Below are 61,938 nucleotides of genomic sequence, written 5' to 3' on the forward strand. Positions count from 1 at the left end.
ACAGGTCTTTAATCTACTAAGTAATTTGGGCCACAAATTTGTCTTTCCAGTGATTGATGGATGGATTATGTACCATCAAGTCATTCTCAACGTATAGTAACCACATCAATAGATTTTCTCCAAGATTTGGATTAGTGCTTTAGAAATAAGGAACGTAGAATCCATTTCCATTGTCTATCTGTCAGTTTGTATCTAATAGGTAGACAATTTGGAAAAGTACGGACATCAGACAATATTAAATTTTGTCTCATTGTCAAATTCAACTGTTGCTAAATCCTTGTTTGCTCATTCACCATGACCAATGCATCTAACTTGCAAAAAGGATTGCAATTCAATAACAACATTAACAAAACCCTTGCTGGTTTAAAATTAGAGTGAAAGATCTTTCATAAGATTTCAAGTTTCCCCAAACTTAGAAATTGGAAACTGAGGGCAAGTCCTTCACAGATGTGCTCTATGATCAGTAATAAGATTTTGTCATGCAACCTGGGACGTGTGCTTCTCTACTGTCAATACAGAAGCACTGTGATATGGCCATTTTGTCCTCCCCATTAGGGTTTGGGATGCTGGGTGTTGGGGCATGATATCTTTACTGATCATTGGACACATCTTCCAAAGCACCCACCCTAGCTTTTAATTTCTTGGCTTTGTGAAGCTTGAGTCAAGTTTGAACTATGACCTTAAAATGGCTGAAGGTTTGAGCATTCCATTTCCTGCAAAAATGGAAGTTAATCGGCATTTTACCAATCTATCGTCTCCTGATTGTATCTGAGTCGCTTTTTTAGCAGATGGATTCATGTGCTAATTCTAATTTCAGTTCACGGTGCACAATTCACTTTTGGGAGTGTTTTTTTTTAATCAACAATATCAGGTAATAGTACAATATTGTGTTTGTTGAGGATTACTAATAACCAGAATCTAGGGAGTTAGATTTTGAAATGCGGACTGGATTACATAACAGGTGTAAATCATAATGTGCTTTGCTGTAGTTTAATTTACCTTTCCTGCGCAAACCCAGAAAACTGTGATTAATTCCCTAAATTATAGACACAGTTCAACATTGTGTGAACATAGTCAAATGGAAGGCTAATTAACTTGAATTAAAGCAAGTATGAAGTTAAATTTCTTTCAAATTGACTCCACTTGATTTTATGTCATATCCATGCAGTTTTCTTGGCAACCAACATAGAAATGGTTTGTTCCTGCTGCTTTCTGGATTTTTTTAAAACTTCCCAATCTAGCCTGTAGTCTTAGGATTTCCTTGTGGTCTCCCTTCCAAGTACTAACTAGGTTTGACTGTTATTGGCTTCCAAGCCTAGAGAAGATTGGATGGTTGCTGCTGCTTTTGAGACCAACCACAGGCCTTCTACACTCCTCAGAGGACACTAGCAGTTACTTGTAACAATGGTCCATTAGGCCTTCAGTTGGCAGAAGAGTATGTCAGTAGAAAAAAATTGCTGCCTCAACTGCCAAGCCTTATTGCCTCAGTAATGAGGTGTCAGCCTCTCAAGGGAGAACAGACTAGGAAACCAAAATTATGCCTGTCCCAAAGGCGGGTTTTTTTCAACAGGCAACTGGACTTTCTGGTTTTTCTTTGAAAACCTTTTCACTTCTCATCCAAGAAGCTTCTTCAGCTCTGAGCTGAAGAGGTGAAGAAGCTTCTTGGATGAGAAGTGAAAAGTCTTCAAACAAAAAACAGAAAGTCCATTTGCCTCTTGAAAAAGCACCTTTGGGACAACCATGACCTGGATGACTGAGAACCTCCATAGATAAAATTATGCCTGGTATGTATGGTAAAGTAGATGGAGCCCTCTCCCAACCTATGATCCAGAGCAGGGTTGGGATCCTACCCAGTGGTGGGATTCAGCCAGTTCGCACAATTTCAGGAGAACCGGTTGTTAACTTTCTGAGCAGTTTGGCAAACTGGTTGTTGGAAGAAATCATTAGGGCAGAGAACTGGTTGTTAAATTACTTGAATCCCACCACTGATCCTACCGGTTTAACAACTGGTTTGCTGAGCTTGTGCGCCAGATGCACGCTGCATGGGCGTGCACAGTTTGCAGAAAATTGAACTTCCGTGTTGCTGACAGCAAGGAAAACAGCTGAGGAGCGGCAATCCACTCTGCCACCCCAATCAGCTGGGCTCCAGAAACAGAAATATAGATAAGTATAACGCAGGGGTGGGCGAGCTCACTTCAAAGCAAGAGAGAACCGGCTGAAAGTCAGAGCAAACGATTCACCCGAACCGATAGAATCCCACCACTGATCCAGAGTGAAGATTTGGGTCACCAACACCTGTCAGCCAGCCCCCCAAAACTGCCGACTGATAGGCCCTGGAAGTTGCTATGGTTAAGGAGAAGAGTTCCCATCTCACCATGTGGCCCCTCTTAGCACCTGTCAACTTTATTTATTTTTTAAAATCACTTTTAAATATGGGCAAAGCGATTGTTCAAAAGAGTGTTAAACCATGTTCTGCTTTATTTTAAACGTGGGACTTCATGTACTTTCAGAACAGTGTTTTTCAGTAGCCTGAAAAACAGAAGCTAAGAGAGTTAGGAGGTGAAGTCAGAAGGAGCTTCTTAATACACTCAGTGATTCTATCCACCACCAAGAACTGCTGTTAGTGAAAACTATTTTGAAAGAGCATTGAACTTATGTTTAAAAGTAACTCGAAAATAGCTGATAGGTCCTGGGGGTGGCAAGTAGAGAAGCAGGATCTGTCCTGTTTTCTATAATAAATCACCCCCAGGCAAAAGCCAGGTCTCTTGCCAGAACTGGGAAGGATGAAGCAGAATCTCTCTTGTTTTATCTTTGCTTCCACACGAATTGGCTGGAAGTATTGCTGAAAATACTAGATTGTCCCTCTGCAAAATCAGAATAGAGAAAAATATCAAAATGCAGAAAACATAGTGCAGGAACTGGAGAGAAAGGGACATTATTTCAATGGGTTAAAATGCATGCTGGGCAGACCCTAGTCACTGCCCCATTGCCACAATATTAAAAAAAAAAGATGTCGAGAGTCTAGAAAGATTGCAGAGAAGAGCAACAAAAATGAAAGCTAAAACATCAGGGGTGAAATGTAAAATTTGTTACTACCGGTTCTGTGAGCGTGGCTTGGGGGGGGGGGTAATGTGACTGGGTGGGCGTAGCCAACTTTTTTTTTTTTAACTTTTCAAAGCATTTTTTCTAACTCAGCTGGGATTGTCAGAGACTTTTCAAAACATTTTTTTACCACCTCTTCGTCCAAGAGGTTGCAGAAAAAAATGCTTTGAAAAGCCTCTGACGATCCCAGCTGAGCTGCGCGATCATCAGAGGCTTTTTTTTTTTTACTTTTAAAAGCATTTTTTCGTCAGAAGAGGTTGTAGAAAAAATGCTTTTAAAAGTTAAAAAAAAAAGCCTCTGATGATCGTGGGCATGGTGGGTGGGTGGGGGGGTGTGCATGGATTTTTGCTACCGGTTCTCCAAACCACCCACCACCATCGCTACCAAACCGGGAGCATTTCACCCTTGTAAAACATATGAAGAATGGTTGCAGGGATTGGTTAGATATATAACGAAGAGAAGGACTAGGGGTGAATTATAGCAGTGTTCCAATATCTAAGGAACACTGCTATCATGAAGAAGAGGAGAGGGGGGTGTCAACCTTTTTTTTTTTTTTAATTTGATTTATATGCCGCCCTTCTCCGGAGACTCAGGGCGGCTTACAATGCGTTAAGCAATAGCCCTCATACTTTTGTATATTTTATACAAAGTCAGTTTATTGCCCCCACAAACTGGGTCCTCATTTCACCTACCTTAGAAAGGATGGAAGGCTGAGTCAACCTTGAGCCTTGGAGAGATTTGAACCAGCAGTAAATTGCAGGCAGCTGTGTTAATAACAGGGTGCGTAACCACTGTACTATCAAGGCTCCTATTCTCCAAAGCATCTGAAGGCAGAACAAGAAACAATGGATGGAAACTAATCAAGGAGAGATCCAACCTAGAACTAAGGAGAAATTTCCTGACAGAACAATTAATCAATGGAACGACTTGCTTCCAGAAGTTGTGGATGCTCCAACACTGGAAGTTTTGAAGAAGAGATTGGACAACTATTTGTCTGAAATGGTATAGGGTTTCCTGCTTGAGCAGGGGTTGAACTAGAAGGCCTCCGGGATCCCTTCCAACTCTTCTATTTTGTTCTGTTATTTTGAAACTGAAAGAGATAAGACTGATTTTAAACTAGGGGTCTCCAACCTTGGCAACTGTAAGGCTTGTGGACTTCAGCTCCCAGAGTTCCTCAGCCATCTGAGGAACTCTGGGACTTGTAGTCCACAAGTCTTAAAGTTGCCAAGGTTGGAGACCCCTGGTTTAAACTACCTAAATTATGGGCAGGTAATGAGGCAAAGCCAACATTGGGAACACATTGGGGCATATTCATATTGTCATTAGGAATACATGAGGATGAAGCCAGGGTATGAAAGTGCTTACCTCAAATATCAATAAAAACATCACACTAACTCCTCTTTTGGACTTTCAAAGCAAATTCTATGGAGACTATGTTCCTCTTCTGTCTGAAGTGGGATGGATTTTTTGGTTTTCTGCGTTCAAGTCAGTGTTGGCCTCTGGCAGGTTCCTGCATTTTTCTTGAAGAGATTTTGGAAGTGGTTTGCCATTGTCTCCTTCCTAGGGCTCAGACAAAGGGACTGGTTCAAAGTCACCTAAATTCATTCCTAAATTAGGATTAGAAATCACAGGTCTCTCAATTTCTAGCCTGATGCCTTAACCACCACTCCAAACAGGCTCTGTTTGAAGTAAATCATAAGTCCCATTTATTAAAATAGACATTTTACCCTCCAGCAGTAGTATTTATGGATTGTCCTCCAAAATCTCTGTGCTGTAGCATAGCTGTAGCTGGTATGTAGCTGCATACTTACCAATTGTTAAGACATTTCTCAAGATAATCTAGGTTTTTCACAGTGTAATCTTGCAATAAAATACTACTCTGCAATGACCATTGCTGAGAATTCTAAAAGCTGATGCCCAAACATCTGGAAGATGTTCTGATTGAAGAAGGCTGACCTTGGAGTTGGGAGACCCAGATTGATGTCCAGCTTCAGCCATGGACATTCACTTGATGACTTTGAGCCGGTCACTAATTTGCCAGCTCGAGTACTATTCAGGGGTTTTTTTGTGTGTGTGAAGAAGAATTACAAAATGGAGTTCTATTTATGCCACCTTTGTTCCTAGAGAAAAACAGGTTTTTAAATCTAATGACAACATGAAGTGATGGAGAAAGGTAACAATAACTATTAGATTTTGTTATGAACCTCCACAAAATACTTAAGCTAGAATAAAATATACCATGGGAACAAAATTTACAAAATGAAGAATTAGTCCTCCTAGGGTCACGAAAATTGTGATGGGTAGCTTCTGGACACTATCATCCAATCCAAGCTTTGAAAAAAAATATTCCTGTTTTAAATTACCTTTTTCTCCCCTTCGGTGTCTGGCTGCATTTTCAGGTCGTATTTCAAAATCATTTCTCATCACTCTAGGGGATGACAGCTGCTATCTTTGGGCTCCTCTGAGAACCTGCAAATCATTTTTGTCTAGACTAAAGAGATGTTCTCCTAAAGACTTTTAATAAGCTTTCAGGGTCCTTAATCATAGTTTCACTGGGAAAAAAAATGCTGTAGGTATTATTCCCACTGCAGATCAAAGGGCTTAATTCAAGAAGTTACCCCAGGTTGAAGAATCCTGAAATATACTCTACCGAATAGGGTGTGGGCTCCTATTTGCTCATTTGTTGTTGTTTTTTAGTGAGTTTTGTATGCCACTCCAGTTCAGGAGGTTCTGGACAGTTTATACAACCAAAATAGTTTAGAATAGAATAGAATAGAATTTTTTATTGGCCAAGTGTGATTGGACACACAAGGAATTTGTCTTGGTGCATATGCTCTCAGTGTACATAAAAGAAAAGATACGTTCATCAAGAATCATAAGGTACAACACTTAATGATAATCATATGTCAGCATTTCAAGATGCATTTACTCTAGTGCTGACATAAGAAGGAGAAGCGAAGGCGTCTGGAAAGGGACGTTTGACTTTTCACCTACTTATTTTCCCTGGAGATAATATCCCCAAGGAGATGGGAGTGGGAGGGGGAAAATTCCTTTGAGCTGGAGTAGATTAGGGGTAGAATGACTTGGAAGATGGCCAATGAGTGCAGGGGAGTGGGGAATGGAAAGGGAGGGTTTGGGGGCTGGAAGTCAGTGTTGGTTTCGATGGAGTCGGGTCCAGAATGTCGTGCTTAATAAATAGGAGTTTTTCTTCAAAGACTTTGTTTGAAATGCAATTTATTTGAGACGACCTCGAAACTTGACAAGGGTACAAATAAGCAATCAGGAAACAATATCAATATAAATCGTAAGGATACAAGCAACAAAATTACAGTCATACAGTCATAAGTGGAAGGAGATGAGTGGTGGGAATGATGAGAAGATTAAAAGTAGTGCAAACTTAGTAAATAGTTTGACAGTGTTGAGGGAATTATTTGTTTAGCAGAGTGATGGCATTCGGGGAAAAAACTGTTCTTGTGTCTAGTTGTTCTGTTTCAATCTAGGATTGAAAACAATAGGAAACCATACACACACAAAAACACACACACACACACACACACAACCTAATCATGAACAATCCAGTGTGCTTAGATTTCAGGATGGCACAATCAACTGTACCTCCACAAATGCCTTCCAGAACAAGTAGGTAGGTAGGGGTAGGGTAGGACAAGAAGGATAGGACAAGAAGCAATGGGTGGAAACTAATCAAGGAGAGAAGCAACCTAGAACTAAGGAGAAGTTTCCTGACAGTTAGAACAATTAATCAGTGGAACAACTTGCCCCCAGAAGTTGTGAATGCTCCAACAATGGAAGTTTTTAAGAAGATGTTTGTCTGAAGTGGTGTAGGGTTTCCTGCCTAGGCAGGGAGTTGGACTAGAAGACCTCCAAGGTCCCTTCCAACTCTGTTATTCTATTCTATTCTATTCTATTCTATTCTATTCTATTCTATTCTATTCTATTCTATTCTATTCTATTCTATTCTAAGACACATGGTTTAAGCTTTGAAAGCTTAATTAAAAGTGGGCAGACTGAAGATCAGGTAGCCTGAATGCCACTAATTTTTGAAGCTCTTTTACTCCAGTCTCCAGATTTACAAAATATTACATGGGGAATCCTGTCCCCTGTATCCATTTAATTCTAACACACTCCATCTGGATATAGTTGGAGCTGTCTTGGGGGCGCAAAGATTGCTCAGGTGCAAAGGTTTTGGCAACTAAAGACAGTCAGGAGAAAAGTGGGGAGAGGAGAAATCACATGGTCACCCTTTTTTCCAATTACTAGTACAAAAGTAAACCTCAACTTCATATTAGTAGCTCAATAGAAGAGGAAGAGAATACCCATCAATGAACATCAAGAAAGCTGTCAGGGTTTCTTTCAGGCCCAAAGAGCCATGACACATGGAGCTACATGTAGTTTCTTTATTGTTATTCCCCTACAGACAGTGTCTTGCCCAACTAAAGCAATTATCGGCATAACTACAGATGTACTCTGTGAATTGCTAGGGAAAGTCCATCTTTGTCCTCTTCTTGCCCACCAGACATTCCAAGCTCCTTGTCTCTTTCCCCTCCGGGAAAGAGCCCCTCCCTTCTGTGACTCCAGACTGCTTTCCACCAGTTTCAGAGTTCGGCTTCCACTGAAGAGTGGGGTCTCCCTTTCTCCCATTTCCAGGCAATTCAGCTTATTAGAGAAGGAAGAGCTGGTGGTACTAATGTGTATTATTATTATTACTTTGAATTTATTACAGTTGTCTAGTCCAGAATTCCAGACGGCTCTTCTGCCATTTTGCCTTTGTTAAATGCACGCATGTAAGACACGCACATACTAGTGTATATGGTATTCTTTTTACAAAATTCCCCCACTCATTGAGTCAACATGTAACGTAAGTTCATCTTGGAGTGATTTGGGACCAAAATTTCATTAGAGCTGCATCATGTAGAGTTAAGGGGACAATCTTTGGGGTGGCTTTTTATGAGTTCCTAGACATACGTTATTCTAAGTACAGGTTTTTAATTGTTTTTCAATAATTTTTCATATCCAGGCTTTAATTTTGATTTTATGGATTATTCTAAAAATGCTGAGAAAGCTCAAATTGCCATTGGTGTGTGTGTGTACACACACACACACACACAAATAAAATATATAATCAGTCAACTGCAAAAGGCAGCTTTATTTGGAATAGCTTACATCCTGCGAAAATACCTCTAACACCATCAAACATGGACATCTGTCTATCCCAAGTCTTTGGAAGGACTCAATGGGTGGACAAAATGACAAATCCAGCCTAAACAGCTGGCTGACTATGCAACCAGCTGTTAATAATAATTAGTACTTTGCACATGCCACTGTATGTTGCAAAACAGCTCTATCAAAGAATTTTCAGTCTTTTTAGATAATACAGTAGTCAGGAACAAGGTGGGATGAATTCACCCGGTTCGGGCCATTTATTTATTTATTTATTTATTTATTTATTTATTTATTTATTATCAGATTTATATACCGCCCTTCTCCCGGAGGACTCAGGGTGGTGCACAGCCAAAGTAAAAACATAAATACAAACATTAAAATACAGTTAAAAAGATATATATGCGTTTGACCCCATAATTAAAAAACTATAACAAACCTATTAAAAACATTTAAAAATGTGTTAAGCCAGCCCGGCTTGCTGAAAAAGGTAGCACCGACGATCAGTTGGCCCCGCCCACCGGGGGTAGTATTCACTTACCTTCCCTACTGGTTCGCAAATGGGAGTGCATGCGCCTCCTCCACGCATGCGCAGGACCTTCTGTGCCTGTGCAGAATGTCCAAAACAGTACATGATGATGTCTGGACAGGTGGACGGAGCCTCCCACAGCTGAACTGGATAGAACCAGCTGAATAGCACCACTTCTGCCCACCCACTTCAGCTCTATCCTGTCCTTTGTTTCCTGTTTTGTAGCTCATCTCAATCGCGCGGCACAGCTGATTTCCCCCACCCTCACTGTTCTACTTACCATTACTGACTTGGAAGGTAAGCAGCTGAGCTTCTAAATGCTCCATTTTCAGCGCAAGTGCCTTAGGTGCATGCACACACAAAGCGTGCACTCACCAAACCGGTTGTTTAACTGGAAGCATTCCACCACTGGTTATATTGGTCACATAAACTCATCTCTAGTATATTTGAGCCATATTGGAAACATCTTGGGAATTCTGCAGCTTAACTGTAGTACAGATGAAAGAGTCAATCTCTGCCTAGTCCATGTCAGTTTTCTACCTGTTATATTGTAATTCCAATTTCTCCATCATTGTGTGAATTTTAATTCAAATGAGCAGGCTTTTTATACTTCACTCATATATATATTCCCTAATAAGTACATTTTCTATGCAACTTTTCCTAATATAGCCATTTTGGTATGCAAAGTTGGGAATCTATGCATTTTTAATGCATTTTTAAAGCCAGAAACTGCACTGCGGAGTTTACAGAAATGTACAAGTGAAAGGATAAGAGTGTTCCAATCTGCATATTAGTCCAGAAAATGCACATTTAGCTGATTCCATTAAAAATATAGACCTTTTCTTTCTGTGTCCTAGTTTGCATTTTGGTGTCTAAAAAAATGTAACGTTTATTTGGATTATTATTAACTTTGTTTTAAGGGAGAAGCTATACATTAGATTGTTGAATTATACAGTCCATGAGATTTTATTACAGTAATGGTGTTTTTTAGTTTTTAAAGTGCTTCGGGAGCGTTCTTCCAAAAACTCAAGGCATCCTACAAAGTTCCTCCCAATTTTGTCCTCATAATATCTTGCAAAGTAAGCTATTGTGTCTGAAACTCCACCGCTTCTTATGTCAAGATGGTGTCCGCATATGAATGCATATGAAAAAAGGTGAGACTTAGATCTCACCTTTTAATGGTTAAGATCATCCATCTTTGTCAGCACCTCCTTCTTTAGATCCTATAAACTATATTTTGACTTACCTAACATTAGTTCAAGATGTTTCACGTAAGAGAACAAATTTCACCTGAAGCCTACCTCATCTAGGATCTATGTGCAATCCTTTTTAGTATGTCAATCTGTATGACACTCTTACTAGCGGTGAGTTCCACATATGCTTACCACCGGTTTGCCATGCACACACATGCTCACTTCGCACACGCACCTTCTGCACATTCACCCTGCCTTCCGTGCATGCACTGTAGCTAGTGTGCACGGCTTCTGCGCATATGCACGGTCTCGAAAATGTGACTAATTATGTCTGGGCAGGTGGGAAGGCCCACCCGCAGTCGCCGCTACCAGTTTGCCTAAACTGGTACGAACCGGCTGAATATCACCACTGACTCTTACAATGAACTCTGTCACATTACAACTCATTGGCAATGCAGATTGTCCCCACCAGAAATACTATCCATACTGTTTTTCCTCCCAGGAGATCTTCCATAGAATAAATTCAAAGCTGTTCTTCAAACCTGCCTGGAAAACAGAGGACGTGTTTGTGAGAACTCATTAGTTCAGCCAGGAGGCAAAGATTGGCAGCCACATGCAAGGACATAACTTTTGACTGAGTGACGTAAAGTACAAAAAGGTGGAGCTTCTCCAAGGAACAGCTTATGATCCTCTGAGACACATCACAGCTGTTTTGCTGCTACCACTTCGCTCAGACCCCTGAAGGAGACACTAATTTTAAATGCCAAATTTTCACCAAGTATGATAGAGCTCAGTTTGATATCAGTAAGGTAAAGGTAAAGGTTACCCTCACACATATGTACTAGTCATTCCCTACTCTAGGAGGTGGTGCTCATCTCCGTTTCAAAGCCAAAGAGCCAGCGCTGTCCAAAGACATCTACGTGGTCATGTGGCCGGCATGACTAAACGCCAAAGGTGCATGGAACGCTGTTACCTTCCCACCACAGGTGGTCCCTATTTTTCTACTTGCATTTTTTACGTGCTTTCGAACTGCTAGGTTGGCAGAAGCTGGGACAAGTAACAGGAGCTCACCCCATTACGTGGCACTAGGGATTTGAACCGCTGAATTACTGATCTTTCGATTGACAAGCTCAACATCTTAGTCACTGAGCCACCATTGGTAACTATCCCTTGATCTGAACAGAAAAGGTGGACTCAGATCTCCTGAACAGCCCCACTTTCATTTCCCTTCTGTGCCTGATGTTTTCATATATTTGCAGCCCTTTTCAATCCAATCTAGATAAGCTAATCCCAGCCCATCATGTCACCATAATGGGTCAGAGTGTGTGGATCTGGAGGCCTTGACAAGCTGCTTCTGTGAAATGAGGCTGCTGGTGTCATAATGATATCTCGGTGTGGTTGAGGTTCCATGTATTACCACGATAGGAGCATGGTGACAAGTGCAGCGCTTCCCAACCTGCTCCAAGAATCTGGCTCAGAATTTAATCAACTCCAGGTGCTCTGTGTGTGAGAGAGTTTGTGTTTGTGTGTTTTATGCTTGCCTTTATAAAAAAAAAAAATCTCTGTGAACCAGTCTGAAAGTTGGCTGGTGGAAGGAACTGACTGACGAGCTCCAACATAACTTTCCTATTCATGCTGAAGTCTTTACTATCTCGCTCCCACAGCAATCCACCCTACCATACTCTCATTCTTTGCCTGGGAAACTGGAAATAAAATGTCAGCCAGTGCAGCTCATGAATCTGTTATCAGTTCAGTGAGAGGTTTAAGTGCTTTGAAAATAGAACACCAGTCTGGAATTCAAGGATGTACTTCCCAACCCTCCTCTGCCCATCGATCCGTCTGTCTGTCTAGCTTTGTGAAGCTTGAAAGGAAAGCTGAAACAAATATTGCTCTTTTGGTTTTTTGCATCTGCAAAACCCTCTTAGGCCTCTTCAGGGTCATATCTAAGCCTCCTTGGGAGCTTGTTATTGATTCTGTCTTTGGTCTTATTTAACTAGATTTTGTCTAGAAATGAGTTGCAACTTCATCTGCTTCGGGCTATTAGTATCCTCATATTAGTATACATGCGCTGTTTTTCCTTCGAACAGCCTGACAGAATACAATACCAATTTCAAGTTCAGGAAGATAATGGGACTGAACATATTTAACCTTACCAGCAGAGCTACCTGGCCTTCCTCTAGAATATTTCCCCATCTAAGAAAGTCAAGGTGCCTCCCCACAATTATAAAGCAGAAAAACACGGTGTGAATTATCATCAGGTTCATCAAGTTGGTTGGTTGGTTTGCTTGTGCTGTCATTGAAAAGTTGCTTCACTTATGATCACTTTATTCATATTTATTTATTTATTTATTTATTTATTTTATTTATTTATTTATTAGATTTTTATACCGCCCCCTCTCCCGAAGGACTCGGGGCGGTGAACAGCCAAAGTTAAAAACATACAATATAAACAATTAAAATACGTTTAAAACAGAATTAAATCTAGAATGGCTCCCCAATTTAAAATGCCTTTATTTATTTTATTGAATTTGTATACCGCCCTACTCCCGAAGGACTCAGGGCGGTGAACAGCCATAGAATAAAACATATAAATACAAAATTTAAAATAGATTAAAACAAATTAAATAATTTGGCTGAACAAATTTAAAACCCCAATCATTTAAAACCAGATTTAAAATTTCCATTTAAAAAGGGGAAAGACTTAGGTCAGGCCGGCTTGATGAAATAGGAAGGTCTTGAGCGTGCGACGGAAGGTACGCAGATCCGGGATCCTCCGTATCTCCAGGGGGAGCTCATTCCAGATAGCAGGTGCCCCCAAAGAGAAGGCTCTTCCCCTGGCGGCCGCCAGTCGACATTGTTTGGCCGACGGCACCCGGAGGAGCCCCTCTCTATGGGAGCGTACTGGTCGGTGGGAGGCTATTAGTGGTAGCAGGCGGTCCCGTAAATAACCAGGTCCTAAGCCATGGAGCGCTCTAAAGGTGATAACCAAAACCTTGAAGCGCACTCAGAAGACCACTGGGAGCCAGTGCAGCTCGCGCAGGAGAGATGTTACATGGGAGCGCCATGTCGCTCCCTTCACCACCCGCGCGGCTGCACTCTACGCCAGTTGGAGCCTCCGAGTGCTCCTCAAGGGGAGCCCCATGTAGAGAGCGTTACAATAGTCCAGACGGGAGGTGACGAGGGCATGAGTGACCATGCGTAAGGAGTCCCAATCTAGAAAGGGACGCAACTGCCGAATCAGGCGAACCTGATGAAAAATCCTCGGCCGTCACGGTCACGGCCGTCAAGTGCTCTTCTAAAGACAGCTGTGAGTCCAGGAGGACACCCAAGTTGTGAGCCCTTTCCGTGGGGGCCAATGATTCATCCCCAATAGTCAGCGATGGCACCAGCTGACTATATCGGGACGTCAGAAACCACAGCCACTCAGTCTTGGATGGGTTGAGCCTGAGCCTGTTTCTCCCCATCCAGATCCATATGGCCTCCAGGCACCGGGACATTACTTCAAGGGCATCGTTGGGGCGGTCTGGGGTGGAGATGTACAGCTGGGTGTCATCAGCGTACTGATGGTACTCCACCCCAAAACCACGGATGATCTCGCCCAGTGGCTTTACATAAATGTTGAACAAAAGGGGCGAGAGGACCGATCCTTGTGGCACCCCATTTCTCATTTATTGTTATCTCTCCCCAGAGATCCTCTAGGTATGACAGCAGAGATGAATAAGCAGTCATAATCGTGAAGTATTAGTAACAGCTTTACAGGAAGACCACACATGGAAAACTGCATTCGGTTTTGGTCACCACAATATAAAAAAAAGATGTTGAGTCACTGAAAAGAGTATGGAGAAGAGCAACAAGGATGATTATGGGGCTGGTGGCTAAAACATGTGAAGAACAGTTGCTGGAATTGGGCATGGCTAGTCTAGAGAAAAGATAGACTAAGGGTGACATGATAGCAATGTTCCGATACCTCAGGGACAGTGGTGGGTTCTCCCAGTTTGGCCTGGTTTGGCCGAGCCCCCACCCCCCCACGTTATTCTTACCTTTTATTTGGCCCCGCCCCCAATCTATTGCTGCCTCCCAAGTCCCAGCTGATCGGCTAGAAGGAAAAAAACTGTTTAAACTTTTGCCGCGGGGCTTCAAAGGGCCGCCCTACAGCTGATCAGTGTTAAAAGGCAGTGTGGTGGTAGACCGGTGCCTCCAAAAACAAATGAGTAGACCAGTGCCTCCAAAAACAAATGAGTAGACAGGTGCCTCCAAAAACAAATGAGTAGACCGGTACACCTCTGCAAGCAGTTAAAAGCCTGGTAGACCAGTACCTCTGCTAAATCCTAAAGAACTATCACATGACCATCAAGCCACGCCCACAAAATAAACCACACCCACAGAACCGGTAGTAAAAAATTTTAGAACCCACCCCTGCTCAGGAACTGCCACAAAGAAGAGGGAGTCAAGCGATTCTCCAAAGCACCTGAGGGCAGGACAAGAAGCGATGGGTGAAAACTAATCAAGGAGAGAAGCAACCTAGAACTGAGGAGAAATTTCCTGACAGTGAGAACAATTCATCTGTAGAATGGCTTGCTTTCAGAAGTCGTGGATGCACAATCATTGAGGCTTTTAAGGAGTGACTGGAGAGCCACTTTTCTGAAATGGTATAGAGCAGTGATGGCTAACCATTTCCGGACTGAATGCCCAAAGCACGTGCATGTGCGCCTGAACCCCCAAAATGCAATGCATGCACGGCCCCTGTGCATGAGCCTTGCCCCTGTGCAGGCAGGTGTGGCCCCCTCCACATGCATCCTTCCCCAGCTGTAGGGCGGCCCTTTGAAGCCCCACGGCAAGAGTTTAAACAGTTTTTTCCCCTCTAGCCGATCATTTGGGACTCAGGAGGCAGCAATAGATTGGGGGTGGGGCCAAATAAAAGGTAAGAATAATGCAGGGGGGGCAGGGGGCAGGGGGGCAGAACCAGTTCGGTGATGTCATATCGTCACCGCTACCGGCTCGGCGGAACCAGGCGGAACCGGGAGGAACCCACCACTGGTATAATCTCCTGCTTGAGCAGGGGGTTAGACTAGAATACCTCCAAGGTTTCTCCCTACTCTGTTATTCTATGTTCATTGGTGGGCAATGAACATGGTTGAAATGTTGAATGTGTGGTCCTTCTCACAAAATGAGAATTCTACCATGGAGTCTTGCACGGACCCCTGACTGCCAGAAAAAAAGCTATTTGGGATGTTTCTCATCTTCCTCCTTTAGTTTTTAGACAAAACAATTTATATTTTTTTCCCCAGATGATATTAGAATCTTCAGTGGGAAACTGAGAGTTTGGGTTGAGTTCCTGACAAACATCCTTCTTTAACCATATGCATAAGCAAACACTGAGGAAACCAGCTGAAATTTCCTTGGTTTGTCTAGAGAATAACATCACACAATTTAATTTAAAAAAATACACATGAAGTTGAGCTCAGCCCTGTTGTATTTGATTAATATGAGCTGACTTTTCCATTATAGTAATATACCACATGCTTGAACTATTAAATTATTGGGGCTTTGTGTGTCTTCAAAACAGACAGGTGAACCCTTTGGCCATGTTTATGTTTTCCATTTATTTATTTGGTGCTACCAAAACCAGATAAATCATTATTATCATGATCATCAATCATCATCATTATCACTGTTGTTGTCATCATCCATTCCTTATCTGGGACACTTCCACACTGCAACCTTGAACTGCTTGATTGCTGAGCATAAACCATTTTGAAATGAAGTCATCTTATGAAATCCCTCTCTGGATTTCAGGTCCAACCTGTGACCCATGGGCCCTGGATAACTTTGAATACAACCCCACAAAATCATATATGTTTAACATTGTTTATACATATTTATACATCAACTATATTTTATGTGCAGTCCAAGACAATTCCTCTTCGCCCAATGAAGTCCAAGCAAACCAAAAGGTTGGACATGACTGGCCTAGATCATATATATGTTGTGATCAAGGCCCAAGTAGTGATTACTGAACACAATTCAGTCCTCAACAAATTTACTTTATTAAAACAGCTGAGAATTAATTCATTCTCAGTTTAGTCCAAAACAAAATTCTTAATAACCAGTCCGTCGGCCTTATCACCAACCTTTGATGTCTTTGGCAACCTGCCAAAGGCTTTTCTTGGCAAAATCCCCACAAAGTACAAGAGACACTGTGTTCTGCCCCAGCTACGGACCCCAAAGAACGCAGCATACACAAGGTCCGTTCAAACCTTAGTTTATTAAATAAACCAGTTTTTTACAACAACTGCTGTTAATTAACTGCATTAACAGCCGCCAAGAATTCAAAGAATAATACTGAAAGCTTACTATGGTTGGCAGAATGCCCAGAAGCAATTTGCAGGAAGCTGATAAAATAAGCAAGACAAGACATGAAGGTATGTGAACTAAGTTGTTCCCTGCAAATTGCTTCAGTCGGCATTCCTCCTTAAATAGGCTAAGAGAGTGGCCAATTAGCCCCAAGCTTTACTCTTGAGGAGATCTCCTCCTGATGAGCCACTTCTGCCTTTTGGCAGCTCTGCGCACCTGTGCATCAAGTAGAGGCTCCTCCTCTTCGTCCTCTTCACTTAAGGGAGCTTCTGGAGGTTCTGAAGGCCCTGGCTGAATCCCCGCCTCTGGCACACCTTCTCCAGCCTCCTCATTGTTTAACTCGAGTGCCAGCTGCACAGGCTGCTGGCGCAGCACCACACCAGCCTCCTCGCTGTCGGAATCAGCTACTAGCTGCCCAGGCCGCTGACTGTCCACACTGACAAGAAGCACAGGAATCAATGTTGCTTTTCTACAAAGAACCCAATGGCTTGTTGCTGCTCTTTTAAGCCGTATGGGAGTGGCCAATCATCTTCTGGCCTTACTCCTGAGTTGTCCTTTTTTTCTTCGGCTGCTCTTGCCTTCTGGCAGCTCTTCGCATGCGTGCACTAGGAACAGGCTCCTCTTGTTCCTCTGCCTCTCTGCTGTCCGCCTCTGGAGGCTCTGTAGTCTGTGCATCGCTCCCAGATGGCCCTGGCCCCATCTCTGCATCCAACGCAGAGCCCTTGTCTGGGCCTTCCCCTGACTCCAGGACTGGCCCATTGTCCTCCCCAGCCTCCTCACTGTCTGACTCCACTGCCAGCTCCGCAGACTGCTGACGGACCACAACAATTTATGGCAGCTCTCAAATTCCCTTGTTACAAAACCTTTCCTACATCTTCTAGGAAAGCAAGCACCAACTGATTTCTCTTCCATGGTCAGGTCTTTGAAGATGCAGTTTCTATTGATATGAGCTTTCTCCTTAGGTTGCCCCTTGCAGTGGTGGTAGTCTGACGGTTCTATTCAGTTCAGGCAAACCAGTAGCGGCAGCCCACCCACCCGGGCGTCATCACGTCATGTTTTTGACACTCTGCGCATGCATGGAAGGCCCTGCGCATGCACAGAGGTGGCACGTGTGAGCGAAGTGTTTGCAAACTGGTAGCGAAGGTAAGTGAATACCACCCCTGGCTCCTTGTATTTGACAACTTCCTGACTAAGGTACAAATCAGTGGTGGGTTCCTCCCGGTTCCGCCCGATTCCGCCGAGCCGGTAGCGGTGATGATATGATGTCACCGAACTGGTTCTTCCCCCCCATAGAGCATGGATAATATATAGTCAAAATAACATTCTTTTCTCAGAGAATCAAGGCCACGGTGCCGTACAGCTGCCATGAGAGGACTGGGAGGTATCTTCAGTTTTGGATGATGCCTGATTGGATCATGTGATGGACATGTGGGTGCTGGGCAGGGACTTGAACTTTCTTTTGGGTGGGGAAAACCTGGAAGCTTTCAGATTCAGGTTTTCCCAGATGTACCAATATGACATCTTCAATAAAATGGAACTTTGAGGAAATTCAAGCCTCGGAGTCTTCTTTCGTTGAGGGTGTTTCTTGGAACCCTGACAACTTCTTCTGCTGGATCAGATCGGGTGGAGAGATGTAATCGGGAAGAAGCAGTCTCTGAAATAACCCAGCCCCTATGCTATGAATAGTTTGCTATGAATGGCAGATCAGAGGTCTCTAATCCATCCATCGCCTGTAAATCAGCTTCTTCAGTTCAGCATCCTTTAGTTATGGAGAAAATGATCAGAAATTAAAAGGATCACCCAACTATCTTTCTGCATGAATCTTACCCTTGGTTTATTGTCTTTATGTCATCGTGCATATAAATTGATGCAATTTCCACAGCTAGCTGCTCGGTTTGTTACTGCAAAATATTGCTAAACTAAAGAGCATTGGTGGTGTTTAAAAGTGTGGAAAATTGTTTAGGCTGTAAAATTATCACAGCAAAGAGTTTTGGAAAATTATTCAAGCAAAGATACTGTGATTTGTACCTACTTATTTTTGGCTATAGAAGCCATGTTTTTTTTTTCTAAAAGACTACAGTAGTGGCCAAAATTGTGGAAACCTTTTGGGAAAAGGGTAATTCTAAAACTAGCTAATAACATGACTTTGCTATTAGAATAACAGTTACAGTATGAAGAAGAAAAGTGAAACATGTAGAAAAAATGAGATATACAAAAATTATCACCATGTCAGTTAATACTTAGTTAGGGTAACCTATAGCATGAATTATGGCCTTACAATGTCTTCCCATGGAGTGAACCAAGTCTTTTAGTTCTGCAGCTGTTATAATGTAAAACCAAGTTTGAATGATTGCTTCTATTAACTGGGTTTTATTGCTGGGTCACTTCTGATTAACAAGTTTCTTTAGTCAGCTCCATAGATTTTCAGTTGGGTTAAGGTCTGGGCTATTCCCAGGCCATTCCAGCAGTGGAATATGATTATTTTAAAACTCCCCCCCCCCCCAAAAAAACCCTGCTGTTATTAGCCACCAAACCTCAAAAATACACTTTTCCCAAAAGGTTTCCACAATTTTGGCCACTATTGTATGTTTCTCTGTACAATGAGGCCTTGGGTAGAAATACTGAAGATGATGTATTTCTGCTTAAAATGACTTATACATTTATTTGTGTGTGTCTGTATACACATACATACTCACAAAGTAAGTACATATCCTAGCATGTAACAAAGTGAATAGCTTTGAATTATTATTTTGTACAATTAGGGAGCGGTAGGTTGTTTGTTTGTCATGCAAGATAATTCAATGGAGAAAGCTATTATGTTTGTAAGAGTTAGCAGTAAAAGGAAACCAGGCTGCCAAAGAACATGGTGGCCGAACGACTTCAAAGCTGACATCAGCCACAGCATAGAACAACTCCCGGATCTGCACATCTTCCGCCGCGCTCTAAAGACCTTTTTATTTCATCAGGCGGGCCTGGCCTAACTTTCTCCCTCTTTTTAAACAATTTTAATATTTTAACGTTTTTAATATCTTTAATACTTAAAGTCTAAATTGGTTTTAAATTGATTGGGGTTTTAATCTGTCTGGGCCAAACTATTTAATTCGATTTTATTTCTGCTTTTTAAATTTTGTCTATATGTATTTTATTGTTGGCTGTTCACCGCCCTGAGTCCTTCGGGAGTAGGGCGGTATACAAATCAAATAAAAGTAAAGTAAAAGTAAAGTAACTCAAAGAAGCATGCACAAGATCGGAAGATCTTGTTGAACTAAGTTAAGATATATAAAAGCATATCTTTGCCCACTTCATTCTCTAGATGGGAGACTTGGATGTGCGAGAAGAAACATATTACTTCAATACAATAGGAATGGGTACTTAAGAAATGCATACAATAAAACTAGATGACATGGGTGTTGTGGCCCACCAGCTGCCAGTGGAGCTGGTGGCAGACTCTCATGAGGAGGAGGTTGGGGAGGAACTTGGGCCAGTCCTGGAGTCTGGGGAAGGCTCTGATGGATGCTCTGCATTGGACACAGAAATAGAGCCAGGGCTGTCCAGCATTTCCCAGCCACCAGAGAGGCAGCTGCCTTTGGAGGCTGAGATGAGTGAGGAAGAAGAACAGCTGGGGCCTGTTCCAGATGCACCTATGCACAGAGCAGTTAGGAGAGAGGAACAGAGGAGGACAAGGAGTCGACTCGGGAAGCAAAGCACACATGGACGCTGAATGGCCCCTCCCTGGCTGCGGAATAAATAGAAGGAAAGGGGAGTGGTTGTCGTAAGAGACAACCGTTCATATATCTGAAGATTTTTGCTCATTGCGTTTAGTGCCACAAAGACTGCTTGCCAGAACTTAATTTACAGCCTTTTTTATGGGAGCTCACGGCCTTGCAATTATCGCAAGAAACTGATAAGGTCTGTTACTGCAGTTAACTCCTTGAAGGACTATTGCCTTGACTTTTCGGTGGGTGAATGCAATTAATTCACAAGAGGAAAATAAAGAGGGGGTTTTCCTGACAAGGAGTCTGTTTCTTGTTTCTGCTAAGGCTGAGTCAGAACAATGGGACCAAGAGCGAATGGATCTTGAATGAATAAGTATTGAAAACAACAGTGAATGATCAGTACAAAAGAAGTATACCAAAGTGGTTTGGCTGATGTAGACAGCATGGATGAAGATTAAAATATAATAAATAACTAAATAAATATGTACCCAGCAAGAATGAATGGGTGGAAAAGAAGATTGAGAAAATTGTACTTGGATGGAGTTGATGAGATACTCAAAGAGAAAGATGAGTAATTTAAAGAACAAAATGGGAAGGAAGGAAGGAAGGAAGGAAGGAAGGAAGGAAGGAAGGAAGGAAGGAAGGAAGGAAGGAAGGAAGATCTTGTCCATTTTGCCTCTGCCCTTTCCTTATTTCACCCATATCCACCATTACATTATGAACAAGCCCATTTTTCTGGCAGCAGTGCAGACTTGGCAGTAGGAAGGCTTAAAATCTGCCTGCATTGAGATATTTCACAGACTAACAAGACAATAAACAACAACAGATTGTTTTTACATACTTTTGTCCTGATGGTTTACAAGGCAAGTATTTTAAGTACAGATGTGTAGAAATGGAGATAGTGGAAAGGTAAGGAGGAGAACAAGCATAATTAGCCAGAAGGAAGAATAAAATAAAGGATAGGATGGGGGGAAATGTAAAGGGGTCCCCGACTTGCAACCATTCATTTAGAGACAGTTCAAAGTTACAGCAGAGCTGAACAATGTAACTTACAACCAGTCCTTGCACTTACAATTGTTGCAGCTTCATATGCTCATGTGATTGCAATTTGGACTCTTGGCAACTGGCATATATTTACAATGGTTGCAGTCAGTGGTGAAATCCAAATTTCTTTACTACCGGTTCTGTGGGCATGGCTTGGTGGGTGTGGTATGCTGTGGTTTGGTGGGCGTGGCTTAGTGGGCATGGCAGGGGAAGAATACTGCAAAATCCCCATTCCCCACCCAACTCTGAGGCCAGCCAGAGCTGGTATTTGCCGGTTCTCCGAGCTACTCAAAATTTCCGCTACCGGTTCTCCAGAACCTGTCAGAACTTGCTGGATTTCACCCCTGGTTGCAGTGTCCCATATCATATGATTGCCATTTGCAATATTCTTAAGCTGGCTTCCAACAAGCAAAGTCAACAGGGGAAGCTGGGTTCACTTAACAACCATGTGATTTGCTTAACAACTGAAACAGTGCAAGATCATACCATCAGGTATGATCGTGTGATGATTCACTTAATGGCCACATCATTTAACAATGGAAGTTCTGGTCCCAATCATAGTCCTAAATTGAGGGACTACCTATCGCTTCCATTTAGATTTCAGTCTTCTTCTACAGCTGGTCCTCAACTATGGCCACAACTGAGTCCAAAATTTCCATTGGTAAGCAAAGCAGTCGTTAAGTGAGCTTTGCCCCATTCTGACCTTTCTTGCCACAGTTGTTAAGTAAATCATGTGGTTGTTAAGCAAATCTGGATTTCCTCATTGACTTTGTCCGAAACTGGCTGGGAAGGTTACAAATGGGGATCAGGTGACTCTAGGACAGTCCAACTGTCATAAATTGCCAGTTTCCAAGTGAATTTTGATCACATGATCATGGGGATGCTGCAACATTCATAAGTGTGAAAACCTTTTTTTCAATGCTTTTGTAATTTCGAACAGTCATTAAATGAATGATTGTAAATCAAGGACTACCTGAACTCAATATTTCTGGTGCAAACATGCAGTGACATTCAAATCCTATCCAGCTGATTTCTTGGGTACTTTACCATCGTACCAACTCTTAGCCGGTGTAGCCAGTGCCAAAATGGTGTAAGGGATGGGAGAGTTCTTGCCTTTAAACTGCAGACATCATTTATGCTTAGAATACAGATTTTAATCCCAGTTTACCTGCAGGACAGGATAGTAAAAGATTCTTCCTTAATAGCATTTGATTAAAGTTTTGCCACGGGAGATAGGTCTCCCTTTTGTTCTTATACTGTTCTCCTTTTTGTTCTTTCTGCTTCTGAAGGCAACAAGAACAGCTGCACACCCCATGCTGCAGAAATGGATGTCCATGTGCTACAGTTTGCAATTTTCAAACAGACACCTTACAGCAGGGATGTCAAACTGGATTTCTTTGAAGGCCGGATCAGCATTGTACTTCTCCTCTGCGGGCCACGTAGGGGAGATAGGATGGACGCCTCCTGCAGCACTCTGCCAGCCAAAATGGGACATAGCACGGCCTCCCTGAGCCCCGTTTTTGCTAGCAGAGGCAACACGGGCCATCCTTTTCTATTTCCAGGCTGTGGGCCAGATTTCAGGCCGTGGGCCAGATTTAAGCACCCCATGGGCAAGATGTGGCCCATGGGCCTTGAGTTTGACACCCGTGCCTTATAGGAAGTGGTGGGCTGCTGGCTGCAGTGGTAATTTTTTAATAGATAGAGAAAAACTGGGAGAAAGAAAAAGTGAGTACACATATATAAAGGCTGGGTCTGGCAAAATAGGTACTAGTGAATATCAGGAAAGAACATCTGTCAAAAAATATCAAATTTAAAAATGGCCACCATCTTAACTTTTTAAAATTCTGTTCCCCAGGCTATAGAGGACAGTTAAGTAAATATATGTCAGCTGCCTCACAAAATCACAAAGCCATCAATGACCAGGGTGGATAAAAATCAATTATTTTTTAAAAAAAATAAAAAAAAATAGATTTTTTTGATTTAAATCAGATTTTTTTGATTTAAATCGGATTTTTTTTATTTTTATCTAATTTATTTTAATAAAAAACTTTTGGGATAAAAATCTATCGTAAGATAGTTTTCTATTTAAGATACATAAATAATTTAGTTTATTCAGCATGAAATGGAGCTTAGTTATGTAGCATGAGGCTGTATATTCTGCAACACTGGGACTATCGGTGAGTCAACAGTGGGTCAAAGGAGTAGCAGAGATGACAGTTGCTCTTTAACAATTATGATTTAAATCAAGTTGATTTAAATCAAGCCTTTTTACTAGTGATTTAAATCATGATTTAAATTGTGATTTAAATCAACTCGATTTAAATCAAATCCACCCTGTCAATGATCCACCAAATATCTGTTAATTCAGCACGGTGAGAGAGAAAAAGGCTAGAGTAACATCTATTTTGCAACACTGCCCAACCAACAGCGACCTTTGGTGTACCAATATCCTTCTATATGTAAACAGGTAGCAAGCCCCATACTCACTTGCACTGATCCTGGTACTTAGCTGGGTAATGAAATGACTGCAAGCAAATAACCAAGTGCAGAGAACATCAAGAACTCCGTGATTCAACCCTGAACTACAGATATTCTCTTCCAATTGCCTATCCCTACCTTCAGAGACAGAACCTGGGAATAATGTCAGTCTTTTCTTTGCCTTCTTCCACATTCCCCAAACAAACTGCAGAATTCATTTCAAATTTCAACATTATTCTGAGTTTTAATGCAGTGTAATGAATTCATTTCTGACTATAATCCAACTTTCCAGAGAAGGTGCAAGAAATTATCTTCCTTTCTGCTAGTTCAGGGGTCAGCAACCACGGCTCTGGAGCCACATGTGGCTCTTTCATCCCTCTTCTGCGGCTCCCTGTCACTGATCAGCACCACAATTTTGAGAGGAGCTTCTGTTTGGTGCGGGGGGGGGGGGAAGCATAGCGTGCCAGGAGACTCTATGGCAAGGGGCGGGTTTTCCGGTCGGCTCCACAATTGACAGGGCTTTTGATTAGGACAGGTGGAGGAAAAAGGACACCACACTAGGAGGAGACACTATGGTGGGGGAATCGGACTTCCGGTCGACTCCAGAATTGAATGGAGGGCTTCCGGTTAGGACCTTTGTGGCTCTTTGAGGCTTTAAGGTTGCCGACCCCTGTGCTAGTTTCTAAATGATCTAATCCTGCCTGAAAATCAACCATCCTTTAGAACTGTTCTATCTTATTTTCATCAGCTTTAAGAAATGGGTCAAGGACAACTCTCCATGGCCAACTCAATGCTGTATTACTCATTTCATTCAGTTGCTATTATTATTGGTGACCATGGTTTTTTTTGAAATTATTGTAACGCTTGTATTTCTGGATTGACTGTCTTTATTTTATTATTACTGGTCACGGTTCTGTCGAAATTAATTTCATTTTTGCATTTGTTGAATTGTCCTGTGGCAATTTGGCCATGGAGAGTTGGCTGCAGTAAGTTGACCAGTGAGTTTCCCATTCCATTAGGAAATTCCACTCCATTCTTGCTGTGCTATTTGTAGAGGGATCTCAAAGATGTAAAACTTCTCTTACACCAAGAGGCAATTGGAACAGCAGAATTTCTTCCTTCTCAGGGAACAATATGAATCTTGTATTGAAATGATAAAAATTAGAGGATACCATAGAAAATGTGCCATTACGAAATGTTCCGTCTTGACATGAGCTACTCCAAATGTTCTTGAAGTGGCTTGAGATCAAAAGAGATGCATTCCAACTTTTCCAAAAATAGTCAAAAAAACAAGGTCATCCCACTTTCAGAACATCCAGAATAGATTTGTTCTGAGGTCCCAATGACCTGCTTTGGGATTGGAACACAGCATAACAGAATAGGCTGAATACTCATGATAAATATTTGTCCTTACTTAACACATTGCCTTTTATTCTCTTCAGATGCATATTAAAGTATCGACTTAATAGAACTTTTTGTCTTCATTTTTACAGGAGAAATAAATCAGTTTGATTTAATGAGAAAAGGGACATAATTTGCCCACAACCATACAGGAGCACTAAGATGTAGGTTAACGAAAATGAAAGGTGATGGTGGGGTGGCTCTATGAAAGCTAATAAAACATGATTTCACAGTCATAAAGTGCTTGTTAACAGGGAATACCCACACTGCATTTGTCTTTAAAGATTGATCAGATGAGTGACACAGTGTCAAAAGTTAGTTGATTTGTAATGTCTGCCAATGCTTCAGAATTCAAGAGAGGCAGATGTACTGTCCTAGAAATGCTAGTTTCAGCCCAATAATGTATTTATAATTAAAGATTAATATTATATTCAGTCATATTTGTAGACATGGTTACCACATAAAACCATATTCTAGGACCTTCCTTTCTTCCTTCCTGTTCTGCCCCAGCTCCGGATTCCCAAGGATTGTGACACACACCAACAGTCCTTATCAAAGTTATAACGTACCAAGAACAAACAAAGTCCAGCAAAGGTTGGCAACCAGCCCAGAAAACAAGATACGATAAGACACTCACTCTCCAAAATGCTCTGTAATAATTACATGTTGTTTCCAGCAAGAAATTACTAACTGCGTGCAACTTAAATAGGCTAAGGGAGTGGCCAATTATCCTCAAACCTTATTCTCAAGAAGACCTCCTCCTCCTAGTAGCCACTCCTGCCTTTTGGCAGCCCTACGTGCTCGAGCATTGAGGAGAGGCTCATCCACTTCGCTCTCTCCACTTGAAGGAGCCTCTGGAGGTTCTGAAGGCCCCGGCTGAGTCTCCGCCTCTGGCACCACATCCTCTTCAACCTCCTCACTGTCTGATGCGAGCGCCGGCTGCATAGGCTGCTGGCGCGACCCCACACCAGCCTCCTCATCATCGGGATCAGCCACGATCCGCGCAGGCCGCTGGCGGGCCACAACACTTCCTTCCTTCCTTCCTTCCTTCCTTCCTTCCTTCCTTCCTTCCTTCCTTGCATGCGTACATACATACATACATACATACATACATACGTGGTGGGTTTCAAAATTTTTTACTACTGTTTCTGTGGGTGTGGCTTGGTGGGCATGGCATGGCTTGGTGGGCATGGCTTGGTGGGCATGGCAGAGGAAGGATACTGTAAAATCTCCATTCCCACCTCACTCCAGGGGAAGGATACTGCAAAATCCCCATTCCCTCCCCAATCCAGGGGAAGGTTAGTGCAAAATCCCCATTTCCTCCCGATCAGCTGGGACTCAGGAGGCAGAGAATAGATGGGGGTGGGGCCAGTTAGAGGTGGTATTTACCAGTTCTCTGAACTACTCAAAAATTTTGCTATTGTTCTCCAGATATATCATATATATATATATATATATCTTACACACACACACACACACACACACACACATACACACACACACACACATACACATACACATATGCGCCCTTCTGCCCTGAGTCTCCGAAGAGGGGCGGCATATAAATTTAATAATAAATAAATATATATATACAGTATATATATTTGGGGGCATTACTATTTTGGAATGACTGTTGGGAAAAAACAATTCAAGACTGTATTTGAAACTCCTAAACAATAAGAAAAAAATCTGGATTCAAATAGATATTTGATACAGAGGATTTTAAAGATCAACAATCCATGCCCTCTTAGTTTATTGTTCCAAACATATTTCCTTACCTAAACAGAGAAACAGAATGACCACCGGCAGACAAAAAAGCAGTGAGAACAGGAGTGACATCTGACTTCCTGTCAACTTTCCCACTGAGTATCCTGGAGGGAATCTGCTAGGGAGCATCAGGAATCTTCTTCTGTTCCCTTCCCTTCCTAGTAGGCAGGTTGGTGGCTGCTGCTGGCTAAGGGAGGGAGTAAAGGATTGCAAGATTGGCTGGGAAACTGTCACAGAATGTTGAAAATGAAGATCACATGTCCACAACAGCAGCTCAGCAGCCAGTAGCACTGAAGCAGTCACACCTTTCCCAAATTTCATTCCTTCGGGAATCTTGGGTCCCAGATTTTGGACACATTCTGTAAATTAGCCCATACCTTGGTTCAACAATTGTTGCCCTGTGATGCACCAATTCACCCTGTCGTGTCAATGAGAGTTTTAATAGTTTATAAGCTAGAATTTTGCCTTTTAGGACCAATGGATTAACAGAAAACAAAAACCCCATGGAAGTAAGATTACTATACGCAGAGAGATGGAAAGATTTGACATTACCCACTATGGAGGAATGGTTAGTGAAGTTGACACATTTTGCTAAATTGGATAAATTGACTTTGATTAGAGAAAAGACATTATCTATATTTATTGATGATTGGAAGCCTCTCAGCACTAGAGTAAAAATGAAAAAAATGAATGTGTGATTTATGGTTTGGAAGATTAGATAGGATAGATTGTACAAAGAAGAGTAATATGATGTAACTTTAGACAGAAAGGTTTAAATGTAATACAGGTAGTCCTCAACTTAGGATCACAATTGAGTCCAAAATTTCCATTGCTAAGTGAAACAGTCATTAAGTGAGTGTTGCCCCATTTTACGACTTTTCTTGTCCCTGTTGTTAAGTGAATCACTGCCATTGTTAAGTTAGTAACACGGTTGTTAAGTGAATCTGGCTTCCTCATTGACTTTGCTTGTCTGAAAGTCACAAAGGAGATCACATGACCCTGGGGCACTGCAACCGACATAAATATGAGTCAGTTGCCACGCATCTGAATTTTGATCACATGACCATGGGGCCCCGGTAATGGTTCTAGATGTGAAAAATGACATAAGTCACTTTTTTCAGTGCCGTTGTAAAACCAAAAGATCAACAATTGAATTGTGTTGCATCCAGAGGCCACACATGTGACAAGGACAGAGCAGCCGATTGGCCTAATTGTCAGCTACCAGCCAGCGGGAAATGGGTGCGTCCTGATTGGCCCAGCCGCTGACAGCTCTGCATATTTAAGAGCTGCCCTGCTCTCCAAGGTCCTCAGCACTGAGCGGGTCTGATGTTAGCTGTTGTTGTTAATAAAAGTTATTATTAATTCGCCTTGCCTCCGCTCTCATACATTGTTCTCAGAACAGAATAAATTGTTGTAAGTCAAGTGAAGAATATTAGACGCCACTTCTTTCTTTTCCGTTTTTCTTCAACTTCTTTTATTTTCTTTCACTTTTTCCTCCCCCCCCCCCCACTTTTCTGTCTTTTCCCTACTTTATACTAGCACATTCATAAGCCTGTGGGAAGAATTAGCTCAGGCAGATATCAATAGTCAAATTGACAGACAAGAACGTTTTTACTCAAACAATCTTATCTTCTTTACTTTTAACAATATGTTTTTTCTTCTTTACTTCTTACAAGTATAACACTTAAATCATTTTTTAACATTTCAATTTCACATTCAATTTCAATTTTCCATCATAATTTCAATTTAAAGGGAAAAATGGAATAAGATGAAATATACTGTTTATAATTAAAAAGAGGAATTTTGTGGAATATACTTGATAAATGAAAGATCGAGGTTCCCTGGACTCCATAGTGGAAAATATTAAATTGAAGATGAATACAGCAATAGAGAGAGATGAGGAGAAGAGAGGTGAAAAGGAAGAGGAAGGAGAGAGAGAGAGGGAAGGAAGAGTAGGGAGGAAGGAAGGGAAAGGAAATTAGAGTAGGAGAGAGGGGAAGAGAGGAGGAGAAGAGAGGAGGAGAAGGAGAAGGGGAGGGGAAGTAGATAAGAGAAGAAGAGGAGGGAGATGGTAGGTTGGAGGAGAAAAATTGCTGTACAATAAAAAAGATGAAATGGAAGAAAGGCAACCCCGAACAAACACAAATATATTAAGATAAAGAATGAATTGTTAAAGAATAAAAGGGAATAAATATGAATAAACAGTAAAATTAGAATTTAAGGAGCGAAAGAAGATGCTGTTTATATAAGTAAGCAAAGAAATATTGAGATATGATTTAAAAAAGGGGAAAAAATAAAATTGTGGCAAAAATTGTAATTGAGTAAAATGTATTTGAATTTGATAAATTGTATAAGATAAGATATGGCCAATACTCTATTCAAAAAAGATGTGGGTGAATGTGGGGGGGGGAAAAAACCAATAAAACTTGATTTAAAAAAAAAAGAACATTTTTACTCGCATGCCAGGAAGAACAACAGTTCCTATCATTCAACTGAGTTGGAAAAAAATTTGCTTAGGAAAAGCAAGCAAACCTGTACATATCTAGAGTTTACTATGTTGAAAAGTCACACTGCAGTCATCTGGAAATCAGGGGGCATAGTTTAAATGCAATTTTGGAAATATATTGGAAGGAAAGATCAATAATGTAGGTTATACGGGGTTCAAGGAAATTTATCTGTTATTATTAATCTTCTGGATGAAAATTATAGATGATTCGAAGGAACACCTGACACTTCAAGAATAGTTTCAAAACCTTTCCAAAGTATTTATTTGTTTAGTTTAAATATTTATATGGCTACCCATCTTAAACTATCCAGGAGCCTGGATAGCTCAACAGACAGAAGCACTGTAATTTAACACCAGCTGTCTGCAATTAAAGTAAGATCAAATCTCGCCAGGCTCAAGGTTGACTCAGCCTTCCATCCTTTCTAAGGTAGGTAAATTGAGGACCCAGTTTGTGGGGGCAATAAGCTGATTTTGTATAAATATACAAAAGTATGAAGGCTATTGCTTAACGCACTGTAAGCCGCCCTAAGTCTCCGGAGAAGGGCGGCATATATATCAAATTAAATCAAATTAAAAAAAAAAAACTAAACTCTGGTGGGCTCATAACCCAAGAATAAAAGTAATATATATAAAACAATAAAACAAAAGCAGTAAAAGCGAAAACAGGAAGACCTGGCACCAGAGACAACCCACAACATACTCTAGAATAGAATAGAATAACATAGTTGGAAGGGACCTTGGAGCTCTTCTAGTCCAACCCCCTGCTTAGGCAGGAAACCCTACATCACTTCAGACAAATGGTTATCCAAACTCTTCTTAAAAACTTCCAGTGTTGGAGCATTCACAACTTCTGGAGGCAAGTTGTTCCACTGATTAATTGTTTTAACTGTCAGGAAATTTCTTCTTAGTTCTAAGTTGTTTCTCTCCTTGATTATTTTCCACCCATTGCTTCTTGTCCTGCCCTCAGGTGCTTTGGAGAATAGCTTGACTACCTCTTCTTTGTGGCAGCCCCTGAAATATTGGAACACTGCTATCATGTCTCCCCTAGTCCTTCTTTTCATCAAACGAGAGATACCCAGTTCCTGCAACCATTCCTCATATGTTTTCACCTCCAGTCCCCTAATCATCTTGGTTGCTCTTCTCTGCACTCTTTCTAGAGTCTCCACATCTTTTTTTACTCCATGGCGACCAAAACTGGATGCAGTATTCCAAGTGTGGCCATACCAAGGCATTATAAAGTGGTATTAACACTTCATGTCAGCTTGATTCTATCCCTCTGTTTATACAGCCTAGAACTGTGTTGGGTTTTTTGGAGCTGCTGCACACTGCTGGCTCATATTTAAGCGATTGTCCACTAGGACTCCAAGATCTTCTCATGCCTCTCTCACTTATCCCAGCACTTTGGGGAAAAGTCAGGTTTTGAGTTCTTTTTGGAAGGTTAAAGGGATGGGGGACAACTAGAAATCAAGGAGGAGGGGTATTGCATAGGGCGAGGGATGCAATGTAAAAGGCACATTTCCTAGGTGCTATCAGATAAGGTATGTACACTCCAGGTCCAGAGGTGGTATTCAGCCAATTCGGACTTGTTCGGGCGAACCGGTAGCGGATATCATGGGTGGGCCTGCCCACCTGCCCCAGCTCTATACTGTCCTACTTAGGCATGTTTTTGAGCATGCGCAGAAGGCACGTGCGCATTTGCGAACCAGCAGGGAAAGTAAGCGAATACCATCCCTGTCCAGGTCCCTTCCCTTAAATGTTGCCATCTTATGAGTGTCCTTCCCTTATCCAATCTGGTGGGAGGGAGAGATGCCCTCAGGAAGAGGCAGTTACATAAGTAATCCGTATCTTAATACAGGTGGCTCTCAATTTATGACCACAATGGAGCCCAAAATTTATCTTGCTAAGTGAGAAATTTGTTACGCGAGTTTTGCCCCATCTTACGACTTTTCTCTCCACATTTTGTAAGCGAATCACTGCAATTCCTAAATTAGAAACACGGTTGGGTCGAGCGCATCTGGTGTCCCCCATTGACTTTGCTTGTCCGAAGGTCGCAAAAGGGGATCACATGAGGCATTGCAACCGTCATAAGAGTGAGTCGGTTGTCAAACATCCGAATATAAGTCACAGGACCATGGGGATGCTGCAACAGTCATAAGTGTGAAAAAATGATCATGTCACTTTTTTCAGTGCCGTTGTAACTTTGAATGGTCACTCAATGAACTGTTATAACTTGAGGACTATTTGTACTTTAAATGTCTATGGAACTTCTTAGTCATCCAGGTCATGGTTATCCCAGGGTTTTGTTTTTTTTTCAAGAGGCAACTGGATTTTCTGGTTTTTCTTTGAAGACGTTTCGCTTCTCATTCAAGAAGCTTCTTCAGCTCTGCCTGGATGGTTCCATCCTTCCATTCCCCACCATTCAGTCAGAGCTGAAGAAGCTTCTTGGATGAGAAGCAAAACGTCTTCAAAGAAAAAACAGAAAGTCCAGTTGTCTCTTGGGGAAAAAAAAACCCTTTGGGACTACCTGTATTTTAGGACACAGAAAATTCTAAACTAGTTTCCCTTTCTTATTGACTCTGATGGAATTACTATGTACATGCCCTGCTTCCATTAACATCTGCTGCTCTGACTGATGATCATGTACATTTTATATCAAGGCCAAATTGACACCGGGTTTCATTAAAATAGAAATCTCCTTAGTGCTTTTGTTAGTCACAAAGTGTTTTCAAATCCAGAATTCCTTCCAGATGGGTAGCTGTCATAGCTTGTCCAGAGGGACCATCCCTGCCTTTGATATCTTCTCTCCCACGGCTGCTAACAAATGGGTTGTGGCCCAGATCTGTGATTATACAATATGGGCATGCTGAGGATGCCTGAAATATTGCTTATTTATAAGTAGGGGCCGTGACACAGCTTTCAGCATAAAGTCAAATGCTAGCTGCTTTTCTCCCACCTGCCAATGTTTGATAATTCAAGAGACACTGATAGCTTGACCTAGAAATGCTTATTTGGGATCTCAGAAATATCTCTATGTCTGCGTTCATCAACTGTGCTGAACAGGGTAAAGAAATAATCTCCTTTTAGAAGTCTTGATTTGTTCACAACCATTTGTAAAACGGTATTTAAAAAGTTCTCAGTTAAGCTCTGTGATAACAGAGGGATTTATCTAAAGCAAAATAAAGACAGCCAAACATTGTCCAGTAATAACTTTTAAACCACGAATTTATTAAGAAAGAAAGGAGGAATGGAAAGGATTCTAATTATTATATCTTCTGTTCTACAATCAATCCTTTGAGTTATATGTAAAGCCTATGAATTGTCTTTACTCTGACCCAAAAAATTAGGAATGGCTCTCACACACTTCTTGGAACATTCTGACTTCCCAGTTCTCTTGCTGAAAAATTACTGTGCTTGTATTCTCCATGCTTCGATCCCTCTTCACTTTCTTTGCTGTCTGTGAAGATTGTATTCCATTTATGCTCATCCTTGGAAGGTTGGTCTAGTGTATGTGTCATAACTTGCTGTCTTTCACCAATTTTGTCCCTGAAGTTTAAATGGATGGGTGCAGAATAGAGCCAATGGGACTTCAACTGTTTTGATTATTACTACTAGGCCTTCTGTGTTGATTATGTGTTTACTGACATTCCTAATCAATAGAGGGCAGTAGAGCATAGTTCCTTTGCTGCTTCTGCATTCCTGGGATTATGGGATAAACTCCCCATCATATTGCTAAGATTCCCCAAGTGGAAACTGATTATATATATATAAGGTTACTCCCTTGCTTTTGTGGCGATCAGCAGTGGTGTTGAACCTCAGGTTGACCTAACTAGAATGAAGAACCAACCAGCAACTAAATTCTCTGCCATCAGATCATGCTCCAGCTGGCCTGGGTCCAGTTGTCCAGTTTATGGTTGGAGCCAATTTCAGTTGGGGCAAGACTACTGTTTGTGATGCAGGCCAGACATTCACCTATTTCCACATAGCTACGGAAACTGATCTTAATCGATGGAAATGGATCAAGGAGAGATTCAACCTACAAATAAGGAGAAATTTTCTGACAGTGAGAACAATCAATCAATGGAACAGAAGTTGCCTTCAGAAGTTGTGGGAGCTTCATCACTGGAGGCTTTCAAGAAGAGATTGGACTGCCATTTGTCAGAAATGGTGTAGGTTTGGACTAGATGACCTACAAGGTCCCTTCCAATGATGTTAAACTGTAATCTGTTAAAGTTGAACTAAAGTTCCCCCAACACTGATTATGTTCAGTTAACATGAGTCTCAAGATGAGAGACAAGGAGCTCAGGTTGTAATGTTGCCAGGTCAGCTGGGTGAATGAAATAACAGCAGGATTTCTAGGTTGCCCTTGAAACCTATCTTGAGTAAAGATTGAGTAGAGATTTTTGCTTCCAGTTAATTCTAGAGTAGAATACCCAATATGTTCTCACGGAAAATAATTACCATACCATTTCTCTTATCTTGATATTATGGATGTTGAAACATTGGAAAATCTGAAAGGTAAATCTTGGAAAAGAGAATAGGCCTCTATGCAGCTCTTGGTGCATAGATTGCCATTCCTGCTTTAGACTTTGGTGTGATATAATCAGTGAAGGAAGCATAACAATCATAAAGAGAGTGATTCAGTACCCAAGTATGTGGGAATGCATAGCAAATTTCATAAGTAGAGTAGCTAATCCCAATCCCACTCAGCCATGTCAGGAAGGTAATTAGACAATCCCAAAATATTTCTCCCTATTGTTAACAGTAAAAATTAGGGATGTGCAAATCACCAAAGAGCTTTGATTAATCAAATCAATTGGAATTCTCATTTTAATGACTTCATTCAGTTCCTCGACTGGTTTTAATCCATTGATTTGCTTCAGAAAAAGGCCAGATTGATTTGAGGGACCCAATTTGATTAGATATATCAAATTGATCTGCCAATACAATCTGAAGGGGTATTCATTGAAATGGACTCTGAATCAAAACTATGAACTGAATGTCTGACCAGTCCTCATAAAAGAACAAAAGCAACTAATTCAAGAACAATTGATTTGCAACACCAGTACTTTTCCTAATTTCACAACAATAGAATCTCAGAAACCATTTTAGAAGAAATTTGGAAGTAGTCTAAGAATCTGGCTGGGGGAAAAAAAAAAGCATCTACTACAGCAAGCAAAATAAATAAATAACTATGACATAAAGGATAAGTCCTTATACAAAAGTAAAAGCCAACAAAATAATGATATAGGGAAGAATTACTTGCGACAAAATTAATATAAACAAAGGAATATATGCAGAATTGGATTCAAGTATGTATGATGGTTTTTTAATGGCATTACTTTAACTGTTTATACTGGTTTGTGGAGACCTAAGTTTAGCGGTTGCTTGCAGTCATATCTCATTACCTAATTATGTAACATCATCAGTGGAAGTGAGTTTAGGGTTTACTCCCCATTTATATACATTAGCTTGCCCTGCCAATGTTGGTGACGGTGTGGTTTTTCCATTATTAGGGTATTCCTTGATTAGGGTATTGTTTTCTGTTTGTTTGTTTGTCTGCTCTTCATCCCTGCTTATCTCAGCATGGGCTTCTGAAGAGCATGTGTTCTGGTCTTTTTGTTTCCTTCTTAACTTTTTAATTGTCTCTTTTGAATGGTTTGTAAATATGATTTCTATGTGTATATTAATGGCCAATTTGTCTGAACGCATAAGAGATATCATAATTCTTGTCTGTAAAATAGTTATTATATTAAACTTACAGCGTTTACTTTCTAAGGATGTTATTAGCAGAAAAGACCTTGGAAATGAGGTGGAAACATTGGTTTGAAATGCAGAATCAGTGTTGCTACTGGTATTAAAACATCACAGATAAGTATCCATAATGAAAGTGCTGATATTTACAAAAAGATAACTTAATTTCCCCCCAATTCTGGTCCATCACTTATTTGAATCACTCTACTAGGTGAAGTGTGAGGTGAGATTTGGGATCACAGTTATTTTTAGCATCTTTAGCTAAACACAAAGCAACTCTTAAATTTATAGGAGGGCAAGTAGTTGGACTGTACAGAGTGAAAACCCCTGTGTGGTGAAGTGCCATCAACTGAATGTCTGAATCCAACATCTTTTTGTGTAATAAGCTCACACTCTTTTTTAGAATAGACTCTTGAAAAGACACTTAAGGAAATTGCTTTTTTTTTTTTTTTTTTTGCTGTTTTCACAACAGCTTTGAAAAAGCAGTCTCTAGTTTAGTGCTATAACTGCTTTTAATCACAATTTGGCTTGTTTCATTTTTACAGCCTTGATGTTGCAAATTATTTATTGTCTATACATTTAGATATATTGTCATTCCCAGCTCCCTGAAGTTTGATAAATCAACAAATGACAAAAGCCTGTATCTCATTCAGGTAATTTGTGTCTACAGAAATTGCCCATAAACAGCAACTATGAAATAACAGTCAGTCTTTTCCAACAGCATCCTTTGAAATGGTTTTGTGCATTTTAAAGCCTGTATTAAATTCGTCTTCTTCACTGAGGTCAATGTGCATAGAATACCCTGAGGAGATCTAGCTGAAACAGTCAGGTAACCACTGTTAAAAACACGAATATTGGATGCCTAGAATCATGTTTAGAATTTAATCACATGTCAAAGCTTTCCAGGTTCATTTGGAGAAAACTAAGTCCTCAAATGTTGACGTCTAAAGCACACAATACATTATCACGTATTGTTAAATTGTGATGTCAGGTTACTTCATGTTACATTATTATTTTTATAATAATAATGTGGTAAGGCCACACTTGGAATACTGCATTCAGTTTTGGTCGCCACGATGTAAAAAAGATGTGGAGACTCTAGAAAGAGTGCAGAGAAGAACAACAAAGATGATTAGGGGACTGGAGGCTAAAACATATGAAGAACATTTGCAGGAACTGGGTATGTCTAGTTTAATGAAAAGAAGGACTAGGGGAGACATGATAGCAGTATTCCAATCTCAGGGGCTGCCACAAAGAAGAGGGAGTCAAGCTATTCTCCAAAACACCTGAAAGCAGGACAAGAAGCAATGGGTGGAAATTAATCAAGGAGAGAAGCAACCTAGAAATAAGCAGAAATTTCCTGACAGAACAATTAATCAGTGGAACAACTTGCCTCCAGAAGTTGGAACACTGGAAGTTTTTAAGAAGATGTTGGATAACCATTTGTCTGAAGTGGTATAGGGTTTTCTGCCTAAGCAGAGGGTTGGACTAGAAGACCTCCAAGGTCCCTTTCAACCAGTGGTGGGTTCCGACCGGCATTACTACAGTTCTCTTCATGCATGCGCTTTGCGCGCAATCGCAAGAATTGTATTTGCACAAAATTGGAAGACAGAGAAAATTCCGTCAGAAGGTGAAGTATTAAAAAAGATTTTAGACTATGTGGAAATGAACAGATTGATGCTAAGAATAAAAGATAAAGAGGAATCAGTGTACTTCAAGACATGGGAAAGATTCTACGTATGGATAGAAAAGAAATATGAATAAAAGTTGATAGATAAATGATATAGCTAATAGAAAATTAAATGAGGGACAAGATAAAAAAGAAATAGAAACTCAAATGACACCAAAGTAAATGGAAAAGGAGGATGGGGGGGGGGGAAGAAAGAAGATTATAAATATAAATGTACAACTGTGAAATGATAGATTGGGTAAAATGGGAAAGAAATTGAAAAGAAAGTATATATTATTAGAAAATTGGAGTTGCTCAGATATCAAATAAGGGAAATATTGCACAACAAAGCAGAAAGCAAGGAAAGAGGAGAGGGATAGAGGAGGAGAGGGAGAAAGGATAGGGGACAAGAGTAGGAGAGAAGGGGGGAAAGGGGGGAAAGAGGGGAGGAGTGGGGGAGAGGAAGGGGAAGTAGGGGAGGAGAAGAGAGGAGGAGGAAGAAAGTAGAAGAGGAGAGGAGGGAGGGGGGGAAAAAGAAGAAGGAGAAGAAGGTTTGTTGTGAAAGGAGAAAGAGGGTAGAAATGTAATTAAAATATCTTATTTCTATGCTTTCATTAGAAAAAAATATGTATATATATATATATATATATGATCAATTATAGATAAGAGAATGTAAATTTACAATATGTGTTTAAGAAATAAAAATAAAAAACTTTTTTCAAAAAAAAAAGGAATTCGATTCTCATCGGCTCAAGGTTAACTCAGCCTTCCATCCTTTTGAGGTCGATAAATAAGGACCCAGATTGTTGGGGGCAATAGGCTGAATCTAAACCACTTAGAGAGGGCTGTAAAGCACTATGAAGTGGTATATGTTCTTTCTGCGCCAACTCAGAAAGCTCAAACTGCCCAAGGAGCTGCTGATCCAGTTCTACAGAGGAATTATTGAGTCTGTCATCTGCACCTCTATAACTGTCTGGTTTGGCTCTGCAACCCAACAAGACAGACACAGACTTCAGAGGATAATTAGAACTGCAGAAAAAACAATTGCTATCAACCTGCCTTCCATTGAGGACCTGTATACTGCACGAATCAAAAAGTGGGCTGTGAAAATATTTACAGACCCCTGGCACCCTGGACATAAACTGTTTTAACTCCTAACCTCAAAACGACGCTATAGAGTACTGCACACCAGAACAACTAGACACAAGAACAGTTTTTTCCCTAATGCCATCACTCTGCTAAACAAATAATTCCCTCAACACTGTCAAACTATTTGCTAAATCTGCACTACTATTAATCTTCTCATCATTCCCACCACCCATTTCCTTCCACTTATGACTGTATGACCGTAATTTTGTTGCTTGTATCATTTGTACCCTACAACTATCATTAAGTGTTGTACTTTATGATTCTTGATGAACGTATCTTTTCTTTTATGTACACTGAGAGCATATGCACCAAGAAAAATTCCTTGTGTGTCCAATCACACTTGGCCAATAAAAAATTCTATTCTATTCTATTCTATTCTATTCTATTCTATTCTATTCTATTCTATTCTATTCTATTCTGTTCTATTCTATATAACTCTAAGTGCTATTGCTAGAACAACACATTCAAGATTTAAAAATATCCATCAAAGAGAACGAAAATGCCATTTATTAACGATGAAAAAAATCCCTCCAATACTGCAAATTTGCTTTGACATGTGAAGCTTATTGTCTGGCATGAGAGCCAACGATTAGGAGGAAGAACATTGAAGTTATAGACTAGCCTTTTTATGATAAATACGGCAAGAATGAGGCCTTTGGGGAAATTTTATCCATTTGCTTTGGTGATTTCCATCAGTTTCTATCAGTTGTGAAAAGAGGAAATGATACTCATATGGAGAATTCATGCATCAAAAAAGCCATACTTATGGAGAAGCTTTGTCAAGTTTCAGCTGAAGAGAAACATACGATTGAGTGAGGGAGAAGGAGGGTGTTCTGAGTTCTTATTGGATATTGGAGAAGACAAAATTCATAAAAATCAAACTGATGAAATAGAAAGGTATGGTTCTGCCAACAAGTATTTTGAGAAAATATATAGATTTCATCTGACAATCCAGCAGAATGTTTTCAAAGTACTCTACTTTGTTCCCCTCAATGAAATGATAAGAAAAATCAATTCCATGCATATTAGACACTTACATGGAATGATGAAAAAATATTGTTCCTTCAGTGCTATCAGTGAAGGAGCTAATACTACTCATTTTCCATAGAATTCCTTCAGTCAGCTGATCTCTCTGGATCGCCACCACACAAACTAGAATTGAAGATAGGATCTCCCATTATTTTATTGAGGAACTTGGATCTCCCAAGACTTCGCAATGGAACACGGATGGTCATAGAAGAACTCCACAAGAATCTCATTGTAGCAAAAATGAACATTGGTGCATTCAGAAATGACATTGTCATGATTCCAAAAATTATGCTCTGTTCATCAGAAGGTGAAAATGTTCCTCTTCAGTGGGCACAATTCCCAATACAGTTATGCTTTGCTCTCACTATACATAAAGAGCAAGGACAAACCATGCTGATTTATCTGGAGAAACCAGTATTCCAGCATGGTCAGCTGTATGTCATTTTAAGCTGAAGAATAACAGAAGAAGAGAGTTGGAAGGGACCTTGGAGGTCTTCTAGTGAGTGGAGGGTTGCTCCTGGTTCGCACCGGTTCGCAAGAACCGGTAGTAAAAATTTGTAGTAGTTCCGAGAACCGGTAATAACATTGGCTGGCCACGCCCCCAAATAGGTCCCCGGCCCGGTCGCCGCTCGCTTACCCCGCCCAACTCATCAGAGGCTTTTTTTTTTTCACTTTTAAAAGCATTTTTTCTACCACCTCTTCGAAGAGGTGGTAAAAAAAATGCTTTGAAAAGCCTCTGACGATCCCAGCTGAGTTGCCTGATCAGCAGAGGCTTTTCAAAGCATTTTTTTCTGCAACCTCTTAAGGTTGTAGAAAAAATGCTTTTAAAAGTAAAAAAAAAAAGTTGGCCATGCCCACCCAGTCACATTACCACCACCAAGCCAAAATAAGCCACACCCACAGAACCAGTAGTAAAAAAAATTAGAACCCACCCCTGCTTCTAGCCCAACCTCCTGCTCAGGCAGGAAATTCCAAAAAATGGTTGTCCAATCTCTTCTTAAAAACCTCTAGTGTTGAACCACCCACAACTTCAGAAGGCAAGTTGTTCCACTGATTAATTGTTCTAAATGTCAGGAAATTTCTCCTTAATTCTAGGTTGCTTCTCTCCTTTATTAGTTTCCATTCAATTAAAGTATTCTTTAAAAAATGGCAAATCAACCACAAATATTGTCATTAAAAGCATCCTTCATTAAACAAAAAAGCATCTATATTTGTCTTGCTACGCATCTTTCTTTTAAAAAATAAAATAAAATGAAGTTTCCTTCATTTTGAAGTTTATTTATTTATTTATGTATTGGTTCGATTTATATGCCGCCCTTCTCCTGAGACTCAAGGCGGCTTACAATGCATTAAGCAATAGCCTTCATACTTTTGTATATACCTGCTTAGTAGGGCTTTCGGCCCCCCCAAGCAGTGTTCTTTTTTATACAAAGTCAGCTTATTGCCCCCACAATCCGGGTTCTCATTTTACCTACCTCGAAAGGATGGAAGGCTGAGTCAACAAGTTTCCTTCAGTCTGGCCTGTGGTTGCTTAGTTTCTCAGTTTAGGCAAGAAGATATCTCCAAAAGGATGAGCCAACCAGTCATTGGTTATCTAATCATCTATAAAAACAAAGTTCCGTGACATTATTTCAACTTTTTGTCAATCAGTCCCAAAAGAAATACATGTAGCTTCAATTAGATATTAATCTTTAAAAATCTTCTGTAAAACTGTCTATTAATCTTTAAAATCTTCTGAATTAAGATACCTGATTACACATTGTCGAGTATCAACTTTGCCCCATTGTGAAGCCACTTTAATCCAGATTGGAATTTTTAAAGTTAAAAGCAGTTTAACAAAAGAAGCTTCAGCTACCATGCAGAACAGTCTGTCGTTAATCTCCTTGTCTTTGGCCACAGTTTAAGGATGGAGTACAAATTGGATGCCCATCTGGCTAGGAATGCATAGATCTGTATGACTCCGGTCCCATTTTATTATCCGAGTTAGAAAAGCAGTAATTTGATCCCTGGAGTATTTTATAGATTTGGAGAAACAATCTGCATCCATTTTGGGGTCTTAGCTTATGGAGTTTTTTCTACATTGCTTCTTCTAACATACACAGTTTTGTGTATGAAACCTGTATATGTTAGAAGAAGCAATATAGAAAAAATTCCTTAAACCAAGACCCCAAAATGGATGCAGATTGTGTATATGTATGTGTGCAAATCTTTGGGAAGTTTTGTTGTTTTTGTTGTTGTTGCCTATCACTGCTGCAGGTTTTGCAAACTCTCATTTTGCCTGGAAAGTTATTTTCATTTTTAAGACATCTGTCTCATAAATGTGTTTTTATATGAGTAATAGATGATGATAATGAAGAGAGAGAGAGAGAGAGAGAGAGAGAGAGAGAGAGAGAGAGAGAGAGAGAGAGAGAGAGAGAGAGAGAGAGAGGCAGACAATACACAAAAGAGAGAAAGAGAAGTCTTCTGTTTGTTGTGATGCTGCTGCACACTCCAGAGTAGAGTCCTATTTGCCCCTCTCTATAAAAATGTTGGATGTGTACATCTTGGATATCTTATATCTGGAAAGTTCAGATTCCACCTTTTGAAGTTTTTGAGGGGTTGATTCCTCAGCATCCCACCAGTCCATGTAATGATTTTACTTCATTTCCCTTCATTACTTCAGAGAACTTGTCTGCATACACACACACACACACACACACACACACACACACAAGCCCTAGGCAGATAATTTTCATGAATACAGAATATGATGCATGAAAATAGAGGCACTTCACTGCTCCCTTGAAATGGCTTCATTTAACATAGGAAATCTGGCTTCAGGCTCCCCCAGCTCTAGTTGTTGACCTATCCTGCATCCCAAATCTTGCAGTCTCATTGAGACAGCCTTTCAGACAGGAGGGGTGTCTTGCCTCAGTAAATGTCAACTTTCTTTAAGACAGCTGCTAATTTTGTAAACAGCTCAAGAGACGAGTGGGGGAATGGGATTGGTTAAAGAGCCATTGGAAATACCATTGTGCTTTCCGAGAGATTGTACTGGGCCTTGAATCTTCATATAAACCTTTGCTGAGGTGACAAATATCTACTCGCTTGCCTCTGAGTGATGCTTTCTGTTGCTGCCTGTTAATTTATCTGTTTCAGCCTGTCTAGACATTGTTTGGGTGAAAAAGTGCTGTCTCTCCTTTGCTATGGGATTTGCATGCTCAGCTCTTACTGCAGGGAGACCTCCTTGCCAGCCAAGCAGAGTTGAGAGAATAAAGCTCCATTTGTCTGGGTGGTTTATTAAACAGTTCTTGGAACGGGAACATTTTATTATCAGCCTCAGACTTCCTCTACAGATAAAGCAAAAAATATCGTACAGACCAGCATGGAACTTAAAACCAACTCAGCTGTCATTTCCACTTTGATGCAAATAATAGGTAGAGACAGGAAAGGATTTATGAACAGATTGGGGGAAGGGGGAAAGTCACCGTTTTACATATAAATTCAGCGAATAAACATAAAATGGAAAAGCCCAGCATTTTGCAGAGGTGTTTTTCCCCCAAAGAAGTAATTGCACAAGTATTAGCATATGGTGGAGACAAGAAAACAGGCCTTTTATATTCCTTGCCCTATTTTTTTTATTTCTAGCCATGCTAGAAAGCACTTGCACCATTAGCTTTGGAGCTCAGGGAGAAAGTTGGGAAACCCACAATCCAAAAGACACCGCCAAGTACAACAACAGTGACCCTGGCATTTTAGAATAGAATAACAAGAGTTGGAAGGGACCTTGGAGGTCTTCTAGTCCAACCCCCTGCTTAGGCAGGAAACTCTACACCACTTCAGACAAATGGTTATCCAGCATCTTCTTAAAAACTTCCAGTGTTGGAGCATTCACAACTTCTGCAGGCAAGTTATTCCACTGATTAATTGTTCTAACTGTCAGGAAATTTCTCCTTAGTTCTAAATTGCTTCTCTCCTTGATTAGTTTCCACCCATTGCTTCTTGTCCTGCCCTCAGGAGCTTTGAAGAATAGCTTGACTCCCTCTCCTTTGTGGCAACCCCTGAGATATTGGAACACTGCTATCATGCCTTCCCTAGTCCTTCTTTTCATCAAACTAGACATATCTAGTTCCTGCAATCATTCTTCATATGTTTTAGCCTCCAGTCCCCTAATCATCTTTGTTGCTCTTCTCTGCACTCTTTCTAGTCTCCACATCTTTTTTACATCGTGGCGACCAAAATTGAATGCAGTATTCCAAGTGTGGCCTTACCAAGGCATTATAAAGTGGTATCTTGCTTTATTTGAGAGAGAAGCTAGGGACTGAATCTTGACTTAGTGCTTGCCAGGGGAATTCTGGGATTTGAAGTCTTCTAGGCTTAAAGTTGCCAAGGTTGGAGACCTCTGCTCCAGAGTACCTCAAACTTTGCTTTTCAGCCCCTCTTGTTTTTCTTCCTGTTATTTTCAGATCCTTTTTTTTTGTTGTTGTTGTTGCACCGATTACTATTTTCTATTGTATCTTTTTCTTGCTGCCCTGCATTCTGTTATGGAAGAGTTTGGCCAGTGGTGGGTTTCAAATTTTTTTACTACTGGTTCTGTGGATAGTAGCTTGGTTTGGTGGGTGTGGCTTGGTGGGCATGTCAGGGGAAGGATACTGTAAAATCTCCATTCCCTCCCCAATCCAGGAGAAGTTTATTGCAAAATCCCCCTTTCCTCCCAATCAGCTGGGACTTGGGAGGCAGAGAATAGATGGGGGTGGGGCCAGTCAGAATTTTCCACTACCGGTTCTCCAGAACTGGTCAGAACCTGCTGAAACCCACCTCTGAGTTTGGCCAATGGCAACTGAGGAAATTTCCAAGAGATGTCACAGCATTTCAACCAATCTGTCATGGCAGCTTCACCAAAGCAGTTGTTAACTGCATTTGTATCTGTTAGAAAATTATTTCTTTCCTTCTTTCGGGATTTTTTTTTTTTAAAAAAACAAACTCAATTGTTTTGCTGGAGTGGCGGTTCATTGTCATTATTTTGTACTGTAATTGTGATTATTTCAGAGTAAATGCCACTCTTCTGGAAGGCTCAGAGGTCCTTAATTACATTGTGGCTAGACATCAGACTGTATTTCTAAAAGTAGCTTATCATTATGAATCATGTTTATTTCTTACTCTGCCGAGTATAGAAGCTTCACTTTTTCCCCCATTATGTCAGGGACCCCCGGAAAGTTCTCTTTATTTTGGAACGCTGGCTTTCAAAAATGCACTCTAATGCCAAAGGTACAAGGCAGGCGATTACTGATTTAAACGGAGACAAACAAATTATGTCTAAAAATAGATCTTTTGAAATATTGAAATACCTTTCTACTAGAATTACCAGATAACAACGGTAGAGCAGCTGGAAATCTGTCTCCAATAGAAGAAAAAATAGGAAGAATAGGAACATTCAAGGAATAGGAACATTGGGGACAACTGGTAGAACTTTTTGACATTTGGGGAGCTAGTTTTGAACGCTCTCTCAAAGCAGCTACGACACAGAAATATGCCTTGTCTACAAAAGGCTGTTCATGGTAATTGTGATTAATCACAAAATATTCATTTACCCAAAGGGAAACTGATGGCCTAAACAAACAAACAAATAAAAAAAGATCACTATTTTAAATTTTAATTGTTAAAAAATAATTGCTACCAACCTGCCTTCCATTGAGGACGTGTATACTGCACGAATCAAAAAGGGGGCTGTGAAAATATCTTCAAACCCTTCACATCCTGGACATAAATTGTTTCAACTTCTACTCTCAAAACAACACTATAGGGAAGTGATGGCTAACCTTTTTTCCATCGTGTGCCAGGAGAGAGGGCAGGGGGAGTCGCGTGCGTGCCCACACGCATAATTCTATTCCGGTGGGACCGGAAGTTGGCAAACAGGCCATTTTCAGCCTCCTGAGGGCCACCGGGGGGTGGGGAAGGCCATTTTTGCCCTCCCCAGACTCCTAGAGAGGCTTTGGAGGCTGGGGACAGCAAAAAACGGACCTTCCGGTCCCACCGGAAGTTGGCAAATGGGCCATTTCTGGCCTCCGGATGGGTGGGGAAGGCCGTTTTCACCCTCCCCAGACTCCTAGAAAGGCTCTGGAGCCAGGTGAGAGAGAAAACCGGGCCTTCCCCACCCCCCCCCCAAGGCCCTCCAGAGGCAGGAAACAGCCTGTTTCCCTACTTCTGGTGGGCCCACAGGGCCCGAAAATTAGCTGGCTGGGGTGCGCATGCGCGCCGGAGCTTAGCTCACATGCCCACTGATATGGCTATGCATGCCACCTGTAGCACGCGTGCCATAAGTTCGACATCATGGCTATAGGACACTGCACACCAGAACAACTAGACACAAGGAAGGTTTTTCCCAAATGCCATCACTCTGCTAAACAACTAATTCCCACAACACTGTCAAACTATTTACTAAGACTGTATTACTATTCTTCTTCTCATCCTTCCTATTACCTATCTCCTCCCACTTACGACTATAACCTTGTTGCTTGTATCTCTACGATTTATATTGTTTTATTTGTTTCCTAGTATGATTTGTTTGCTTATTAGTAACCTATGTATCACTAAGGGTTGTATCTTATGATTCTTGATGAATGTATTTTTTTTATTTTTATGTACACTGAGAGCCTCTGAACCAAAGACAAATTCCTTATGTGTCCAATCACACTTGGCCAATAAAGAATTCTATTCCATTCCATTCAGTAGTGGGTTTCAAATCCTGTCACTACCGGTTTGCTCGTGGGGGTGGGGGTGCTTCTGCGTGTGCGCTGCGTGTGCGCTGCTTCTGCGCGTGGGTGGAGCCTCCTGCCGATCCAAGGCAAACCGGTAGCAACCCACCACTGATTCCATTCCATTCTATTCTATTCTATTTTCCCAACATGAACTTCATGATTCCAACTTTTTCCATGTTTTGGGCAGGCAGGAGTCCACAATTTCAAACAAAACATTGGGCTGCAGGCATGTACCATGTTTACGTTTGCAGAATGCCTGAGGCAGGTATATGTTTTGCAAAGAAGCACTCTTAGAAATAAAGAGGCTGGGGCTGAACTTTGCAGCCTCTCACTGTCCTATTTAACTGGAACCACCCCAGCCTGTTAAAGATTTAGGAGACAGCTGTATAAATAGCTATGTGCAGGCATCTTCATTATCAGGGAACAGACCCACCAGTTTTCTGGTTCTCAGAAAGTCAGTTAAAAAAAAAAAAAGTGGAAAAGACTTTGCTCTTATATGTTATATTGGGTGCATTTGGGGTGTAGATGCCAGAATTTTTGTAACTCCCATTCCTTTCTTATTAGGTAAATATTGCCAAAGAAAATTTGAGAGAATCATATTTGGGAAAGAAAGTACTTTCAGTTTTAAGACAAAGCTTGACACAAGAAGCTGAGGAATCAGGTTTGGCTAGTGTAGGCCAAGGGTGTCAAACTCAAGGCCTGAGGGCTAAATCCGGCCCCCGGAAATAGCCGGCCTGGAAATCTCACAGTGCCTCTGCCACGGGCTCTATTGTCACTGGCAGAGGGCTGCAGGAGGCTGTCCAGGCCGAAAACAGAGCTCCATTTTTGCTGGCAGAGGGCTAGCAAAACAAACTAAAAACAAAACAAAGGGACAAATATTTCCCCTTTTGCATTTGAGAATGCAAGAAGGAACAGGAAAGGAGAAAGGAAAATAGGAAAGACAAAGAAAAAGAAGGGAAGAAGGGAAGGAAGAAGAAAGGAGAATGAAGAGGGAAGGAAAAAGAAGAAAAGGAGGGAGGGAGGGAGGGAAGGAAGGGAGGGAGGGAGGGAGGGAGGGAGGGAGATTATAATGAGAGTGAGGGAAAGTCTAAGGGAAGTCCTGCCTTAGCACTTGGCCATCACAGGTGCCCCCGACATGAATGACGTCGAGCTGGCCATACCCACCCCTGGCCACACCCCACTCCCCCCGGCCCTCCAAAGTCAAACACAACCCAGATGCAGCCCTTAATGAAATTGAGTTTGACACCCCTGGTGTAGGCAGTTGAATGATCAAGGAGAACTAGGAATGTCTATTCCTCCCACACCTGTCCATTGGCTTCCATTCCCAGCTGTTGTAAGAATAGTACTCCAGGTGCGCTTCACATTAGGAATATATTTGATAGATAATACTTTGAGTCCTAGCACGGCTGTTCATTCCAAGTCACAGTTGTGTCTCAATGATGGCATAGCATCATGACGTCATGCAAATGGCATCTAATGCAAGGATATCAGTCATATCGTTTGCATAATTCCCTCATGTCACTCTTTTAATCTGTAGTTTAATGCGATATAAAAGATGGTAAACTAGCAAAGCCAATTCAAGGGGAAAAAATAAACAGTCTGTCCCAACTGCTTCCTGGCCTCCTCCCCATATCCCTCCAGTTATTACAAGATCAACAGAAAAAGAAATAGTAATAAAGTTTTACTTTAAAAGTTGTTATTATGCATCCTGCTTCACTGCTTTATGCATACCTGCATATTGTGAGAATAATTTTTCATGCTGATAAGCAGTCTAGTAGCAGTTGCCAAAACAATCAGCAGGTACAGATTGCCTCAATCTCCTGAAAAAGATAACTCTACTCCATTTTACAAAAAAAGTGTGAGAAAATAGACCCATGTTTTGTCATGTTAAATTGCCTATATATATATAGGATATCCGTTGGAAAAGTACACACTAGCATTGTTGTATTGTAAGTTTAAATTTTCTTTTAGCAAATATTCCTGATAGGAGGTCTGAGAGAATTGTGGAGGGTTTTTTTTTTTTTTTTGAACAATTGCCTCCAACCCAGATTGTTAGGAAGAAAGTTTGACACATAGACAGACATATATCCAGCAAACTTAAAAATAGAAGTTTTAGAGACACATAATAAGCACATTGAAAAAATGAAAACTTAGATAGAAAGTTGAAATACAGATTTTTTTTTTCTTCATAAAAAGTGACTTGATTAGAATACCAATTTCAGGAGTTGTTGTACATACACAGTACTTAGATCTACTAATCATGAACAATGAAGGCAGACTATCAGAGTTCACCAGATGAGGTATAAGAATAACACCAGGGGTCTATCGGGAGTTGAAAGGCTAAATAAATAGGTTTCTTTAGAATGTGAAGATCATAGACTGGGACAACATGGATCAATTGAGAGTAATTTCTGAAGAAATAACAAAGCAGGTACATCTATCTCAACTCAAAGCAAGAGAATTTCTCTTTATTGCTCTTAGCAGATCCTTGGAAACACACAATAGGCACAATCTTGACCTTCAGTGGTGGGGACATACTTAATTTTATTATTTTATCAAATTTATATGGCTATTCACCTATGGACATGACTCCAGGTGGTGTACAATTAAAAAAAAGGACCTTGGGAAGTGACATAGTCATAGATAAATCAGTACATCAGTTTATTTAGAAACAGCTGAAAGAATTGATGTACCGAAAGATAATTTTTGAGTCATTATAAGACACCTTGGAGAATGCTGAATTTGGAATGGAGAATTTAAGCTGAATTTGGAATGGAGAATTTAAGTCAAGTTTTCTCCTTTGAACTCGACTACTCTGGCCAAAAAAAAAAATTAAAAAAAAAACAAAACAACAATGTGGAGATAGACAAGAGACCAAGAGGGACCAAGGGAAGAGAAGAAAGCTAGTTAGGTGCATATGCATACTTGTACTCAATTTTAGACCCTGAAAGGCACCAACTTGTACATAGAAAAATTGAGTCACTGGATCAGCAAATAAGCAATGGCAGAGCTTACTGTAACCTATAAGAGACCAAAGGTCTTGAGCCCATAATTTGACACCCAGAATGAGAGATTTATGATTATCTTAGGCAGAAAAATTGAACTCACAATAGAATTGGGCTGCATCTTGACTGACATCTAGTTAGGTAGAACTAAGCTTTAACTGCCAGGCAGCAATTACACAGAATATTTTTTTTTTAATCTTGCTGTCACATATATGGAACTTATTACCTCCATAAACTTTCTATTGGCTTAGAAATATTATTCACAAGTTGAAGTAGAACTCATTTAATTGAGCTTGGAGAGTGCATTTAATTCAGCTGGAAGCAGTGCTTATTTCCTGTTCTATACCTTGATATAAAGTTCCTGAGAAATCTTCATCAATATCTGGGATGAGAGGAAAGTGCTGGCAGTGTCTACGGTATCATAGATGCTTTATATTTTAGTTAGCTCCTCGCACATGGGACTCCATGACCTTTTATCTAACAATGTTTTATGCCCATTTGCTAACTCTGTAGTTCAGGTAAGGAACACTCCATCTGACTCAATTATCCTGACTGATGGCAGTGATGAAGCAAGAGATGCCTTCTGTGGAGCCTTTGGTGCTCTCTAAGTTTGGTTGTTTGCTTGTGGATGTTTCACTGCCCAACTAGATCAGCGGTCACCAACTGATGGTCTGTGGACCACTGGTGGTCCGTGAGAAAATTTTGGTGGACTGCAGAAAAATTATTTGCATTTTTAATATTGCACTAAATCAGGGGTCCTCAAACTACGGCCCCTGGGATGGATACGTGCAATGAACATTTGTGTTGCTGCAGAGAGTCTCCCCCTTCTGGGTCTTCTTGTGTGGGGCAGAGGGGAGCAGAAATTCCAGCTTTGGGTCTGCTTTGGCCTCCTGGTGTGGGGCTTTGGGCGAAGGCTGGAGGGAAGTACCACTGGTGGCAAAGAGCCAGAGGACCTTGTTCCAGTGGGACTGCATCATGGCCTGGAACTGACTGACCATCTCAGCCCGCTGAGCCTCCAGGCGTCGGTACCTGCCCTTGCACTCCTGCAGGTCTTCCCTCTGCTTGGAATGCCTATGCTCATAGTCCTCAATGAGGTGCTTCTGCTGAGCCTCCTCGGTCAGATCCAATTTGAACTGAGCCGTTTTGCCAACTCTTTCTTGTGGTGGCTGCTTAGCTCCAGCAACTGCTTCCTGTTGGGGCCCTAGGGAGCCCAGGCAGGGAGCAAGGAGTTGGCCACGCCCACCCAGTCACATGACCACCTAGGCACACCCACCCAGCCGGTCATTACGCAGATCATATTAGTGGTCCATAGGATTTAAAATTATGAATTTAGTGGTCCCTGAGGTCTGAAAGGTTGGTGACCCCTTAACTAGATAACATCATCGGTTTGAGTGAGAGTAGGGTTTGTTTCCTGCTTATACACAGGAGCTTCCCTACCAGTCTATGTAGATTCTCAATCACCCAGGTTATGGTTGTCCCAAAGGTGCTTTTCCAAAAGGTAACTGGATTTCATGGGGGGTTGTTCTCCAGAACTGAAGAAGCTTCTTAGATGAGAAGCAAAATGTTTTAAGGGAAAAAAAACCCCAAGAAAGCCCAGTTGCCTTTAAGGCTTCCCTGCCAGTGTTGATGATGGTGTGGTTTTTTCCTTAGTAGTTCCTTGATCCAGTGGTGAAATCCAATTTATTTTACTACTGGTTCCGTGGGTGTGGCCTGGTGGGCGTGGCCTGGTGGGCGTGGAAGGGGAAGGATACTACAAAATCTCCATTCCCACCCCACTCCTGGGGGAAGGATACTGCAAAATCCCCATTCCCTCCCCACTCTAGGGGAAAGATACTGAAAAATCTCCATTCCCACCCCACTCCAGGGGAAGGATACTACAAAATCTCCATTCCCGCCCCACTCTGGGGCCAGCCAGAGGTGGTATTTGCCGGTTCTCCGAACTACTCAAAATTTCCGCTACCGGTTCTCCAGAACCTGTCAGAACCTGCTGGATTTCACCCGTGCCTCAATCCCTATTTATCTGGGCATAGACTGCTGGAGAGGATGTGTTCTGGTCTTTTTGTTTCCTTTCTTGCTTTTTCATTATCTCTTCTGAATCATGTGTAAATACCGTTTATTTCTATATGTCTATTGACAGCCGATTTGTCTGAATGTCAAGCTTGCAGGAATTTCCTAGATTTTTGAACTTAGCTTGGTCTAGAATGCTCAGAGTTTCCCAGTTGAAACTATGGTTGAGTTTGTCCATGTGTTGTGAGATTAAGTAATTGTTATCATGACTTCTGAGTGCTATTTGGAGTTCATGGATGTGCTTTGCTAGTCTTCTGCCTGGCTGTCCTACACGGAAATCATCACAGTCCTTACCTTATGTTTTTGTAGATGCCACACTATCACAAGTCCCCAATCTGTTTGGCTGCTGGTCACAATGAAAAATATATCCTCTCAAAATGGCTGCTGGAGGTGCCTAAAAATAGTTTTCCTTTCTAGTTCCATTGAGAATGATTTAGTAATCCTGTGTACCTTTGCCTTTTTTTCTGTGCACGTATGCATATCTTCAAAGCATTACAATGTGCTGTCTATCATATTATAAGAAAGAGTATAGCACTTTTTTAAGAGTCAGTTTCTTGAAAATAAATATGATGGGGGTTTTTCCCCCTCTTTTTGTAAGTTATTTTTTTTTTTTGGTGTAAAATATTAAGTGGTCAAGAAACTTTGAATACACCAAGGCACCTCTCTCGCAGCATAAAACAGTGCATGAAGCAAAGAGACCTGAGATTGTTCTAGTCCATAAAACATGGATTAAACATCAGAGCTGGACTGCAAATACTAGAGGAACCATAAGGGAGTTAAAGCCAGTGTGATTTATGGAGCTGTGTGTTCACACTACCATTGATCAAGACCTGCCTTGAGTATACCATCCAATTTTAAGCACCACACTTTCAAAAAGGGACCATGAAGATTATCATAGGACTAGAAATTAAGATCTATAAATAAAAAGTGAAGGAACTGGTTACAACAGCCATACAACGTGTCAGATTTGAAGAGGAAAAACTATATGGATAATGCAGGGGATGCCCATATTATAGCTTCAGCAATTCCTTACAGAAGCATTGGATATAAGACGCACCAACGGGTATGATATGCACACCCACATGTGCTGTGAGTCATTTTTTTACTCTTCAAGTCTACTTACTGCTACTTATTCAGCCCTAGAGGATATGTTCAGCTTTAAGAAAAGACAGTTGAATGGTGAATACTGAAAGGTGTCATGTAAAAGGTCAAGACATGTTCTCTCACCTTCCAGAAGGCAAGAATTGAAAAATAATTATAATGCTTAAATGATAGGAAGGCAAATTCTAATTGAATGTTAGAACAAAAACTCTGTAACCTAAGAGCAGTTTAGTCTAGTGCAGTGCTGTCAAACTCCTGGCCTGTGGGCCGGATGTGTCACGCACTGGCCACACGCAAGCCCAGTTTAGCGAAGGGGGGAAAAGTCCTGATATGTCACGTGACACTGCTGTGAAGACGTGAATTTGACACCCCTGGTCTAGTGAGTTAAGGTACCAGGCGGAGAAAGCAGGAGACTGTGAGTACATGTTCTGCCTTAATCATGGAAGCCAGCTCGGTGGCTTTAAGGCCAATCACACTCTCTCAACCCCACCCACCTTACAGCGTGTTGTTGTGAGGAAAATAGGAAGTGAAAGTTGTGTTGGATATGTTCACTACCTTGAGTTATCTGTAAAATTAATAAAGGTGATAGATGAGAGAGAGAGAGGGAAGGAGAGAGAGGGAGAGGGGGAGAGAGAAAATCAAGGTGACATTGGAAGCAATTATCCAGAGACATGGTGGGCTCCTTGAAGGATTCAAGTGCAGGGTAAAAAGCCATGTTTATGGGATACCTTAATTTGGATTCAGCTTTGAGTGGGGATATTGGCCTCAGCTTAAATGGCCTTTTCCAGCTGTATGATCGTATGATGTTACAAAACTAAATGCCAAGTACCAAAATCAAAGTTGCAAGCTTCAAATAATGACTTTGGACAAGGTAATATAGATGAAGCAGATTAATAGATTGGACCCTGGAAAATGAAAATGAAACTGCCAAGAGGCTTATGGGTATTTAACTGCATTAAAGCAAGTAAGTAGCACAGCAGATAGACTGGAGTGAAATCAAGGTTTTTTGTCTTTGGTCAAAGAGGAGTACATGTCTCATAGTTCCTTACTCTGGTGATCTGTGTTCAGTTGAGGATGCTTTAGGACTCTTCCTTGTTTCTCACCAAAGGTATTTGACTTTCAACTTCAACCTTCAGTTTGAAGTTCAAATAGAACTGTGAGTTCCTTAATTTGGATGGAGAGTAAATAATCTCAAATGAAGGTTTATAATCTAAACTCCCAAGATCTGCGTATTCTAAAAGGGCACCTCTTCTTCAATCTAATTTAAGGAACATGATACACAAGCTGTGATTTCTGATAATAAAGATAATAAAGCCATTTTTCTCCACTTGAATATTCTCCAGTCATGTAAATATCATTTTACAAAATTTTGAAAAATGGCCATGCTAATTGGGAAGTTCTAGGATTTGAGATGTATCCATCTGGAGGGCACTGCAGTAAATGTCCTAAAATATGTATTTGTTTACAGAGTTTCTATCGAGCCTCATTCAAAAGATAAGAAAAACCATAACACAACAGTCATTTAAAACTGTCAAAACCGAATTATGTATACATAGCATTAAGTTGGAATTTAAAAAAACTAAAATTAAAGTCAGCAACCCAGAATCAGTAATAACAATACTATTACTAACGTCTTCTCAAACAGGATAATTGTTAAAAAGGGTGATAATCAGTGGTGAAATCTAAATTTTTTTATTACCAGTTCTGTGGGTGTGGCTTGGTGGGCATGGCTTGGTGGGCTTGGCAGGGGAAGGATACTGCAAAATCTCCATTTCCACCCCACTCCAGGGGGAAGGATATTGCAAAATCTCCATTCGCACCCCACTCTGGGGCCAGCCAGAGGTGGTATTTGCCAGTTCTCCGAACTACTCAAAATTTCCGCTACCGGTTCTCCAGAACCTGTCAGAATCTGCTGGATTTCACCCCTGGTGATAACCAAGACCAATTGGCAAAGACGATGGAAGTTTGCTACTGCAGAGAAGACTAAAAGTCTTGCATAATCTTTTCTTGATAGAGGTTGTTTTGTTTTGTTTTTTAAAAGAATACACAACTTTGTAATACTTGGGGAATCTTGAAGGTTGACAAGAATGAGGTGAGACATAATTTCTACCATTGTCCCTTGCCTTGCCCACAAACAGCTTTAATTTTGTATTTTTCTGCAAGGGCTTCTACTAGTCATCCAGTGGAGAGTTATAAGCTATTTCTTTGAAGTTACATATCTCTTGCCATTTGATTTCTTCTGACAGAATATCCATCATGTTCCATGTTTATTTAGAAAAAACAAATAAGAAAATGTTACTACCCTTTCAGCCTGGCCTGAAATTTAGTAATTAAATTTTAGCAAACCAAGCAAAAATCTGCCGCCTTTCCCTCTTATTATTACAGATATTGGTAGAAATAATATATTTAGAATACCATTAGATTATATGAATTGCTGTTCTGATCCAGCAGAAATCGGTGAGGGTTCCCCACCTCTCTGTATTGCTAATATTTGTATTAAGTATAGCATAGATCTCAGTAAAGATGCATAATTCTGGAAATTTGGAAGCAATGGGAAAAAATCATGAGGGAAGAAAAATTAAAGTATAGGTAATTCTTATAGTAATTCTCAATGGTCTTTACAAACATAAATTTTCCTTCATTCCTGCATTATATTTAATTTGGGTATTAATCATGTTTTGTATGCTTAGTTTTATTGAAAAAGTATGACATTCAATATTATAAATTGATTGAACATTAGAATTCAAGCAATTTAAATTTAAATTCAAACAAAACAAAAAAACTAAACTTTTTTTTAAAATTCCAGTATCTGTCTTTTCTTTTCTTTTTATTTCTTTCCCCTACTCTAGGTCTTCTCTCTATATCTAAGATTGGAAATTAAATCATTGTTAAGAACAGTGTTTCTCAACCTTGGCAACTTTAAGATGTGTGGATTTCAACTCCCAGAATTCCCAAGTCAGCCAGTCATGCTGGCTGGGGAATTCTGGGAGTTGAAGTCCACATATCTTAAAATTGCTAAGGTTGAGAGAGACTGGATTAGTCTGTAAATACAGCAAAAAATTTCCCCGTTTCACCTTCATCTTCATTCATGACTCCTGCCGAGTTCCATTATGATTTCTTAGCTACAATGTGGAACTCATTTTAACTGTTACTTTCTCTCTGTAAAATTTACTCCAATCTATAGGGCTGTGATTTTCTGGTGGTTCCCCATTCAAGTAATAATTAACTGAGCCTGATTAGTTATTTTCAAGGTCAGCCAGGTTTTTTAGGTGCGACTTGCTTCCAAGCATACATGGGCGAAAAAAGGTTTTATGGCCATTTTGTGTACTCCATACAATCCATAGGCTGTCTTCACGTAACATACTTAACCAGGTTAGGTTAAAAACATAGCAGCTTTTGCATACTAAGATTGGTTAATATTAATTTTGATCAGAATTTTATGACAGTGTACAGTGGTGGGTTTCGGATTATTTTACTATCGGTTCGCCCCACCCGCGTGTTTTCACTTCGTGCATGTGCGCGTCAGTTCATGCATGCGTCTGCCTTCCATGCATGCTCCTATCCTTCCGTGCATGTGCTTTGCTAATGTGCGCAAGCCACGCATGCGCCCAGCCTCAAAAATGTGCCTAAATAGGATGGCATAGAACTGGGACGGAGGGCAGATGGGCAGGCTTACCTGTGATTTCCGCTACCAGTTCGGGAGAACCGGTCTAAACCAGCTGAATACCACCTCTGATAGTGTACTATGCAAACACAGAAAATAGGTACCGGTCCATCAATTGTGCTCCTACTACAGATGAAGTTGCATCTACAGGACACTGCACAGGGCAATTCTTTTTTCTCTATATGATATCTAGTCTGTGTAGAGGTGGAGGAATCTGCTTATGTCTTTTTCATGTCACTACTGCATGTTCTTACCTTAATTCTATTATGCTCTATTTCTGCATCGGTTTTCAATTAAAAACAATAAAAATGCTTGCTCAAATTACATATTATTATTCAAAGTCTATAATTTTGGTGCATAATTAAATGCATATTTTACCCATCAGTTCAAAAATACGTGTTTAAATTGCCAAGAAATGTGCTGCAACATTTGGGGAAATGTGAAATCTGTTGAATAGCCAAATGCCAACTTGCACATTGGCATAAGACAGACTTGCCAAGCTGTTACCCCCAAGATATATTTGGCTAAAACTCTCAGAATTCTCAGCCAACATGGTCATTAATGATCTTGGTGGGAATTCTGAGTGTTGCAATCCCAAAACATGTGGGGCTCCCAGGTGGGCAAACTTTTTCAACTCTATCCCTTATACATATGAGGCATAGGTATCATATTGACCACAATTATGGCAAATTGACAAAACAAATTGTGTGACATCACAAACACAAGCTCTCCATACTTGGGTTGTGATCTCAGTCCCAAGAATGTAAAGGGTGGAAAATTTACATCACAACATGGAAACAAAAATTTCATCACTTTTCCCATGAATGCCCGTGAGAGTTATGCAAGTTTCTGCCTTGCCTGGCTTGAACATTTGTAGAGCGTTAGGAACAATATTGTTAACTCCTTTCCCCATTTGAGAAGGATTTTAATGATGTTAAGGGTCAAAGCTTTTTGAAGAGTTGCAGTGGATAACTTAAGACTTTGAAAGCCATCAATCCCACCCAAACATCTAATGCTTAATACCACCCATTCTGAGGGACTCGGGGAAAACAGTGGTTGCTGTGGAGCTCATGCATCCTACAAATTTTCTACTCCTGCAGAGATTTGGTGAGACAAATTTCTCCCAGGATCTTTATGAGTAAATTCTTCTAACCTGAGACATGCAAAGATGTTGTTTCTTCCTATATAGTCAGTAAGCTAGTAAAAAGTTTCTGCATCAGGCTATGATGTAAAGCACGGGTGTCAAACTCACTACATCACGTTGCCGTCACATGACATATCGCGACATTTTTTTCCCTTCGCGGAGCTGGGGTGGGTGTAGCCTGCGTGTGACGCATCTGGATGGTGGGCCGCCAGTTTGACACCCCGATGTAGAACAACGGAGTGTCAGGCTTGATTAGGAAAAATCAAGGTTCAATACATTACTCTCATTAAATGACTATATGTACAACCTTATCTTTCTGTTCAACTTATACCATCTGAATCAAGATAACGGTGAGGTGAGGAAACCTTTGTAAGTGTGGTGGAACGTAGCAAGGAGGTGGATTCCCAAGAGAGAGGAGGTACATTTCAGAGAAGTGAGAAAACTCAGTCTCTTTATCATGTATGAAAGAAAGAGTGAAGACAGACCCTCCCTAATAGTTCACAAACTATATTGTAAATGCAGAGTATATTGTAGATGCAGATAATAAAATCCTCAATCCGGCAGGATTTTTTTCTTTAGATAAAGAACTCAATTTGGAAGAAACATCATATGTCATTCTTGGTTTTGGGCCTTACAGTAAATTATCCCAAGCTCCTTGGAAGAAAAGTGAGATGTACATTTAATGAATTAATATGAAATTAGTTTCTGATATTTATTTTCATCATAATTATAGAAAAGAGACTGGCTGAGCGGGGAGGAGGGGGAGAAGTCAAACAGGGAACTAATCTGGAATCCCAACATGGGCACACAAGAAGGTGAAATCTGACCTCCCTTGAATGCCGTTGAACTTTATCTAGTCTTATCCAGTTGCAAACTGTGAATCTGACAAGATTCCTGTGTATAGGCTGGAGCTACGGTAATTGAACTCTTCACATATGGATTTGGTTGTTTGCAGCTGACAATAACAATCTTATTGTTTCTAATGTAGAATACTTATGAGCGTTTAAAGCATTTCATATACTGTACATTATTTTGCATTCCTTTCCATAAAATATTGATACAAGTTAGTACTCATGCTGGAATTAGAGGTGGGCTGAGAGCAAATGACTTGTTGTCTATAACACACCCATAGCTTTTCATGGGACCACTGTTTGTAAAAACCCTCAGAGAAGCACATCTGTTTCTCCACACTCATTATCACACATGCAACTGATCTCTACACACACAGAGCTACATGGATGCATTGTCACAATGAGGAAAAATGATCTTGTTAAGGAAGTCAGATTAAGGAAGTCTTAATGATCTTGTTAAGATGCAAAGGGAACTCTCCAAATTCTTAGCAAGATCACCATTTCACTGCTACTCTAAGTGGAGGATCCTTTCCAATATCTTATCCAAGCAGGACATATCAAGTGATGTTATGTAGGACAGCTGTGCACAGACAGACTTTAACACTTATGTCCTTTCCAAATGGCCTTATTACAATCCCTTGTACTTCCCTTTTGTTCCCTTTTAATTCCTGTAATTTTATATATCGATAAAGAAAAGGGAAAGTGGTCCCATCTTTAGATGGAGTTTAAAAATATAAAGATTTCCTCAACTGAAAAACATCTTATGGCTGACTACAGGGACACATTCATGTGATTCTCTTGATAACAACCTGAAAATTGTTTTAGAAATCTGTTTGGAATTTATTTTGAAATTAAATATTGGGCCACTCTGTTCTTCTCTCCTTAAAAACTTTTCCAAAGTTCCCATAGCTTTCAGCTTCCATTAATTGACTTGATTCCCCCCATGCCTTCCCAGCTCCCAGTCCCCAGTATTAACATGTGCTTTGCTTAGCAGAGTTTTTGTGATCCTGCATTGCCTAGATATATAAAACTTTCCCCCATTATTCTTTCTTAACATCTTTCTTAAAAATCTAGAACATCAGAGGATATTCTAATCCACCTTCTTCAAAACTAGTTAGGAGTATGACTGACTTTCAAATTACTTTGGTCTTTTAAAAGGATTTTTTTTCCTTTTTCTTTTCAAAAGAGGTTTATTCTGATTAACTGACCTGAATGTTAAGAGAATTTTAATTTGTATTCAGCCTGTAAGAATATCATCCACTCAGATGAGACAGTGCTGTTTAATTAGGTCTTGTAGTTAACTCAGAAGAAAGTAAATGCACTGCCAGGGGTTTGGAAAGAAGGGTTAGAGACCCCTGGGATCTGAGACCAAGTTTGGAGGAGCTTAAAAAAATATGAAGTCAGTAGCTTTTCTTCTTCTTCTTCTTCTTTTTTTTTTTAGGAATTGGAAATGAATGCCTTAGAAAAGATTGAAGAGAGACTAAGAGAGACTTCCATTCTGTAGTCAGCAAGTTTTTAACTTAGCCCATTAGTTTTAATGAACTTGCTTAGAAGACCGTATGGAATTCTACATTGAAGCCAATAAATAAATAAACACAAATGCTCTTCTTTTAGCATTTCCGGAAAGAAGCGTCTGATATTATGATAAATATGGTACCTTCAGGGTGTTCATCTGCCACAGGATTTGTGTCTCATTTATGACACAAACAAGCTGTGAAAATTATAAGGAATGAACACTCTGCAAACAACTGCCATTAATAGCCACAGAAGGATAATATCTACACAATTATAGGGTGAATCTTCTTTGCAGTTCTCCCCGTGGCTTGTGAAATGAAAGATATCTGCTCCCTGTGATTCCCAAAGCCCACGTTGTTCAATACTGCTTGCCTTCCTTGGGTTTTTAATTTTGGTTGCTCTGGCTGTCCCCCACCCCCCTCTTCTTTCTATTCCTTTTGATTTAAAAATTATTAAGCCACACACTTCCCTTTCTGGACATGACAGGCACAAAGCTGACAAAATGAGATGGCAGGGAGAGGCTTTATAATTCTCAATGTGAAAATTGATTTGAGAATGCTGGCTGTTTTTAATTTTTCATTACTCCATCTTGTAAGGACACCCAGGTTCTCGACAAGCTAGACATTTGTACTCCCAATGTAAAAATACAATTAACACTTGAATTGGCATTTACTATCCTGTGGTGTGGAATTTTTTTTTTTTAAAGAAAGTTGCATGAGCTACAGAAAAGTGTTGGCTTAGTGAAAGTTGACTCGAAGGTTGAAGTTCAGATCAGAATCTTCCAAATGACTATATCTGTATCATTACTGTCTTTTGAGAGATTGTTTTTTCTCTTTTTCTCTTTTGCTTGGCCAAAAGAAAGCAACAAGGCAATGCCAACCCTTTGACTGGGACACCTCACCACCTCCACAGATGCCTCAACCATCTTCCACTTGCCTTGCTTTGCCAGTGATTGTATGTTGCTGATGATGTTATCCATTCAGTCGTGTCTGACTCTGGGAGATTCTATGGGCCAGGTCTCTCCACATCTTCTGATCTTCCACTATGTCTTTGAGTTGTTCTATGTTCTGGCTAGTGGTCAGCTTTGATGGTGTCCAGCCACTGTGTTCTTTGGTACTCTGGTTTCCTTTTATAGCTAACTCTTCCAAACGTACTTGCTTTCTCCAATGAATGTCCCTGCATGACAATTTCCATCCTCCCCTCAGGATGGCGCTACAGAGTATTGCAGGCAAAATCAACTAGACAAGGGACAATTTTTTCCCTCAGGCCATCACTATGCTGAACACTTAATTCTCACAGTGCTCTCTAATGTGTATGTGTATTTACCATATAGTATGGCTGCAGTATTATTATTAGTTATCCTTCTTATTATGGTTCTTTCTCCCCCGTTTTATTAGTATTATTATGATTATCATGATTCTGTTGTTTTGCATGTACACTGAGAGCTTCTCGTTGGAAGAGACAAATTCCTTGTGTGGATAATCACACTTGGCCAAATAAAATATTCAATTCAATTCAATCATGATTAATGGGTTTGTGAATATGCTTAGTTGGGCTCCTCAGTTGACACATTTGGCTTGGGTGACTCTTCTGGTATACTTTCTAGTGACATACCTCCACCACATCTCTCAACTTTAACAGAACACACAAGGGGGGTTCTGACAGAGGGGGATTCTGTGCCACCAATGGGCATGGCCTAAGCCAATCCTGGAGACATCCAGTCTCTTATATACTTTTCTGTTTCATTCTGTTTCCTCCCGGGAATAATTTAGGCAGTCTGAACAGAACGCTTGAAGGTTGTTGTTGGAGGCTCACCTTCAACATGGCAGTACCTCATGTCAAAAGAGCTAATAGCCACCTTTCTTCAACAGAGCACTTCCAGATGTGGTCAGACTACATCTTTCAAAATTCCCCAACAGGTTTTAGAATTGGAAGAATGGCAGCCCTACCAGAATTGAAAAGCACCATGTTCTTAGGTATTTGTGGCTTCAGCTCTCAGAAGTCGCTTTGGGCTAAGATGCTAAAGTGAGGAGTGGGCAGAAACATGCTAATCTTCTTCTGTAAGATTTTTGAAAGCAACCTAACCACCACAAACCTCTCCCTGATTAGTTTCCATCCATTGCTTTGCTTGGTTCTAGGTTGCTTCTCTCCTTGATTAGTTTCCATCCATTGCTTCTTGTCTTCCCTTCAGGTGCTTTGGAGAATAGCTTGACTCCCTCTTTTTTGTGGAAACCCCTGAAGTATTGGAACACTGCTATCATGTCTCCCCTAGTCCTTCTTTTTATTAAACTAGACATACCCAGTTCCTGCAACCGTTCTTCATGTTTTAGCCTCCAGTCCCCTAATCATCTTTGTTGCTCTTCTCTACACTTTTTTTAGTCTCAACATCTATTTACATCATGACAACCAAGTAAGACACCCATGAGTAAGGCACAGAGGCAATAATCCTTTCTTGTTGTTTGGGTGGTCTGATCTGGAGACCTTCTATCTCTTGATTCCGTTGATTGCATTAAAACAATATAACTGGGGGCTAATACATAGTTGTTGCCCTGAGTAAACTTCCCAAAAATAATTCCTGGGCTAAAAAGTGAAAATAAGTTTTGAATAGCCAACGTCTTCTTGATATATATATTAGAAATATGAATCAGACTTAGATTCCCCAAACTGGTGCTCTTGTGTTGCTTGGGAAATCAAAAGTGAGATCAGTTGCTCATCTAAGAGGCATAAGGTGAGGGAATACTTGGTTAATCATTTATAATTCTTTCTCATACAGTATCATAAACTCATAAACATTCATCTGAATGGAACATCACTATAGCTACTAATGGACTATTCCAGCCAGTTTGATGTAGTGTTAAGGTGCTGACCTAGAAATCAGGGAACTGCGAATTCTAATTCTGCCTTAGGCATGAAAGCCGGTTGGGTAACTGGGCCAGTCACACTTTCTCAGCCCAACCCACCTCACAGGGAGGTTGTTGTGGACAAAAT

At 40.6% G+C, this 61,938-nt stretch overlaps 1 long non-coding RNA gene across 1 annotated transcript; it reads right to left on the reverse strand.

Annotated features, from left to right (window-relative positions):
• Positions 1 to 17,919: 17,919 nt before the first annotated feature.
• On the reverse strand, positions 17,920 to 40,688 carry LOC117674815 (uncharacterized). Its single transcript, XR_004593995.3, has 3 exons — positions 40,615 to 40,688; positions 40,342 to 40,468; positions 17,920 to 18,115 (listed from the first exon to the last, which is right to left on the reverse strand). It is a non-coding gene; the product is annotated as an uncharacterized LOC117674815 (long non-coding RNA).
• Positions 40,689 to 61,938: the final 21,250 nt, after the last annotated feature.

The sequence above is a fragment of the Pantherophis guttatus genome, chromosome 3 (assembly GCF_059756535.1).
Source record: "Pantherophis guttatus breed Tessera chromosome 3, ASM5975653v1, whole genome shotgun sequence".
Taxonomy (NCBI): domain Eukaryota; kingdom Metazoa; phylum Chordata; class Lepidosauria; order Squamata; family Colubridae; genus Pantherophis; species Pantherophis guttatus.